Below are 69,007 nucleotides of genomic sequence, written 5' to 3'. Positions count from 1 at the left end.
TATTTTTTTCCTGCTTGAACTATATCAGTTGGGCAAGTGCTAGAACCCAGGAGCATATGATTTTGCTGCTCATGACATACGCGTCAATATTGCAATCAACTCTGACTGCAATTGTATAGACAAGGGCCTGCATTCTATATGGAAGGTTCGACATTGAAGCTGCTCGCATTGATCTGCAATAGATCTTGACTTCAGCGGAAAATGAGGTATATTGAGCTTAATTTCGCATGGTTACATACAGATAGAACCAGTTGTACAATATATGTTTTTTGTCCTAAAGTACCGCTTCTACTTCTGATTCATGTAATGACTATTCAGTGTATATAGTTCATTCTCTACACCTTTTCTTTTAAAGAAAACACTATTTCTTTGTGTTTATATTTAAGACCTATGTTTTTATTTTAGAGAACACATATGAATTTTTGTTGGACATGAAATGAGCTACCATAACTACTATAATCTATGCATATGGTTTCAGTAGATTTTTTTGGTTTTTTTTTCGAGATTGACGGGGGCCCAAAAAAACCCACCGCTTGTTATATTCCAACTCGAAGGTGACTTGGCAGTCAGTACAGATACAAGTAAGCGCCCAAAGGCGCAAAAGAAAATTACAGGGGAGAGCAAGAGAAAGCCCAAAACTAGAAGAAAGAAACAAAATGGAGGGGAAGGCTGGCACCAGAACCAAACTGAAACCCCTAGAGACCGACATCTCGGGTGGATTTCACGTGTTGAATTTCACATGGAGCAACTTTGTCCGCGGGTTCTGTACACACTATTTTCATCAGCTTGTGTAGTAGCAACAATATTTTGTGCCACGACATGTAGACGAAACAGAGGGAAATTTTTTGTAGAGATAGAAGTTTCACTATTAAAAACACAATAAAAGTGCCCTATGCTCTTTCATCTGACATAAACCATTTCAGATCATATTTGTCTACCAACCAGCATCTATGAATAGCAGTGGTGATATTATAAGGTGGCGGTATTATATATATATATATATATATATATATATATATATATATATATATATATATATATATATATATATATATATTCTTAGTTGAGAACTTGGTAGTTAGGGCATGTGGATTACAAATACCACGCCGAGAAAACTTACATGCTCTTGTCATTGCAGGTTTCATGGAGGCAGTGCCTTATTCTACATGATGGGAATTCAACGGCATTTTATTGTTTTGTTCTTAAATACTAGCTGGGTGTGCCGTCTATTCACAGATGAAGTAATCTGAACATCTCTTGCAGACAAAACGCTCGGGGAAAGTTCCCAGCCGTGCACCTGTGACCGCTGAAGAGGCATACTGTTTTAGGAATGCATGACAGACTGGTCGCAAGATTTGTGTCTAGGATGGAATTACATGATATGTCAAAATGGTGGTCTTTATTATGCAATTTAACTGATCTCTTGTTGCACCTCTCCTTTCCAGAAAAACAATTATTTAATTTTTCAAATTTGATCTTCTGTCTGCATAGTTTGCAAGGGAAATGCATCGGTTCAAAGCATTTTGGAAAATCTAGGTCGACAACCATATACTAAGTGAACTTACTACTGACTGCATTTCCTGTTAACAAAGTTTATTGTTTGATATTTGGGACTCTTAGTTTCTAAGGATAATTCAACCGAGGCAACACACCCGCATATGCACCTTATAGAGATGAGGGCAACCTTATTTGTTTGTTAGACTTGAATGTAAGTGGAGCGTACTGGCATGTGAAGTAGCTTTTGTCAAGTTTTCCGCCCGTTGCAACGCACGGGCATATGTACTAGTCCTCAGTTAAAGTTAAATTCTATGACGAAAAACTATTTTTGTGGAAACTATTTTTAGGGCCTCCACAGTCTACACATAGGTGCCTTTTTCTAAAAGAAAAAAAATCCTTGGCCACTAAAAATCTTCTAGAAATATATTGACTTAAATTACTCGAAACAGGTTTCGACCCTGCTTTGTATAAAGCAAAGTAGCAAACCACATGTCCATTCATCAAGTTTAAGTGCCGGAAAGTTGAAAAGATAAATAAATTTATTGAGGCAACAACATAAACATGCCAAAAAAAAGAAGAGAAAAAGAAGATGATGCATGGCTCCAGGGAGCCGGACCAATCATGAGCCTAGCCAATCCATGTCCATTGCCTAGAAAGTGAATGTCTATGTTGAAAGGAGGTCATAAATTTAAATATGCATGCCATACAAAGACATGCCTGATCACTATCTTGTTACACATCATTACATGGTTCAGGTCATCGTCGTGAACACTAATTAGAAGATGCGTCTCCTCCTATCTGTATGGTTGGCCTAGGCCTCTACGAACTGTCCTAGGTCCGGAGCCTGCCATTCACTCTCAGGGCCTCATGGACAATGCTCCATAGAAAGCGGACAACAAGACATGAGAAGAACTATGGGTCCTGAACTGGTGAGACGCCACACAGGGTACACAACCCATCAATAGGGCAACACAGGGGGCAAGAATGTGTGTCCTCAGACCAAAACTGTTGCACCGGTTGAACACGTGTTCCGACTCGCTACGATGTGTTTCATACTATATTATATATTGGTATTTATTTCTCGAGCACTCTAAAGAAGTATCTTGAAGATCATAAATTCCATTTGGTGCTCAAGGTCCATGAAGCTATTTTTTTTAAAAAAAAAACCACATTTCAAAGTTTTAAAGTTTCAAAGTCACACACACACTGACACACGCACATACCCGCACCCACCCGTCCTGGCCACTTTGATTGACTGAGACGGCCATACCGCCCGTGACACGTCCGTTTCTTTCTCGCAGTCGCAAGCAGTCTCACTTTCCGTTTTCGGCATGCCGGGCTACTCCAGGAAGGAAGCAGCCACAGTCCTCCTCCTATACTACACAGCTGGTGCGGCGACTGTCAGCTGCCGGGTGCGTCCATCGCCTGCGCCACACGGACTCGTCTCTTCCCCTTTCTCCCCTCCGTCGTCCCCTGGCACCGGCCACTCATCCCCCACCTCGATGAACTAGCAGGCTCATCCCAGGGGAGATCACGCGCGCCCACCCACGATCCGAGGAAGCGCGAGGAGCTAGCAGCGGGTTGAACTCTGAAGCAGATCGTCAGCCAGCCGACCGGCGGAGCAGTTGGATCTCACTGGCTTCCTCCACTGCAACCACGTTCGGCTCGAGTAGGTCACGCTCGATCCAAGGCCCAGCAGCCCCAGCTGATTTGATCATCAAGAACGTAAGTCCCCCAAAACCCCAAAATTCCCCGCTCTACTCCCCCTTTTCTTCAGCACGCTGGCTGAATTCGTCCAATCCAGCGTACGTAACAATAAATCAGCTTGGTCTGGTACTCTGGTCTGATGTCTTAAGAAAAGAACCGAGAGTGGCTGAGATCTGAAAACTGAAAGCGTGGTTTTGCTCCTTTTTTCCTTGTCTATTTCGCAAAAAGAAAACAGGGATTGGGCAGGTTTTGGTCTTGATTAGCTCCAGGTTATGGTCTAAATTGTTGTTTTTGGTTTATTTTTTTTCAAGAATCTACACTGCTTCAGCACGTTTAATTTTCCCAAACTCTAGCCCATACAGTACATAATTTAATGGTAGAGAAGTTGTTAATTCCTCATTCATCAGTGTCACAGAAAAAACGAACAGTAGTTGGCACAGATAGTTATCATCACGTTCTCAAATAAAAAGAAGATAGTTATCAACTTATCATCACCCATGTATGTTCAATTGTTCAGAATCTAGCAGTTGAGCCAAGTTCAGAAATGAAAATGTGGCAGCACAAAAAAGGTGCCAGACCTACACCGCTGTGCATATCTTGAGGATGATAACATATTTTAGCCAAGCCTCTGGTCATTCAAGGCACACGAGGAAACATGTATTCAAAGTTTCAAACATGCATGTGACTTCAAAATTTCAGTATAAACAGAACAGTCTATAAGATTATTCATGATATTTCTTAACACCCTGTGAATTCAACTTAAACCCGTGAGACGAGTCTAACAAAACTCCGGTAAACATAGCATTGCTATTTGAACTTCCAGGGACATATGTTTCCGTAGTACAATGTCAACTGACCTGCTGTGAAGCTAAATAGTTTTGCTCTTATGTCTATTGAAAATGCAGCACAATCTTGTTCTGGTTGACACACAGATCTGGCAAAAGGAAGCTAAGCCGGTGTCAAGCTGAACAATGGCAAGCTGTTTCCCCTGCTTGAGCGCCAGGAAGAAGGAGGTCCCACGTTCTGCCCCAGCCAATCCACACACCAGCAGCGTCCCTGGCACCGTGGCACGAACTTTCTCCTTCGAGGAGCTCGCGGCGGCGACAAGAAACTTCAGCGATGCCTGCCGCATCGTTGGTCGGGAGGATGGTCTTTACAAAGGCTTCCTCAAGAGCATCAATCAGGTGACGATCCAATTCTTCTCCTTTTACTTGTTAGTTTCATATACGTGCGTACCATGACGAGTTGACAACATGATCAATGTGAGGGAAAAAATGATTGATCAATCAACATCTGCATCTGTAGGTTGTTGCTATAAAGCTGCAGCATGCAGTTGATCCAAGTGGATCATCGGAGCAAGATAATGGAGAGTTTCTTGCCCTTGCGCTGATGATGAGCGGGCTGCGCCACCCAAATATTGTCAATCTTATTGGCTTTTGTGCGGATGGCCATCACCGGATCTTGGTTCACGAATACATGCCATTTGGTTCTCTAGAAGATCACCTCCACGGTAAGTAAGTGCGTACGTGTGCTATTTATATGCATGCCAACAATCTAGCTACAAAGCTTATAACTGTGTTCATGATTCGTTTGGTTAACCACCTGATTTCATTCAGAAAAAAGTTAACCACCTGCTCTTGTGACCATCAGATTCATCTCCAGGCAAAGCACCACTGGACTGGAACACGTGGATGAACATTGCCGCCGGTGTGGCCAGAGGGTTGGAGTATATGCACGACAAAGGTGTCCTCTACCGATGCGTCAAAAGTTCAGACATCTTGCTTGGAGACGGCTACCACCCAAAGCTGTCCCAATATGGACTGGCCGAGCATGACAAGGGCTGGTGTACTGGTATCGCCATGAGGACGACATTGGGTACTACGGCCCCCGAGACCGCGATGGCCGGGAAGCTGCTCCCGGGGTCGAGTGTTTACAGCTTCGGTGTCGTGCTGCTGGAGATGATCACCGGGCGGAGGGCCATCGATCACACCCAGGATGCCATGGAGCATCGGCACCTTGTCACATGGGTAAATTAATTAGCCATGGTTTTGGGATTCTATTTGCTACTTCTTGTTTCGCCATGAACGATCCGAGTGATGTCGTGTACTGATGTTTGTTGTTGGATCAGGCCCGAACAATGATGAAGGACAGGAGCCACTTCCGCCGGATGGCAGACCCGGCACTGCAGGGACGATATCCGTCCTTGGACTTGCAGGAGGCCCTCGAAGTTGCTTCGGTGTGCACCCACGACAGTCATGCCATGAGAGCACCCATCGGCACCGTCGTCACGGCTCTGTCGCGCCTCGCCTACGATGTTGATCCACCCGAATCATCACACCACGCGGCACCTAATTAACTTAGGAGGTAAACGGTGTCGTGTCATCTAGATGTGTCGATCATGATCAAGTTGCTTGATATGCTATGAACTGTGACCGGGAATAAGTTGTGTTTGTGATCGTTGCTTGTTCTAGAATAACTAATGCTTGGCCTGCATGATTAAGAATGTTTAAAACACACTCCTGTGTAACTGCCTAACTGGCAGAGGTTAATTGCCCAAGAGTGGTGGATTTGGAAATTGTGTTGGTTCCAGGGGTGGAGTGAAGTCAGGACATGAGCAAGAACCAGGATTAGGCAAATTAGCAGACGCATTATCAAGGCCCATATTACTAGGGTAAACATAAATAATTATGCAGGCAACCCCATTTATATATAGACGCGGTGCACCATTGAGTATCCTCAAAACTAACAATATCAAGTGAAAATATCCTCTTCTTTTCTTCTACTGATTGTATTCAAGAAATAAATCCCTCCGTTGTACTGTAAGCAGTGCTAAGTGTCAAATCACGCTGAATGTTGAATGCACCATCTGCCACAACGCCTTACCATTTCTGACCGATGAATTGATTGGGCGGGATTAAACTTGAACTGAAAACAGAAGTACAAACAGAGAAAGGCATGAGCAGCAAGAAGCAGAGGATCACTGGATCAGCCAGGGTCTTCTTTTTTCCCTAATATAAAGGATTTCCTCTTATCTATTTCAAAGAAAATACCTAGTGTGCTACAACCGTTTCAACCAGAAAAGGGAACAAAGAAACCAAAAGGCCTACCTACCCGGCAACATCTCCAACTCTGCTCAAAGCCACACCCTAGCAAAGTTGAATTAGTGAGTGACAGAGCCGAGAATTTTGAGACAGGCTTACAAAAACATGACATCCAGAAGCCAAGCCCGAAGCGCCTCCGCTATGACAGCAGAATACGATTTTAAGGCTCTGATCTCCCTCACAACCTGACAGAACAGCCCAAAATCCTCAACGATTCACTCAAATGACAGGATAGCTGTAGGCTGTAGCGGAGCACGCCTATATATCCTGCTAGCACTTGATGAATTCAGCACGTCAGTTACTGACATACCGTTACAAGTTTACAACTCATATATGCAGAAGAATAACACAGGTACAGCTCGGGCAACACCAAGGCAGACACTTTCATGCTCTGGTAGAAAAGTACTTTCATTCCTTTGCCGCCAGGACGTCCGCCTTCTTAAAACGTTTGGGTTTGGTTTCCCTGAATTTTTTTTTTCTCGAATATGCACGAGTGTGCATATTATATATTATAGAAGAAAGGCAAAGAGTGCCTCCACCATAGTTCCAAGGTTCATATTACAACACTCCTAATCCTCACTACTAGCCCACCGTTCAAGCCGAAGGAAGAAGGGTCCATGTCTCTCTTAAACTTGCCGGCAATAGACCACATTCTTCCTTCCGACCTTACTCTACCTAGTAAAACACCTAACGAAGGTGATGCCCCATCAAACACAATAGCATTGCGATGCTTCCACAACTCCCACAAAGTCAGCAAGAAAACCGTATGAAGATCCTTCTTGTGCCAGCCGTTAGTCCCATGCTTCTCCGCAAGCCAGATGGCTAAGGAATCGTGTGCAGTCGGAGTCCAGTCCAGCATGCCCAGCGCCTCACATACTGCAGCCCACGCTGACCTGGCAAAGACGCACGTCAGTAGCACATGATCAATCGTTTCGTCCTCCTGGTCGCATAAGGGGCATGCATCCTGGTGTGGGAGGCCTCTCATCGCCAGTCTGTCGGAGGTCCAACACCTGTTTCTTAAGGCAAGCCAAGCAAAAAACTTGCAGGTAGCTGGGGCGTGAGACTTCCAGGTCAGCTCTGCCATAGGTTCAACCGTCCGTCCCCAAAATTTTGCCGCGTAAGCCGAGCGCACCGAGAAACGGCCGTTGGTCTCCCATGACCAACCGACCAAGTCCGGCCCATCCGCCTGCTGCTCCCACGTGCTTACTTTGATCCAAAGCTGTAAGTACTCCTGCAATGCTCCCTCACCAATATTCGGGCCAACATCCGATGCCCAAGACCCATTTTGCACAGCCTGGGCGACTGATCTCGTCAATCTGGTCCGCCTTGGGATCATACCATATATTGTTGGAGCCATCTCTTGTATCCGCATACCATCTAGCCAACGATCCTCCCAAAAAAGTGTATGGAGACCACAGTTTGCTTCACTCCTCATAGCCGCCTGGACAAGTAACTTAGCTTCTTTGGGGATCTTGATCTTGAACTCGCTCCAAGGTCTACTCGTGTCCACTCTTGTGAGCCATGCCCACCTGGCTTGCATGGCCACATTCAGCCATCTAAGGTTAGGTATCCCTAAGCCACCAGCCCACTTCGGCGCACACACCGAATCCCAAGCAACCGCACAGTTCCCTCCGTTAGCTTCCGCTCTTCTGCACCATAGGAAGCCTCTACACACTTTGTTCATTGCCGCAATTGTCTTCTTTGGTAAGTCGAGCGCCATCATGGCGTGGATGGGCATGGCACAGAGCACAGACTTCACCAATGTAAGCCGCCCACTCTTCGGCATTAGAGCCGCTTTCCACTTAGGCAGACAATTTGCCATCTGATCAACTAGAAACTGCATTTGTGCCGCGGACTGCTTCCTCAAGGTCAGCGGCAGCCAAGGTACTTAATTGGAAAAGCCCCTCTCGGGCATCCCAGCCGATGACACACCGTACCTGCCTCCTGATCATTGCATCTTATCGGTAGGGCCACCGATTTGCCCATGTTTATCCTCAAGCCCGAAGCCTCTCCAAACATTTCCAGAATGTTCTTGCATATGTTTAGCTCCGTGGACTTGGGCTTGATGAACACCACCACATCATCAGCAAATATAGACAAGCGCTGCCTCATACCTGTATGTGCCAAGGGCTCCAACACACCACTAGTCGTGGCCCTCTGAAACAACCTCTGCAACGGTTCCATAGTAAGAATGAATAGCATCGGCGATATCGGATCCCCTTGTCGCAGCTCCTTGCAGTTATAGATGGTGTCGCCGGGGTCTCCATTTACCATGACTTTGGTGGTGGATGTTGAAAGGATTCCACAGATACAGGATCTCCACCGAGGGCCAAACCCCATTTGTTGCATCACCTCAAGCAAGAACGGCCACCGCACCGAATCGAAGGCCTTCGAAATATCTAACTTTAGAAGCACCGAGGGCATCCTCAGGGCATTCAGCCTTCGGGCCATACTTTGAACCAACATGAAGTTGTCATGCAGCGATCGACCTTTCACAAAAGCGCTCTGGTGGTTTCCAACCAACTGCGGAAGGTGCACCACCAAGCGACAAGCAAGCACCTTCTCAAAAATTTTGATAGCCCCATGCACGAGGTTGATCGGCCTGAAGTCACCCACGTCCAAAGCACCATCCATCTTAGGCAATAATGTCACCAAAGATTTGTTGATAGCCGCCAATCCCCTCATGTCTCCATTGTAGAAGCAATCCATGGCCTTCATGAAATCTACCTTAATAATGTTCCAACACTTTGCATAGAACCGGCCCGTGAACCCATCCGGCCCTGGCGCCCTATCCGGGGGCATATCCTTAATCATGTTTTCCACTTCCTCCATAGTGAAAGCCACCTCCAACTGTGATAGGTCCAGATGCGGCAAGTCTAGCCCCTGTAGGTTTAGTGTGTAACTCCGCGGCTCCACGGTGCCGAAAGCCCTGCCGTAGTACGCATCCACCGCGGACGCCACCTCTTCCTGCCCTGAGTGAATAGCCCCATTGTATTTCACCGATTTGAGTACATTCTTCCGCTACCTGTGACTAGCTTGTTGATGGAAAAGCCTCGTGCTCCCATCCCCTTCTCGGAGCTGCAGTAGCCTGGAGCGTTGTCTTGCGATAGTTCTCTCCAGTGAGCATAGCCCTAGCAGCTTCCTCTTTAAGCGTCGCCTCAAATCCCTCTCTGCATCTGCTAGCTGTCTTGATTCCATGGCAACGTCTAGCTGCTTTATCACCTCCAATGCAATGGATATCTGTAACTTTACATTACCAATCCAACGGTTGCTCCACTTCTGAAGACTAACCGCCGTGGCCCTCAGCTTGTTCTGGAGCGTAAGATAGTCGTTCAAGGCCACAGGGGTGGAGTCCCAAGCCGCCTGTACTGTTTCCATGAATCCCTCCGCCTTGACCCAGAACGCCTCAAACTTGAACCTTTTCCTCATCATAATCTCCAAGTTCATATCGAGAAGCAGTGGGCAGTGATCCGATACTGCCGTACCCAGCGCAGAAAGGAAACATGATGGGAATGCCTCATCCCATTCATTGGAGACAAAGACATGATCGATTTTCTCTAGTGTTGCGTTCTGCCTCTCGTTGGACCAAGTGTATCGTCGCCCATTCAGGTATAACTCCTTCAGTTCTAGCATGTTCAGCTTAGATCTGAACCGCCTTAACATCCTCCGATTAATCAAATCATTGTTCTTGTCCTCCTGCCCAGCTATGAGATTAAAGTCTCCAGCAACTAGCCAAGGCCCCGCGTGCAGGTCCCGTATATCCACCAGGTCTTGTAGGAACTCAAGTTTGTCGGCCTCCTCCTGGGGGCCGTAGACACATGTCAACCACCAGGCTTGTTCATCCTCCGGACACTTGACCAGTGTCGTCAACGTATGATTTGTGTAGTGTGGGTTGGACAAGTGAGTAATAGATTCATCCCACGCCACCAAGATCCCACCACGTGTTCCCAACGCCGGTAAGTAGAAGAACTTCTCATATTTATTACCAAGGCATTGGCGCACAATGCTTGCAGATACATCATGCAATTTCGTCTCTTGTAGACATACAATGGCCGGATTGGCGGATGTCACCACCTGAAATAGAACGTTCCTCCTCGCCGGAGCATTAAGCCCACGGACATTCCACACCAACATCTTAAGGGGTTGTGCATTCATTTGCGATGCCCACAACGACCCCGCGTAGCAGAACGGGTCACTAGGCCACAGCCGGCCCGTCGATCCACGGTTCCTGGGGTGATTCCCATCCAAACAAGGCCAGCACAGCCGCAATGTGCGCGTCCGAGAGCGGGCGTCAGAAAAGGTCAACGTACATCCGAAGGGCATCCTCCGAAATAGCCTCTCCCTCATGTGCCAAGCACAACTTCCTGATGAGCACTTGTTGCGGCTTAGATGCCGCATGTTTGGCAATCCTGGCACTCCTCCTGGGCGTGACTTCGATCCTCTGCTTCTTCCTTGCCTGACGGCAGGTGTGGGCAACATTCCTTCTATTCGGCATGGGCAAGATCGGAGACAAGCGTTGGCGAACACCAGCACAAAATGCCCCCACGTCTACGTGAAACTCGTCCCCCACCCCTGCCTGCATGGGAGCGGCGCTGCATGGCCTCGAATCCAACGCATGGCCAAGCTCCTCCTCAGGTGGGTCTTTATCCACCCCATTGGCCGGACAGTGTGGCCTGCATGCCAGTTGGTTGGCCATATGGCCCACCTCGTCCTCTGGCTGGCCCGCATCAGGCGCCTGCCCAACCATACCCGGCCTCGGGTCCTGCAGCGGGCTTGTATCCCCCGAGGAGAGGCTGACCTGGAAAGTGTCCCAGGGCTCCACCTGCATGGCGCAATCCTCCACATCCTGTTGCAATGACAGGAGTTCCTGATTTTCCCCAGTCCCGAAGCTTGCCAAATCTTCGTCCGTCATATCCTGCAGGAGGAAGGGGATTTGAACCAATCCGATCTGCACAGATCCATGCACATTCCGGCCTCCAATGGGCACCCGGACCGAGGCGGCGGCCCCACTCCCCTGCGTCCCAGCAGCTTCGTCCACCTCCTTTTGTCGCCACCTGATTAGCTGCACCGATGGTGGTGAGCACGCAGTCTTCGTGGACCCCATCGCTGTCGGGGCCGGGCAGGACGCCTCGCGTGACAGGGAACAGCTGGCCCCCAACGCGCCGGGCCCCAAGATTGGCTGAACGACCGGGCCCGTGGGGATACGCATGGCGTCAGCCACGCGGCTGTTGCTGACCAACCCGTCATCCATCCGCATCGTTTGACCGCGGTTGCGCGCACCCCTCGTCGGCAATGCCGCCGCCGCCGCTGTAGACAATCCGGCCGTGCTCGCCGAATCACCACCATGGCCGCCCGTACGCCGAGCGCGACCACCCTGTCCACCTTGACCACCATGGTCACCAGGTGCTGGATCGTCATTCCCAGTGGGTGGCGATGGAGGCGGAGGCGGCGCCGGCCGCCCCTCCATAGCCTCGTCGTCCACCAACGGGTCCGCCAATACCTCGATGTCGATAGGATACGAGAGTGCCGTGGTGCACCGTCCCACAGTCAGTCGTCGTCCTTCCTCCATGGCCCAAAGTGTTCGCCGGGGTTCGTCGATGAAGAGCAAACACCGCCTCGGAATCCGCTGCGGACGGTCTGTGCGCAGCCAGACCCGGAAGTCCGCCATGCCCGCACGACTGGCGGTGTCTTCGTCCACCCCCACAACGTAGCCTAAGCCACGCAAGACCACGCTCGCCGTCCTCTGGCTCCAGGCGTGTGCCGGCACCCCTCGCAAAGAGATCGGGACGAGGAAGGGCAGGGATGCCGCCGTGGCCTGCGACTGGCGAATCCAGGGCCGCAAGGAGAGCTCGAACCATGAGGAACTCGCCCGGCCTTCACGCACCATCCGATCCCGGAGGTCACCGTCCTGGCAGAGCACCAAGAAATCCTCTGGATAGTAACGTCGAATGGACATTTCCGCCGGGCCGACGCCGAATGCCGCATGCAGAGCACGCGCCGCCGAGTCCACGTCCACCGAAGGCCTGGTGCCGGTCACAGTGACAAGCACAGCTCGCGCCAGCTTCGCCTCCAGCCGCCGCGTGTCTTCCGCCGCCTCCAAGAAGCAGACCTCCATCTGCTCCGGCTCCGGACGAGGCGGCGTGGCCTCCAGGGAGCCGAAAGGTGCCGTGAATTCCGGCGAAGCCCGTCTCGCCGACGATGCCGCAGGAGGCCCTTGCACCACATGGCTCCACAAGCACACCGCGCCCGGCGGAGGTGGCCCCGGCGGCGGAGGAGGTAAGACCGAGGGCGAGCGATGCGGCGAGGCCGGCGGCGAGGGCGCATCCACAGCAGCCCGAAGACGGAGCGCCGGAGGCAGGCGCGGCTGCTGCTCCACCGGAGACGGACTGCGCGGCCGAGTGCACCCGCGCGAGGTATGGCCGGCACCGCGGCAACGGACGCAGAACGTGGGGTTGGTGCACTCCCTGGAGATATGGCCCTCGCTGCCACAGTTATAGCAGCAGCCATACAGCTCCGCCGGCAGCTTGGAGGTAGGCGGCGGGCGGGCAGCAGTGAGCACGCGCGGCTCACCAACCGGGCGGCGACGCCTCGGACGCGAGACGCGGACAGGCGGGGCACGCGGGCGGCAGCCCACCTTGGTCTGCCAGGCCCCAACCCCGGACAGAGGAGCCGGAGCGCGCGAGGAGCCAGCCCCGCCCTGGACCACCGGGCCGAAGGGAGTGCCCAAGATCTCCGGGACGACGACCATGGACCTGAGCCGCGGCCGCAGCTGTGCCGGAGTAGGGGAGATCCGCGCGGAAGGCACGCGGGGTGGGGAGGGCATAGGAGCCCGGGGCGGAGAGGGGGAAGCCGCCGACCCGGACGAGAACGACCCCGAGAGAGAGACCTTAGAGGCCATGGCGCTGCGGGAGGGTGGGCGCCGCCTCCGGGGTGGAGCGCGACGCTTGTGGTGGCCGCCGGCGCCGGAGCGCAGGGGAGGAGCGCAGGGGAGGAGCGGCCGGAAAAAACATGGCTTGGGCAAACGCCATCTGTATGTCTTTTCTTGCGATGGTGGATTTCCGTCGCACTCGATAGTATCAGCTTCCCTCAAGTAAGTGTCAAAATAATCATGCCCCAACAAAGCACCAGTAGTAGTATCCATGTGTTCTTGAATGGCATAGCACGGGAGGAACGGCGTCTCTTTGTGATAATAGAAGTTCATTCCGAGAAGATTCCCACGGGTATCAATAAGAGGGGCTCCAACCCGAGGCCTGGTAATTTTACAAGTGCAAATTGTTAAACGCAGCCTTGTAGAGATAGACTAGGGATAGATGTTTAAGTAGTTTCGGTGCTTATCTATATATCTCCTGAACCGAACCTCTCTCTCTTATCCCTTGTTCTCCAAGCATGTAATCTCAACAACATCTTGTATGCGCTGTTATCCAGGGAGGTGCGCCCCTGCCATATAAACATGCAACGCGCCCCTCCAACGAGGTAAGACGCTTTCCACCTATCGCACATGGTAATCAGAGCATCTCTCTTCCAATACATCCAGCTTTCCAATCTCCATTAGTGCCTAGCATGTCTTCCTCCGGCTCCGCCAGTTCGGCCTCAACAACCAGGTCACGGAGAAGCTCACCCGTACGAACTACGTACTGTGGCGCGTCCAGATCACGCCGCAGCTAAGGGGAGCCGGCATTTTCGGCTATGCCGACGGCAGCACGCCAGAGCCAGCCCGCGTCCTCCCTGGCAAGGACAAGGATGGGAAGGACTCCACCGTGCCCAACCCTCTCCACCCCATCTGGGTCCGGGAGGATCAACAAGTGCTCGGGTACCTGCTCAACAATCTCTCCAAAGAGGTGTTGGTGCAGGTGACCGCGATCACCACGACGCACGCGCTCTGGACAACCCTGGCGGCCATGTTCTCCTCGCAGTCGCTTAGCCGCATCAACAACATTCGCACGGCTTTGCTTCATGCGCAGAAGGGAACTCAGCCGGTCGCCACCTTCTTCGCCCACATGCGCGGCCTCGCTGATGAACTCGCCGCGGCCGGCAAGCCGCTGCAAGACGACGAGATCGTCTCCTACATCATCCACGCGCTGGACATGGAGTACCAGCCTCTGGTGTCAGCCCTCGACGCTCGCACTCCCCCCCCCCTGTCACCCTGGATGAGTTGTTTACCATGCTCAGCAACTTTGACCAGCGTATGGCGCTCTACCAGGGGGCGGGTGGCTTCAAGTCATCCGCGAACGCCGCCTCACGTGGCCGCGGCGGTCGCCGCGGCGGTCCTCCACGAGGCAAGGCACGCTCTGGTGGTGGCGGCAACAACTCCAACCCTCGCACCGGACGATCCCCCTCCACCAACCCCAAGGGACACGGCGGTGGTGGTGGCCGCGGCTCCAACAAAGCACGCCTCGATGCACCGCGCTGCCAGATCTGCGGCAAGCTCGGGCACAGTGCTCGGGACTGCTGGTACCGCTACGACGATGACGATGACTCCTCCCAGGACGAGGACAAGGTGGCGGCTGCTGCAGACGGCTCCTACAGTGTCGACACGAACTGGTATGTCGACAGCGGGGCCACCAAACACATCACCAGCGAGCTCGAGAAGGTGACCACGCGGGAGAAATACCGCGGCAAGGACCAAATCCACACTGCCAGTGGTGCAGGTATGAGGATTCGTCACGTTGGTCACACAATTATTAAAACTCCCCATGGCAAACTTCATCTTAAGAAAATCTTGCATGTCCCTAGTGCTAGCATGAATCTTCTCTCCATTCATAGAATTGCCATTGATAATCATGTCTTTCTAGAATTTCATCCTTTTTTTCTTTTTGATCAAGGATCAGGCAACGAAGAAAGTTCTTTATCAAGGTAGATGCGTTCGAGGGCTCTACCCGTTGATTCCGGAGCGTCGAAGATTCAATAAACGAGCCTACAGTGTTGCCAAGCTTTCGTCAACCCGATGGCACGATCGATTAGGCCATGCCTCTTTTTCTTTAGTTGAAAGGTTGCTTAGGAAAAATAAGCTCCCGTTTGTTGGTGAGCGCAATATTGAAACAGATTATGATTCATGTCAACGTGCTAAAAGTCATCAGTTACCCTATCCTATATCAACTAGTGTGTCTACAAAACCATTGCAATTAATCTTTTCCGATGTTTGGGGTCCTGCCCCTAGCTCCGTTGGTAGACACACTTATTACGTGAGTTTTATCGATGTCTACAGCAAATACTCATGGATCTATCTTCTTAAGAAAAGATTCGATGTCTTTCAAGTTTTTCAAAACTTTCAGGCTCTTGTTGAGCGCAAGTTTGACAGCAAGATCATTGCTGTTCAATCAGACTGGGGGGGGGGGAGTACGAAAAGTTGAACTCTTTCTTCCAAAATCTTGGCATTTCTCACCATGTGTCATGTCCTCACGCTCACCAACAAAACGGCTCTGCAGAACGTAAACACAGACACATTGTCGAAGTAGGACTAGCTCTCTTAGCCCGCGCCTCCATGCCTCTCAAGTTTTTGGATGAGGCTTTCCTCACGGCTGTCCATATCATCAACATGCTTCCTAGTCGCGTTATCAATAATGAGACTCCGGTAGAGAGGCTCCTTCATGTCACACCTGACTACAAGTCACTTCGTGTGTTTGGTTGTGCGTGTTGGCCTAATCTCCGTCCTTACAACAAACGCAAGCTCATGTTCCGCTCAAAGCAATGTGCTTTTCTTGGTTATAGTCCACTTCATAAAGGTGTCAAGTGCCTTGACATCTCCACTGGCCGTGTCTATATTTCTCGTGATGTGATCTTTGATGAAACCAAGTTTCCCTTTGCTGATCTTCATCCTAATGCTGGTGCTCAATTATGTCAAGAAATACTCCTTTTGCCACCTCATCTATCCGGCCTTGATCATGGGGAGAAAATATTTGTGATGATCCAGTGGTGACTAACCCTCTTAACCGTGCACATGAGCTTTGTGATGTTGCAGGAGAAGACGGAAGTGAAAACAGAGAAGAAAATGATGCACAAACTCATCTCCAAGCGCCATATTTCATGTGTCACGATGTGGGGAGCAAATCTACCTCGGACTGCGCTGGATCCGCCTCGGGATCGCTGTAGGAGCAGCAGCGCAGGCAATCTGCACCGGGATCCATGCGGGCTGACGCGTCAGAGCCGACAGCGGGTCCGCCCGCACGTGCGAGCGACAGCGCCTCCGCGCGCGCCACGCGCTCGCCCACAGCTGGCGCCGACCCCGCATCCGCTCCGCTCCATTCAGCGCCTGACACCTGGCAGCACCCGGGTGGTCGAAGCGGCGCGCGTTTCCTGGACGAATCGCGCTGCTACAAGCGACGCGTCGAGACACGGCTGACGGGCGCTGGATCCGGCGCTGATTCGTGTGGGCCCGTGCAATCATGCGCCCCTGATGAGCCGGTCGGGAGGCCGGGATCTTCTGCGGCGCCTACAGCACCTGCGTCAAGGGCCGAAGCCACAGAGGATCCGGGGCGAGCACGAGGCGAATCTGCCTGGGAATCTGCAGCGCCCATAACTCCTGTTCCTAACGTAGGATCTTCTGTGGCCGTCCACCCTGCTGCACCGTCACAATGACAAACACGGCTGTGACAAGGTGTGATAAAACCCGTTGATTATAAGCATATAACAAAATATGGCCTAGTTTGTTCTACAGGTGAACCCGGTGAACCAAGTACACTTGAGGAAGCACTTGGTGATGAAAAGTGGAAAAAGGCAATGAAGGAAGAATATTTGGCACTTGAGAAAAATAACACATGGCATCTAGTACCTCCACAACAAGGTAAAAACCTCATTGACTGCAAATGGGTTTTTAGAATAAAAAGGAAATCTGATGGTACTATTGACCGGTACAAGGCAAGACTTGTTGCCAAGGGCTTTAAGCAACGGTATGGGATTGACTATGAGGACACCTTTAGTCATGTTGTTAAAGCTGCAACCATACGCCTTGTTTTGTCCATTGCTGTTTCTAGGGGCTGGAGTCTCAGGCAGCTGGATGTACAGAATGCGTTTTTACATGGCGTTCTGGAAGAGGAGGTATACATGAGACAACCTCCTGGGTTTGAAAATGAAAAAGCACCCTCATTTGTATGCAAACTTGACAAAGCACTCTATGGGTTAAAGCAAGCACCGAGGGCATGGTACTTACGCCTTTGTCACAATATGCAGACACTTGGTTTTGTTCCTTTCAAGTCTGACACTTCCCTGTTCATTTACAATAAACTGAACACATCCATATTTGTTCTCATTTATGTTGATGACATTATTGTTACAAGTTCATCTGATGAAGCAATAACTGCATTGTTGAAGGATTTAAGTATAGATTTTGCTCTTAAGGATCTTGGAAATCTTCATTATTTCCTAGGGATTGAAGTGAAGAAACATGATGATGGACTTCATCTCTCCCAAGAAAAATATGCCACTGACTTGGTAAAAAAGGCTGGCTTGCAAAGTTGTAAACCCTCACCCACTCCTTTGTCAAGTTCTGAAAAACTGTCTCTTACAAAAGGTACACCTCTAAGCAAAGAGGACAACACTAAATACAGAAGCCTAGTTGGTGCATTACAGTACTTAACTTTAACAAGGCCTGATATTTCTTTTGCTGTGAACAAAGTATGTTAGTTTCTTCATGCACCAACCACTGTTCATTGGACTGCTGCTAAACGTATAGTTCGATATGTCAAAAATACTTTGAGCATTGGTCTTAACTTCAGCAAGTCACCATCCACCTTGGTCAGTGCCTTCTCTGATTCTGATTGGGCAGGCAGTCTGGACGATAGACGCTCCACTAGTGGGTTTGCAGTATTTTTTGGTCCTAATCTAATATCATGGAGTGCAAGGAAACAGGCAACTGTGTCTAGATCCAGTACAGAGGCAGAATACAAATCATTGGCGAATGCAACAGCAGAAATTATATGGGTTCAGTCCATTCTTAAGGAACTTGGTGTGAAAAACACTAAAGCTCCATGTTTGTGGTGTGACAACCTTGGTGCCACTTATCTGTCTGCTAATCCTGTGTTTCATGCCAGAACAAAACACATAGAGATAGATTTTCACTTTGTCAGAGAAAGAGTTGCCAACAAGCAACTTGACATTCGGTTTGTACACTCCAGAGATCAAGTTGCTGATGGATTCACCCAGGCTTTGCCCACACGGAGTTTTAAAGACTTCAAGCATAATCTCAACTTGATGAAGTTGTGATTAAGGGAGGGTGTTAAACGCAGCCTTGTAGAGATAGACTAGGGATAGATGTTTAAGTAGTTTCGGTGCTTATCTCTATATCTCCTGAACCGAACCTCTCTCTCTCTTATCCCTTGTTCTCCAAGCATGTAATCTCAACAACATCTTGTATGCGCTGTTATCCAGGGAGGTGCGCCTCTGCCATATAAACATGCAACGCGACCCTCCAACGAGGTAAGCCGCTTTCCGCCTATCGCACACAAATCATAAGTGAGTTTGCTTTTGGCGCAACAAGTGGCCATTATATTGAATCCATAAAAAAGGAATCCCACAGCTATTACATCCATTCCATGTGTACGAAGTTGTTGTGGCAGGACCTTTAGTGCAAGAAGATGTCGACACCCCGTGATGTCAACACAAGCTAGGTTGTATTGTAAATTGCAGATTTTCAGTATCGAAGGCACACTTCAATCCTCAAGTTAGGATTAATCCTGTGAACATCACCAGAAGCTCTAACCAAACTTACTAAAATGACAATTGTTGCAGAGGAGGACGCATTGCACTTCATAACAAACCCCGTGCAAGCGAAAAACGTTGCATCTTCGACTCTCCTTTGAATGAAGGAAGCTAGTGACACAACACTTTGGATAATCTGTGAAGCGACGACTTTAGGGAGTTCAGACTGTATCTCACCGTCGAATAAATCTTCAAGGAAATTAGGCACACTTGTATATCCTTGTCTTGTAGTACCTGCATCAAACCTGCTATGCTGCTTAACCCCCATCCTGACTATCCCCTTCTTGACCATCTATTTATGGATCAGAAGCATTTTCTGGTAACTAGCATAGCTGTTCATTCCAACAAAGTCCCAATCAATAACCCTGAACCGAAACAGCGCCATAAGGCTACCACTCTCCTGCAAGGCTCAAACTGCATGTCATGATAGAGTCGAGATGTGCAGCATGGAAGCCAAGCCACCCACGTACCGAATCTTGACGACGGCACAATCGAAATATGCACGGTATCCTCTCCTCTAACCACCCAGTGACAATGTGATCATTCGCTAGTCGTACCTTGATCGTCAGGTTGTCAACGATCTTTCCTTCATTGCCTGTGCCAGCAGTAGAGGCACAAGAGGAACCAAGCTTGCAGATGTCAGGAACCATGTAGCGTTGGCGGCGCGTCATGTGTGGATGCATAGAATTAGGTAGAGATGACGCTGGACTGGACTCGATCGTGTGCGCGCGCAACAGATCTCAGAGATTTGGAAACGAACTCGCCTTGGCAAGGGTTTCGCGGTGCCCGCCGCTTTTTATGTCCCGACTCCCGACTCAGTCCCGAGTTGAGGATACCGACCCAACCAGACCTCCTATCCGATTGGATGGATTCCCATATAAATCAGGGCAACCCTGTTTATATCCGTGCGTGATTCGCCCTCAACCCTAGATCCCCAAATCCCCTCCTCCCCGAGCTGCGCGATGTAAGCGTCTATTTTTCTCATCATCATCTGCTTATTACGTTCCAACACTTCCTGATTTCCAATGCAACACTAGGGCTTCATAAAATTGGAGCATCTTACATTCTTATATGCAGTTATGGTTATGCACACAACACTAGCTAGGGTCATATTTGTACTGATTTTCAGCACCTGGCGCACATATACACTTGCTATTCTTTCAGTATTGTCACTGCTTGTATTATCAGTATTTTTTTTTTGTGAGAAATTGTATTGTCAGTATTTTTCACTGTTTGTATGACTGAGGACTGGTGAAACAAGCATACCCATCATCTTAACGTGTGTAAGAGGAAAAAAATTCAGCAAGCTAGGTCCTCATTTACATCCTTAATTTGGAATGTCTCAAAGGAGAGAAACCGTAGAACTTTTCAGAATGCTTCCATGTCAGTGCTTCATGCCGCCTTCCTGCTGGTTAAGGAGGATCTTTACAAGAGGAAGTTGGCCATGGCGTCTTCCTATGTCCTTTTTGTGAATAATTTTGTATTGAATTATTTTGCTTTTCTCCTATCTTATTGAAAATTGGCAGATCCCCTGACTGTTAGAGTTTCAGTTAATGTCGGGGTATTATTATGAACTTATGTCTTTATGATCGAACCTTATAGGAGGCCTTAGTTTGCTCTAGTAATTAAGCATTTTCGATTTACTTTCTGCTGCTACAGGACTGCAAGCGCAAGTTTGGAGAGGGAGCAGAGAGCCATAAACAGAAGAAACGGACGTGAGTCGTCATTCGCTTCAAGTGGGAGTCATGTCCCAAAAGCCACTAATGGTAGGATGAGCAAAGGCATGAAAGCAATGTTAAAACGTGAGTCATTGGTTCTGAATTTTTTTTCGTGCATATGTATATACTGCTCTAATAGAATACTCACAGTTCCGCTGAATCATTGTTCGTCAATAATTTTAGTTCACGCGGTTCAGGCGGCGTACGCTGCTGCTGAGGAGAAACGATGTGCTCTTGAGGAGGAACAGTTTGGCAGACTTCCTGATCGAGATGGGTCGGCCAGTTCCTTTGAAGAGAGACAGTTTGGTTATTTGGTTGGACGTGGTCAAGAGTACTACCGAACCTGCACCAATACAACCAGAGATCTGTCTTCCATTGTCGTCTCGATTGCTTTGTTTGACGGTGATTGTACTTATGAATTTTCCATTTTGTATTTATTTGTACTCAATTCTGATAAGTGATAACCCAAATCATGTTCTTGTGCAGGAGATGAGATGTTATTTGCATGCTCGGGCATGTGTATCACACGGGTCAACTCAATTTCAGCTGACAAGATTTGCGACTTCGGCGTGTTTGGTTACCGCATATAATGATAACATGAACAAAGATGATAACTTGAGGGTTGTTACTTAGTATTTAATCATTGTGTTCCTCATTTTGCTCTGTTCATGAGTTTAAGCCAAGTGTGGCCGTTCTACGCTGATGTACTGTTTTCGTCATCAACAGATTGATGTACGCCTTCCTAGTAATGCAATGACAGAAGGGTTTTTGGGACTGTATGATCGAGATATTGCTATTGTCACGACGGCGGGCCTCCCAAATGTTCGTTCCCTAGAACTGGATCTTCAGGCACAAGCAGTACCTGCCTCCCCTGGTTCACGTATACTAGCTGCAGGGCGTAGTTTCACGTCAGCCAGTTTGATGACCATGCGTGGGTCTATCTGTATGGAACATCCCAGCAGGTGGATTTCTGATGATGGGCAGCATATCACAGAGGTATATAATGTATCACGACACTGTGAATGTGCCATATTTCCTTTATATACAAACCCTACAACTTTACTTCTGTTTTAGGCTGCATTAGGAGGGCCATTGATATCAGACGATGGAAGATTTCTTGGCATGAACCTTGACAATAAGCAGTGTGAGGCGAACACGACGTATTCCTTTTTCATGTCACGGGACTTACTTTATCAACGTTTGAAGCATTTTCAGATACTCGAGTATGTCTTTTATTACACTTCAGTATATGTGAGCTGTGTCTTCCCCAATTAGTTTATTTATGTATGTTCAGGAACCCTTTCTTGTTCCGTTTCTCGTTTAAGCAAGTAGGCACTTTCATCATTATACTTACTGCATTGGACCTTGCTAATATCCGCTTTCAACCACATCTCCTGTTGCTAACTTAGTTCTCTTGCTTAATGTTTATAAGCATGATTTCCAGGTCTTCTTTTAAGTTTTATTTCCTTCTGTAAGATTTGGTTCCTGTGTTGGTGTGGCCACTGTTTTGTTTTCTCTAGTTCCAGTGTGCTGTATTATTTATTTATCATAACAACCTTAGTGCGTTCTATTGCAGTCCTGAAGAATTCGACATCCGCTCATATTCATTGCCTTCAGGTGTATCCACCATAGTCCCTTCAGGTGTGACTAATCATGCAAGTCATCATTCTAAATGTTACCTATTGATCTGGCAGAATGTTATGTGATCGTCATTATACATATCAATTGTTGAGTACTAATAGTGATAACTTTAATTATTCCATCAGGATTTAGGAAATCTATTAACTGGTTAAAATCCCAGGGCTATCCCATGCCACCACCACTTGTGCTCGAATGTAAGTGATTGCTTTCGCTCTTGCTGACTTCTCCGTCGTGCACTTCTTTATAGCTAACTCCTGAGTTTGTTTCTTTAACCAGTCAATGGAGAATTGCTTGATCATTTTGAAGAGCAATTTGGTGAATTGCGTGCTTGGAAAGGGTATTCTTCCGATGTAATTCCCTGTCTTTTTTGGAGTTTTGCATCTGGAAATCACTTCGGAAAAAAGTTGTTTCTGATATATCCCGGCGTGTCGTCTCACTTTCTTCATTTGATGGTGATTTTTTACAGTTTTATGCTAATTAATTTTCAATGACAATACTTGTTCCTCAGTAACAAATGACTGAAACTATGATGTGCAGGATACTCAAGGTATTTTTCATGCACGGGCTTGTTTATAAAGTGGCCTGGAAGCAGCGGAACACGCTCAGTCATTCTGACTTCGGCCTGTTTGGTTAGAAGTCGTCGTAATGCAGAGAACATTGATAATGACTTGAGGGTTGGTGTTCCTAATGATTTCTCATGGTATGTTAAGTTATATGATGGTTAGCTGAGCTCACTTTACCATTGCAGATTGAGGTGTTTCTCCCACCAAAACAACGTGCCAATGGGAGATTGGAATTTTACAACTTAAACTACAACATTGCTATTGTCAGCGTCGAGAAGAGTTTTCATCGTATATATCCAGAAGATATTTTCAACACAGCACACCGGTCATTAGAGAAGTTAGTAGTTGCTATAGGACGTGAAGCTAACGAAGGACTATTAATGGCCTCACGTGGTGAAGTGAAGCGTAGAAACAAGGATAGTGAACTTGATTGCAGAGCTCTTAAGCTGTCCACATGTAAAATCAAGAAGGTACAGTGGTGAATTTCTCTTACTGTTTCCTGCAAAAAATAATCTCTTACCGTAATGTTGCATGGTAGGCAGTCTAGAAAGTAAAACCAAGTTATCTCTTTAATCACAATGCATGTGATGAACTACATCTCAGGAGTTGCAACTTCTCCACTAACTTCGGGCTTCTATTTATATTTTCATACTAACTAGGTTGGGATTGGAGGCCCTCTAATTAATTTTGGTGGGAATCTCGTCGGCATGAACTTCTATGATGGGCATGAAGAAACTCCTTTCCTGCCAAGGAGTAAGGTTGTCGACGTTTTAAAGAAAAAGATTGGTCTAGCACTATCATCGGAAAGGTATATTTTTTTCTTTGTGTTACGCTTTGCTAGTTGTAGTTGGTATGCATACACTCATTCTGCTAACTGACATTGAAAGAAATATATTGGACAACAGAGGATTGAACCAGCCTGAGGAAATACAGGGAGGGTGGAAGGAAAATAGGTATTCTTTCTCTTTCTCAGTTCCATTTGTTTGTGGTAGCATATACTGTTTTATTCAACTTTGAACTTACATTGGAAAACAAAATGTCGGATACTAGGTGGCCCGTGCCCACGCCATATTGGTATCATGGTGTACTTGAGGTGGATAGGTGGATTTTACCGGACGTTCATGGAATGAATCTCCAATAGAGAGTCACTCATGTTGTTGGATTGATCTAGAAAGTATTGACTTCTACTCATCTTAGCAACTATCTAATGGACCTGTAGTGCTGGGTTTATTCTATTGGGTTGATCTAGAAGTATTTGACAGACAGTACAACTGATTATTACTATGTGACTGAATGAACCCAGCTGTTGCACTTTACAAGTTGGCTCGAATGTTTGACTTGAGCTAAATGCACCCAGTTTGTCACAATGTTATCAGGTTTATTTTGATTGGCATTATGATTGCTTTTTCATTGTTGGAAACGCAACATGTTTTATTGATTATTTTATTGTTGTTGTTGTTGGAATCAGAGATATTCCTTTTTTTTGCAATTCAATACTTCCTCTATAACTATGCTCCCTGGTTTTAAAGAGCCCACATTCAATTGAGGTCTCCAATTGAACTTGGGTCACCTGATTTTGATCAGGTCAACAATTTCTCAAAGCTCTCTTATTTAATTTGTTTATTTATACTATACACTATGCTTCCTAATTTTTAAGGCATCCCAAGTAATTGAGGTCTTCAATTTAGATTGAGTCACTCGATTTTGACTAGGTCAACAATTTCTCAAGGAGCTCTCCATTCAATTATTTTAATTCACTATGTTCCATAATTTTGAAGTTTTTTTCATTCAACTGAGGTATTCAATTTTGGATTAGGTTTACGATTTTGACCGGACCAATGATTTTACAAATCAATCAACAACAAACGGCCTATAAAAACATATCACCTCCCCCACTGGCACCCTACCATCATCTAGAGAAAAAGTGCCGCCGTGTGGCAGTGTAGCACCAATATAGTACATGCACCCACCGACGCAAAAAAAAATCCCCTGTAAAATATAGGTTGGTTGTCGATAACACATAATCACACCTTGAAAGGCCCACCAAATCACCGCATTATAAATAAAAATAAAGCACACTCCATCATCTCCCCCACCCACCAAACTAAATATTCCAACAACTTCATAATATAAGGAGTATTAGTTTTTTGAAAAGTCAAATTTCTATAACTTTGACCAAATTCAGAGCAAAAAATATCGACATCCATAATATTAAATAAAAAGTATGAAAATTCATTTCATGATGAATCTATATCATACCGATTTTATATTATGGATTTTGATATATTTCTGTACAAATTTGATCAGACTTAAAAGGTTTGACTTTTCATACATCTTATATTTTGAAAATGAGTGAGTAATTTTTTTAGGAAACCCAACAGCACCAACGGCGCAGCAAAGCGCACACGACCCTTCTAGTATTAAATATATGTGACAAACATGCGGGATAAACAAGAGGCACACATGACACATCAACACCATCCATCTGTGGTGGTGAAAATGGTGTATAAGCTAGGCCCCGATGGTCGATCCATGTTGGATTTCGTGATAGTCCCTCTTTGTTCGTCATAATGAGGCTGCCAATTTGACAGCCATCCTTATGTTGCTGGTCTCTGACGGTTTCCATGACAAACCAGAGAAAACTGTCATTATCAATGACGGTTTCTGATAATGTCACCAGAGATCCGTCATGATTAATAGGTTTTTTCTGTAGTGAAAGAAGAATAGATTGGAAGTTTATCGTAAAAAAAGTACCTCGAATCATTCAGACCTGGTGCATCTGACTCATAAAATCAAAAGTACCTCAAGCCTACTGCAAGTCTACAACAGTTGGGCGTAGAGGTCAACCCCATGCAAGTGGAAAAAAATGATGAAATTGGCTACCTGATAGAACTTTATGTTGTCATCAAACTAATTAAACCGCCAGTCGATGAAGTTAGTGCTATGACCAAAGTGCGCCTTCGCTTCCGGTTGCCTCTTAATCCAAGATAGCTAGCTCCAACATGCATGGGAGATCAAAATGCCATGCCATAGCATTATTAATGAACTAACTATGTTTCATCACAATTTTCGTTATCATCACTTAGCTAATCCCTCATATAGTATGAATGACAAAACATGGTAAGAAACTTCTCTCTTAAACTCCCCCAAATAATTCCTATTACATACTAAACATTGGATTGGGGACTAAAATGACATGGTCAATGTCTAATCTCTAAATAGCCCATCCTATAGTTGCCAAAAATTGTGTTGCTAAGTTTTGACGATGACCACTAGTCCGACCATTGAAACACACATAGTTTGTTATTCTAGATAGGTGTATGTTGGAAGACATGTCAAGTTTTAACTAGCAAAAATACAAAAGACATGTCAAGTTTGCTAAAACTAGTGATTAAATTACCATTTGTAAAAATAACGAGCCTTTTTTGGTGCCCTCCTCTGTGGTTTATCTGAATATTAAAGTCACTTTCAAAATGGGGCTTCAATAATGTTTTTTAGAAGTCGATACTTTTTCCCTTTGAGAAGTCAATACATTTTTTTAGCAACGGGACAACCATATTTTTTTCTGAGACAAACGGGACTTCCATACTTTTTTTTGAGGGATGAACGTAAATTTCATTTATCAAAAACCACAGTTTGTGGGATACATGCTGGATCGTGGGGGTGTAAAAGCCACAAATGGTGCCCCTGAGCTAATCTAAGGGAGTATTTGGCTAAGCTATGCGCATTGTTATTAGAACGACACCCTTCATACAAGATATGGCTGTTAAAACTCTCTGCCCTCTTCCTGATCTCGTGAATGATTGTGCCATAAGTGCCCCTGGCATTCTTGTTAATGCCCTCTACTACCTGCTTAGCATCAGAGGCAATGATGAAATTATGGAGCGCCAAGTCTTCTGCCAGAGCATATGCTTCATGGCAAGCGATTGACTCAAGAATAGCCGGGTCCTGGATACCGATAACCACCAGTGAGGAACTACCCAAATATGTGCCATGCTCGTCGCAGCAGACTGTTGCGGCCGATCCTTTTCTGCGAGCAGTTGACACACCCGTGTCAACATGAATCTTCGCAAGGCCCGTCGATGGTGCCCTTGGTCTCACCCTCGCTGTAGGGCCTTGTTGGATCGCGGCACCCGCCTGCCTTGCTAGTTGTTGACTTGATAATTTCCAGGTCCATCAAGTATCTGTTAATGAAAGCATGTGTTGCCGCAGGACTCTGAAATTCCCCTTCGTGTATGGCTTTCCTTCTAGCTGTCCAAGTTGCCCATAACGTCACAACCAGCTTTAGGAATGCAGCATGTGATAATGACTGAATCATCAAAAACAACCATGGTTTGGCTGTTGTTTCAGAGGTAGCCCTCAGCTGATCTGCAAGTTCACCATCTACCAAGGCCCAAATGCAACGGGACATGGTGCAGTCCAAGAGCGAGTGCCTCCATAAGTCGTGGCCGCCGCACAATCCACATGAGCTTGTTGTGGACATGTTTGGTGTTGTCTGGCATCCTCTGTCGGCAATGAATGTTTAGTGAGTCTCTAGAGAAACATGCGGATTTTCTTGTTGTGGACATGTTTCGGTGTTGTCTGGCATCCTCTATCGGCACTGAATGTTTAGTGAGTCTCTAGAGAAACATGCGGATTTTCCCTGGTACCTGAATGCTCCATAAAGATTTCCATGAACTCCTTTCTTGGGCTGTGTTGGACGTCGCTCCAGTGCCATCAAGCCAAGCCTCCCGACGTTGCTTTGTACAGACAAGCATCTTGTAGGCTGACCTAACTGAGAAAATACCGGTTTTCTCAAAATTCCAAGACCAAAAATCTGCAACGACTCTGGTACAAATCGGGATACTGGTGTCACAGTTGGGATGTCAATGGGTAGGAGCACCTGTTGGATTCGGTTCATGTCCTAACTGGCTGTGGTGGCATCAATTAGTTCTGATACATTTTGAGGATGGTTATTTAGCAAACATCCATAAGGCCTCATCATCTCATGTCTCGGCAGCCAGTTGTCATTCCATATATTGGTGCTAGCCCCATCGCCAATTCTTCGTATCAGTCCTTGTTTTAGTATGTCCCTCCCCTCGACTATGGCTCTCCATATTTGGCTCGGGTGATTGCCGGGCACTTAGCGATTCTGGTGATTGAAGGATCCTCCAAGCTTGCTCGGCTAGCAAAGCCAGATTGAAGAGCTCAAAATCCTTGAATCCCAAGCCTCCCATGTCCTTTGGTTGTGTCATATCTTTCCAGGCAACCCACGCAGGTTTCCTCTTACCATCTCTGCTGCCCCACCAGAACTTGCGGATTAGCATATTTAAGTGTTCACACAAGCCTCTTGGAAGCTTGAAACACGACATGGAATAGACCGGTACCGCCTGCGCAACCGCCTTGACTAGTACCTCCTTCCCCGCCATGGCCATGGTTTTTTCAATCCAACCCTGCACCTTATTCCACAAGCGATCTTTGAGGTATTTGAAGGCACCATTTTTGGAGGAGCCCACATCCGATGGCATCCCGAGGTAATTTTCACTCAAAGTTTCATTTGGGACATTGAGTAAACCTTTGATTTCAGCTCTTATCGAGTCGGGAACTCCTTTGCTAAAAAATATGGATGATTTGTCATAGTTGATTCTTTGCCCCGTGGCCTGGCAATATGTGTCCAACAACTGGTGCACCCCTGATGCTCCCGCTCCATTCGCCTTGGAAAACAGCAGGCTGTCATCTGGAAAGAACAAGTGACTAACAGGCGGCGCCGAAGGAGCCACTTGAAGTCCGCTCTGGTTAGATGACTCTTCTTTTGATTTTATGAGGCACGAAAGGCCCTCTGCTGCTAGCAAGAACAAATAAGGAGAGATAGGGTCCCCCTGTCGGATCCCACATGTCGGTATGAATTGTTGGAGCTTCTTACCATTGAACAAGATAGAAAACTTGACTGACGTGACCATGCTCATCACAATCCCGACCCACTTTTCTGAGAAACCAAGTTTCAGCATGATTTCTTGGAGATAAGGCCATTCCACCCTGTCATATGCCTTCATCATGTCTAGTTTTAGAGCACAATGCTGGTTCTTCTTTGCTTTGTTCCTTTTCATAAAGTGGAGACACTCGTATGCCGTTATGATGTTGTCCATGATGAGCCTACCTGGAACAAAAGCTGACTGCTCTTCTGATTATGTCCGGCAGAACTAACTTCAAGCGGTTGGAGATGACCTTAGATGTTATCTTGTACAGTACATTACACAGGCTGATAGGGCGGAACTGTGTTAGCAGAGTTGGGCTTTTTACCTTTGGGATCAGAACCAGCAAAATGTTATTGATACATTCGGTCGACTCCGTGCCCTCCACAATTCTAAGCACAACGTTTGTTACCTCGTCGCCGCAAACCTTCCAGTGACGTTGGAAGAAATGTGCGGGAAAGCCACCTCGACCCGGTGCCTTCAGCGGAAACATTTGAAACAATGCTTTTTTAACCTCGTCCTCGTTCATGTTCTGCACTCCCTTCGAACTGTAGAGGGTGTTATAAAAAGCTGTAGTGGATGAAAGCTGGGCCTCGCTCACAAGAGTTGGGCTTCTCGGAGGAGTGATAAGGCTCAAAGGCCCACTTCTTGGAGCGCATCGAGGAGTGACAAAGGCCAAAACTTTCTCACCGGCGGCGCTCGTTCCCCAATCCCCTCGCCGCCGGCGCCTTCGCCATGCTCCGCCTCCGGAGCTGCGTCGTCGCGCACCTGCTCCCCTCTCCCATCACCTCTCACGGCTACGCTCTCCGCCGACTCCTCTCCGCCACCACCGCCGTTTCCCCACCCACCGGATTCGCCGTCGAGGAGTACCTGGTCGGCACCTGCGGCCTCACCCGAGCACAAGCGCTCAAGGCCTCTGCAAAGCTCTCCCACCTCAAGTCCCCCGCCAAGCCCGACGCCGTCCTCGCCTTCCTCGCCGGCCTCGGCCTCTCCAGCGCCGACGTCGCCGCCCTCGTCGCGCGGGATCCCAAGTTCCTCTGCGCCGGCGTGGAGGCGACCCTGTCCCCCATCGTCGTCGAGCTCACGGGCCTCGGGCTGTCGTCCTGAGATCGCGCGACTCGTCCCGCTCAGTGCCAAGCAGTTCCGCTGCAAGTCCGTCGTATCCAAGGTGCACTACTACCTGCAGCACTTCGGCCCCTACGAGAAATTCCTCCGAGTATTCAAGGGTAACCACCATCTCCTCTCGCACAGCCTCGAGAAGGTGGTCAAGCGGAACTTGAAGTTGCTGCAGGAGTGCACGCTAGGTGCTTGCGATGTTGGCAAGCTGGCCATCTTTATGCCAAGGATGCTCACCGCCAACGTGCAACAAATCCGGGCGATGGTTGCCTCTGCTGAGGCTTTAGGCGTGCCTCCTGGCTCTGCGATGTTCAGGCAAGCTCTGCGGTCTGTTGCGTTAGTTAGTGAGGAGAAGATGGCCACCAAAGTGGATCACTTAAAGAAGGCAACAAGGTGGTCGGATGCCGATGTCGCCATTGCTGTGTCCAAGTGGCCGATTCTGCTGAGGTGGTCCAAGGAAACGCTGCAGCGCAAGTCCGACTTCCTCATCGCGGAGGTGGGATTGGAACCGGCGTACATTGCTCGTCGGCCAGCGATGCTTAGTTTTAGCCTGGAGGGCCGGCTCAGGCCCCGGTACTATGTTATGAGGTTTCTCAAGGAAAATGGATTGCTAGATCATGACAGAGACTACTACACTATGGTCTTGTTTGGCGAGAAGGTGTTTGTGGAGAAATTCATATGCCCTCACAAGGAAGCTGCGCCGCACCTCCCTGAAGACTATGCTGCTGCTCGCAGAGGGGAAATGCCGACTAATTTCAGATTTGTATGAGCTAATTTCGCGGAGGAGAACTTTAGCCTGGAGGTCCGGCTCAGACCCTGCTACTATCTTTTCAAGTTTCTTAAGGAAAACGGATTGCTCAAAGGTGACCCGAGCTGTTATACAATCGCCAAGTTCACTGAGAAGGCATTCGTGGAGATGTGCATATGTCCTCACAAGGAAGCTGCACCGCGCCTTGCTGAAGACTATGTGGCTTCTTGCCGAGGAGAAGTGCCAACTAATTTCAGAATTACATGAACCAAGAGCATGCTATGAAAATTGGTAACTGTATACGGTGCGACGAATTCCTATTTCTGTGTACTTTGCCTAGCTGGATGTTGGTTCTACACTTTTAGATGCTGGTATGGCCGTTGTTAACGCTGGGTTTAAGTGATGATTTGAATCCTGATATCTTAATGGATCATTTAGTAGAGGAAAAATCATGGCTTGTTATGAACTTGTTCATCCTGATGCGCACATATTGGAATTAAAAAAGTGCGAGAATAGGCCATTCTGCAATGCATTACAATTTCTATGCTGGCTTACATTGTTCCGTTATAGCCCGGACGGCCTGACTATGATCCCAGTTCTGTGGTGTAAAGGTTCATAAGGCAATTAAAATTCGAAAATCCTTATTGCAACACAAAGATTTTGCTTGGCTCCGTAAGTTGGCAAACTTTGCTTCAATGCTCTTGCCTAAGAAGATGATGGCCTCTGGTATAGTATGAATGAGGCATGCTAGTTTGGTCATTGCTAACACTTGACGAAGCTAGTAATTAGATTCATGAGTACTGATCGATATGTCCATGTCATCATAAAATTTCCTTTGAATGACAATTCTGGACCCTTTATTTTTTGGGGGGAACTATTTTGAACTTGCTGATGTTCACAGTATGTTGAATCAATCCGAGGAGGCAGTTAATTTTGACCCAGTTTGTTGATTACTTGTTCTAATTTCGGTGAGCTGAAAATCTTTCTTCTTTGTGCAGTATGTTTGTTTGAAGAGATTTAATGTTGTGAAAGTGATTCATGCCTTACTAGTATGAAACTATGCCAAAAACAGCATACATCAAAATGGCTTCAAATGTAAGATGGCCTTGAATTTATTAATTTGATTGGGGACTGATCAAGACAAGCATAGAAGCTTAAATCAGAGTACTGGCATCTCTACGAATAAAGTTGTCCCATTATCCAAATATAAGAGCATTCAACTAGTTAATGCTACATGCATGGCCCTCTGATCTCTCCTCCATTTAATTGGTTGATGTCACATTGAGAACCAGAATTTGGCAGAATTTAGCGTAGGCACAGCTCTGGCTGGCTACTCCCAAACCAATGAGGCTTGCAAACAGGAAATTTCTGAAATTTCTTCTGCTTAATAATGGGCCTAACAAACTGGAAAGGACGGAGCGGTGTTCAACTGGACCGGGCCGACGCCGGAATCAAGCTGCCCGCCGGCGACCGACTGGACCAGTGCAGGTCCCTCAGGATGTTATCGATGGCAGCGGCGTGCTTCTCCTGCAGGCAGACAGGTACAGGACAATGATACATCCATTCACACACACGTAAGTTGAGCAAACGTGGTGACCACGTACCTGGTCACGGGCTCTGTCCCGGACGCCGCCGCCCACCGGCCGGCCGCGCTCGTCGTACAGGATCATGCCGCTGAACTTCGGCAACCGGCACTTGACGCCCATGAGCACCCTCCTCTGCCATATCGGCCGCGCCGGCGTGCCCAGCGCGCCCGAAGCCCTCGGCGCCGCCACGGCCACGGCCTCCTCCGCCTCCGGCACTCCGCCCCCTGCCAGAAGCCCGTATCCAGTGACGCCGCCGCCGCTGCCGCCACGCACCATCACGTCGACGGCGCCGTCGTGCTGCACGGCCCGGCGGCGGGCGTAGGCCTTGTCCTTCCACAGGGCCACGGACAGGCAGAGCCCCATGGGAGCAGCCGAGCAGGAGCTGCCAAAAGCTCTGTGTCTGTGTGTCTGTGTCTGGATCGGGATGCAGAGCGCGGCAGTATGCCGGGACAGTGTGCGCGGGGTGGGATCCTTATGGCAGGCGGGCGAGCGAGCGTGGCGGGGGCCGGGGGACCAGGCGCGCGCACCGCACAGGCCGCCCGTGAGCCTTGCCGCTCCCATGATGCCGCTTGTTCACGTCTCACCGCCCGACGTGTGGCGGTGTGACCGCACCGCACCGCGGCGTCCGTGTCAAGCAATGCCTGGATGGGTGGGACAAGCCCCGGATCGGAGGTGACCGCAGGGTTCACTCGCTGCGCTGGGCCGGTGGCGTTCCTGCTTGGGTCAATTGCTTGCGCTGAGCTCTCTCCCCGGCCAAATCTGGTTGATAGTGATTTTGCTTTCAAATTTTATGTTTCCAACTGAAATATATCAGCCTGGAATCCACATGACGGCGCTCATCTTTAAGTTATACCCCTTAAAGCTTTTTTGCAGGATACCAACCAACGTGAGATTGTTTTTGGAGTGCATAGCCATGGCCTTGCAACAATGCCTGGGGTTTCAACGCATTCCCCTGAAAAACATGTGACCTCAAAAATCAATGCATGGGGTTTCAAAGCGCAAAAAAGGGGAAAATCCTTCAAACTCGGTATTATTGAGATAACCATTTTATTCCAGAAACTTGTTACAAAAATTTATTCCGCGTTGACAAATCTTCAAACTATTTACACCAACCACAACTTAGTACTAGAAGATAGTTGTCCAGCCACAACACCCAACCTTCAAACATTTCCCGAAAACAAATCCGCGGGCGAAAAGTTTATGAGACATCCGACGGTGGCACCAGCAAAGGATGGCCATGGCCTGCCTTCACATATGGCGTCCAACGTTCCGCCGGTTCCAGTGGTCAAACGGTGATTGAAGATTACAGCTCTCGTCACCACCATGGTTGCAACGCTGTAACATCAGCTAGCATTCTATGATCTGTGAGACTGTGACCCCATCGAATCGGCCTTGGCACACATTACTCATGGTCCAGCTCACAGTTCATGTCTGGATTTGTTTATACTGCTGGAGAAAAATAAACCGACAGAAGGACGAAGAAAGGGAGAAACAGAGGAAATCAGCACTGAACTGACCTTCCACAGAATCTGGCCACCAGCCATTAACAGTATGACAGCTCAGGATTCAGAAACCATGACGCCTAACGGCGGAAATCGGGAGGCACGGTTTCTTCTGTGAAGTACTCTTTTCTCACGGTCTCGGCATCACAAAATCTTACCTTATATACAGAACAAGCAACAACTATTAGAGGTTAAATCATTTGATGAGATGTCTTGAGAGAACCAGTACTGATCAAGACCATTCAAATAAAAGTAAAACAGTACTGACCAAGGAGGCATATTGTTTCAGCAGAGGTTTAACAAGCTGCCACATTGGCTGAAACACAAATGGTGCATCCACAAATAGAACTTCGCCAAGCCGCTTGGGATAGTAATAGTAGAACACATCGATCTGAAAAATCTCTGGAAATTAACATCCATTCACAACAGTAAGAGCATCTCCAATAGAAGTGCTTTTTGCAAAGGGCCAACTCCAACGGATGATGCAAAACGGAGATGTAAAACTGCAACTCCAATAGGGATGCAAAATGGAGATGTAAAAACTAGTGGGCGGCGGCCGAATCGGGGCAGCGGCAATGGGGACGGCGGCGGCGCGGCACCATTCGGGGGAACGGCGTAGGGACGGCGGCGGAGGTGGAGGAGGGCCTCTTTGGCCGGAGGAGGAAGCCACGGCCGCAGCCAATCGCCCACCGCAGCCGCTCTGGCTTCGAAATTTTGGCCGGCCAAGGTTGGTTCGCCACCGGGTTGCGCCCCCACGCCATCTGCCGCTTCACGCCTCCACCGCGTGGCTTGGCGTCCCGCTGCTTCTTCGCACGCAGCTCCGGCGTGACGGCGACCGGCTGAGGTGGGGCAAATCCGGGGCGGCATGGAGGCGGAGGCCAAATTGGGGACCATGGTCGCGCCGACGGCGGCTGCAGCAAGGTGGGCCAGACAAGCGGCGAAGGAGGACGCGGCGGGGTCATTGGCATCGGCCATGGCGGCGGCCGGCAGTCGGGCGAACGGGCGGCGGTCGCGCGGAAGCCAAATGAAGGCAGTTGGGCGATTGGCACGCGACTGCCGTTTTTACATCTACTGTAGGTGGAGATGCAAATTTGCATCGCGAGGTGTTTAGTTTACATCTCAGGGAGGCGGAGATTTTTTATTTTTTTTTGCATCTACATCATCTGTTGGGGAGGGGTTTTTGGGCCTCGGAGATGCAAAAGTTAGTTATTTTTGCATCTACATCATCTATTGGAGCTGCTCTAATGAACTAGTTGTACGCAAAGGTGCGACAGCTATAAAGGCTTCAAAATCTTGAAAGTACAGGATATCCATGCAAGACCCCGTCAGAAAAATAACTCTAGATGCCTTTGCATGTAAATAAAATTTGCTGTTCGAGGGTATATAGAAAACATTGTCTTTCAACCATCGCCACTTTCTTCTTGGAAATGGATATAGAAATGGCAATGAGGCAATTATATCATTTGAAATCTCATATACCATTGCAGTCTTTGCAGATCAAAGTATTCTAACAAATCAACTTTTATTTTATGTTCGATAGATTTAATGAAAGGAGTATGAATAATATTCAAAACGTATGTGACTCATCTGGATTGCTTCGTTAATGTCTTACAGCTGCCAACACAATCAGGGAAAATGATGGCATCGGCTAAGAAAAGGATTGAGCTTACCAAAAACTTTAAGAATTGGAGATCACCATTTTCTACACCAAAGCCTCGAAGATCGAAAATTCCAAGTATATTATCTGTTCCCATGGGAAGGTTACGTAAAGCCTTTTCGACCAAAAAGGCACATAGCTTCTCATTTTCAAGTGAGTCTTGTTTCTGTAATAGCAGTATTGTGACCAATCAGTCATATAATTAATAAAAAAGGCATCTAATTCACAAAAGACATCATAATGATAAATTGCAGAATAAATAGAGCCAACAGGTATGCCAGTTCAGATTGAAGTGAACAATTTAAATTTGTATTTACTCTCAAAAGTTTTGCCTCATAGTTTATCACTAGTCAAGGCATAACTCTGCATCATTACTTTCTCATTTGATTTTCTAACACTTAGCAAGTGTGTGTATTTTCATCCAGGGGAAGGAACATCAGTTTGTTCAGAAACTTGTCTTGAAATTCAGATGTGGGAAACTTACAGAAGGGAAATGTTTGGCTGCCACTACTACTAGCACAGGCCTGCCGTTGATGTCAAAAGAATCATGCACATATGCTTTGCCAGTTTGGTACAATCCTTTCACTGATTCTTCTGATAATTCCGACACGCGGAAATCCTGACGCCATTTCTAGTGCAGATGAAGGAAAGCTTAAGTCGCAAAATACGAAAGACTATTATTCATATTGATTACAATTTAATGGACAAAATGCTAGGCCCTCCATGAAACTACATCATCTTTAGGAAAAATCCTCATGTTGGGAACCAATGCGACTCCTTTTGTCAGGGATAAGAAGTCCCTCGGAGTAAACAGACATTGTGCAATTGGTAAAAACAGTTGCTCCGAATTATATTTTTGTAGATTGCTTGGGAGAATTCGCCTCTGTTCTTCAAGTTGAGACTGTTGCAAGTCCCTCGCAATTGAATGTTCGTATATATACCCAAGAATCTAGTTACCTTGAAATACTATATATTTACTGCAGCCGTTGAGTAAGAGTGTGTGAGACTCTAACAAGCAAAATAATCAGGCTTGACAACGAGAACTTAGGCAAGCGATGCGTAACCGAACTGTAAAATTGTTACGGAGTAGCTCAGAAGCAAGCATACACTGAAACACTACTAGGATCTTTGTGAAAACTGGAAAGAAAGGAGCTAAACTAATATGTATCAGCATTTTGTAGGGGAGGATACGATGGCCTTGGCCAGTTTGGGGACGGCTTCATCTACAGCGAACTTCCTGTCCTTCAAGAACCAGAGGATCATCTCGTCGTCATCCCTGCCGCTCCTGCCCGTCGGGAGGCCCGGATGCTCCCTTTGGAGCCTCTCCTTGACCTCCAGGACGAGCTGCACAGCCAATGCGAGATCCACAACCAGTGGGTTAGCTTCTAACGAATTACCAGTATAAAGCAGATCAGCAGCAAAGGGATCAATCGAGGAGATCCCCAATCGAGAGCCAAATGCGTGGTTAGGGGCGGGCGCGCTGACCTTTGATGTGGAGGCGCCGGTGGGAGCGGCGCTGCTGCAGCAGCGCACCGCCCTCCTGGCCCCGGCGAGGCCCCGCGGAGGCGGCGGAGCTCGGACGACGGAACGGAGCGAGCAGGTTGCGGCCATCGCCTCCGCTCTGCTCTTTCCCTTTCCCTTGGCTTGGAAATCTTATCCGGGAGTTTGATGGTTCGCCAGCCACTGACGGCGTGGTCCCACTTGCAATGACGAAGGGAGTTGCCAGGAGGAGGAGGAGGAGGAGATGGGGGACGCCCGGAGCGCGCCCGTCTCGCCGGCGCACGCAGCACTGAGTACGTGCTCGACCCAGGCACCGCGTTCGCGCCCTTGGGCTCCGGCGCCGTGGCAGACATGGCCGACGGCTGCAGCGGCCCCGGCACGCCAGCGCGAGCCGATCGACCATGTCAAATGTCATTGTCACGTGTTCTTTCTCATTCGGCGGTCGATGCTTGGGCGGCAGGGAAGCAGAGGGAGCCTGCGGAGGCTGAGCTCGGCTGGCCGAGCTCGAATAGCCAACTCCAGGATCACAGTTCAGAGGGGATCAAATGTCCGCGAACAACACGTTTGGAGTATGGTTTTCGCTTCCGGTGAGATTTCGAAGAAACTTACAGAATTTCATTGATTTCAGCAGCCACTAGAATATTTACCTTTCAGCTAAAATATTTCAGCAATTTTAGCAGTATGCATGAAATTTTTGCTTGATTTCAAGTGAATATTTCGGTCTTTCGCTCAAACGCTAATCAAAATAACTGAAATTCATAGAATTCCGGTGTTTTTTGGTTGTTGCTGATTTTCTGTGAGACTGAAAGTGTTGGGGATATAATCACGCGGTATGACCCGCCCTGAAAGGATTGGGTTAGGCCGTTGGCGACTCTCGAAGATGGTCCTCGAACGGGCCCAAGGGATCAAGACGCAGGGCTGGATGGCCGGCTCATAAGACGGGCCGGCTTAAGGCTCAAGGCCAGAAGACGGCGCGTGGCCTGGAAGTAAGCCGCCCAATGATGACTTGTCATAGAAGGCAAGGTGACCTAGAGTTAGGATCGGTCACGAAACATATGACCCGACCCGGACTCGTGTAAGCTGGTGGCCTCGACCTACATATAAAGGCGAGTCCCTGGTATAGAATAGGGCAAGTTACAATCAATCGATAGCTAGGCCAAGAAAATCCGCTCCCTTGTAATCGGTACTCAAGCAAAAAAGCAACAAGAGCAGGAGTAGGCTTTTACCTCCACCATGAGGGGCTGAACCTGTGTAAATCTGTGTCTTTCGACCCGCTCAACCCCGACAAGCTAATCACCGTTGCGATGGCCTCGTGACTAAGTCCTTTTCACTAGGACATCTGCCGTGACAAAACCACTACAGTTGGCGCCCACCGTGGGCCAGCGCACGGTGGTTTTGAGTTCTTGAAGGGCTTTTTTCCGGGGATTGAAGGATACGCGCGTTGGTAGGATGACCAAAAGTCGCCACGGCAAGCTCTACATCGACGACGCTGGCTGGGGCCCCGAGGCCGACTCAATGGAGTACGGGTACCGGGTCCCCTTCGGCAGAATCCATGTCTTCATCGGCAAGATCGGCGGATCTGAACCTGAGCCGGACCTCTGCACCGACATTGTCGAGCCGGCTCGGCGCACACAACCCACCCGGGTCCAAGTCGGGTGAAAGCATGTTTTCGTGGGCTTCACGCAAGGTGTGGAAATTGCAGGAGATTCTGCATCTGGAGGAGAGACTCTCATCTACTTAGGTGAGGAGTCCTCGACCGGAGAGATGGAGTCAATCTACCAGTTTCAAGACGGCGGGCTTAGGGGCTGCTCCGATGGAAAAGTATTCCGGACCCCTACGAGCCGCCGAGCCAAGCCGCCATCTTCATGGCAGGCAGTGGCGGAGCTACAGTCTCAACTCTTGGTGGGCCAGTACAAAGAAGAGCCTACTATTTTTTCTCTCACGGCCCGTTCGAGTCTCAACTCCTCACTGTTCTTCCTAAGGGTTGGGCGGGCCATGGCCCATTTGGGCTTGCAGTAGCTCCGCCGGTGATGGCAGGCATGGCGCCGACTCTTACCAACACGGCGGTTGGAGCGACAGCAACAACTAGCCCCTCAGGATTCGGGTCAGCCAGGCCTCCGGCTCAAGTCTTATCTGAGTTGATGGATACTTTGACAACCTTAATGGGGACAGAGGTCACGGCGGAAAACCAAGCGAAGCGCAACCCAGAGATCGTGAAAGCTTAGGGAACATATGACCAAGGCCCAGGAAGATATCAACGTTGAAAACACTCGGATAGTGACGGTACAAACTCAGAACAAATGCTGAGTCGGAGCGCCTGAAGGCCTTCAGGCGGAGGCCTAGCGTTTAAGTCTGGATTAAAACGCTTCTAATGCAGTTCCTCGGAGGAGACACCAGACCCGTTTGCCCCTAAACTATGAGCCCATGAATTTGTATAACAGTGTATAAATATATCATAAAACAAAAAAAATACAGACGAATAATAGTAGCATGGGGTTATTGGACACGCCACTGCTATTTATTGGTAGCGCCGGAGAGACCCACGCTGCTGCTAACTAAGTTAGCAGACACGGGGGTTTTATCCCGCGCTACTGCTAAAAGTTAGCTATAGCCCGTGCTACTGCTAACCTCTAAATCAGCGCCACTAATAGGCTTTTCCTAGTTGTGGCTACTACTATCTGAGTTAGCAGTAGCACATGTAGGAACCACGTTACCGCTAATGTTTAGCTGTAGCACCGTACTAATAGCGCGCCTACCCGTGTTACCGCTAGACAAAAACCCACGCTACTGCTAGGGTTTTTCTAGTAGTGGCGGACAAGTAAGAAAAGTACGCGGCCTGCGCTGCGAGTTGAGGGGAATCCTATTTGCCGCTTATGCGCCTGCTCGCAAACTGGCACCTGCAGGGCGCGGCTAGTTGGGCCCGGTCCATCTTCTGGTTTCTTTCTAGAAAAAGCTGATAAAAAGTTAGCGTTGTTCTGGATTCAAACCAGGGACCTAAACGTTCGCAGAACAACGCAGTAACCACTCAGACAACAACCCGCTTGTGAAAGTTTACTTCGTTTTCCTGTTCTTATTCTTTCCAAAGATCGCAATGCCCGTGTATTTTGTCTTTTTCTTGTTTTTTCTCTGTTTCTCTTTTGTTTCCTTTTTCTTTTGCAAATGCGTGAACATTTCTTATTTTTATTTTTATGAATCAATGAACTCTTTTTAAATTTTGTGAACTTTTTTGAGAATTGATGAACTTTTTAAAATGGATGAACTTTTTTCATTTTTGATGAACTTTTTTTCAAATCCGTGAACTTTTTTCAAAACCCAGTGAACTACTTTTTCAAAATGGATGAACTTTTTTCAATTTTAATAAACTTTTTTTAAATCCGTGAACTTTTTTCAAAACCCAGTGAACTACTTTTTCAAAATGGATGAACTTTTTTCAATTTAATGAACCTTTTTTTCAAATACGTGAACTTTTTTTAGAATCACTGATTTTTCTTCAAATCCGTGAACTTTTTTCAAAACCCAGTGAACTACTTTTGAATTCGCGATTTTTTTCATTCAAATTGGATGAACTTTTTTCATAACCTCGTGAACTATTTTCAAATTCGAGATTTTCTCAATTCAGAATCGATGAAAGTTTTTTCAAGTCAATTAACTTTTTTTTGAAAGAAAGGGATCTTTACCCCGATTTCATTAAAGAAACCAAGTAGTTCCATACAACCAAAACGCAACACAACCGGCCACCTTCAACGCCTGCTAAGAAAGAAATCTACACAAGCGCGTAGCATACTCCTCCCATCACTCCCGCCTGCTGACAACACGTAGAGGGAAGGAAAGACCACCAAAAAATCCTTAGACTATCTTATTACAGCAAAGGAAATCAAAAAACCCTCAGGCAACAAGATGAGTGAACTATCTAAACTCCGGCTTCAACCATCCTCCAGTCTTGGCACCCAAGTCGCCCATCCTCGTCTTGACTGAAATAGATCACTGGCGACTCGATCCAGCAGCTTTGCACCCCGTTGCAGCTCCACTTTTGCGTCCTCTTTCACCTACAAGCAACTCCAATCATTAATCCAATGCAACATTCTAAACATCAAGACACTAGGATCATTAGGCCAAACATGTTGAAAACACGCTGAGTTTCTAGCTTTCCAAATGCTCCAGATTAGTGTTGCTATCCCGACAAAGATTTTCTTTCCCAAAAGCATCTAACCAGATATGTATGCACGTGTCCATGTCACTGAAATCACAACTGAACCCAGTGCAATAACTGACTACGTTCCACATATATCTAGCAAGCGGACACCGAAAAAAGGTGGTTGATTGATTCTTTTTCGTTACAAAAAAGACATTTCGTTTCACATTTCCCTCCTCTATGTAACACAATATCTCTAGTTAGTATACTCTTATTCAAGACCAACCAGACAAAGGTTTTGATTTTTGGAGGAATTTTAACTTTCCAAAGAAAACTGTTAGGCCATTTGTCTCCTATTTGAAGAACAAAGTAGAAAGATTTCACACTAAAGACCCCTGTTTTGGCAGGAATCCAGTGCAATTTATCACTCTCCTCGGTTAACTTCACTAATCTACACAATTCAGTCATGTCCCGCCATTGAATTTCTCTTTGCCCCACCAAAGCTCTTCTAAAACGAAGAGTAGACATTTTGGAGGAAACAACTTCATGCACTGTAATGTGTTGATTTACAGAAATATTGTATAAACTAGAAAAAGCATCAAATAACCTCTGTTTCCCCAGCCATAAATCTTCCCAAAATCTGGTTTTTTTCTATTTCCCACCTTAAATCTGCAACAGTTCAAAAACAAAGGTTTGCATCTTAGCAATCCCTGCCAAAAATGTGAGTCACCTTGTTTTTTATTAACCTGTCCGAGGGTGGAGTTCTTAACATATTTATCCCACAACAATCTTTGCCATAAGCTTTCTTCATTAAAAAGCTTGCACAACCACTTGGATAGCAGTGCAATATTCATAAAATCCAAATCTAAAATCCCCAAACCACCTAAATCTTTTGGTCTGCACACTCTCTCCCAGGCAACTAGATGATACTTATGTTTGTTTTCCTCACCACTCCAAAGGAAACTCGATCTGGGCCTGTCCAATCTTTTTTTGACTCCCTTTGGTAACCCATAAAAGGAGATCATAAAAAGGACTAGGCTAGTCAGGGAAGAATTAATCAGGGTCGTACATCCAGCCATGTTAAGAAACCTCCCTAGCCAGCCCCCCATTCTCTTCTCAGTTTTGTTAACTGAAGGATTCCAATCACTATTCTTCAACCTACGAACATCGACTGGGATTCCAAGGTACTTAAACGGAAGTGCCCCTCTTTTGCAAGTGAGAATCTCCTCAAAAAGTTTAGCACTATCATCCTCCAAGCCCACACATATTACTTCATTTTTATGAAAGTTGATTTTCAGTACCGACATGATTTCAAAAATGCCTAGGATTCTCTTGATGTTTCTATCCTGTTCCAAGTCATCTTGGAAGAGGAGTATAGTGTCGTCTACATATTGCAGAATGCAAACATCATTCTCTTCATGATTTTTGGCCAGGCCACAGACCAGACCCCCTTCAAACGCTCTATCCATCAAAATAGCTAAATTATCCACAGCAAGATCAAAAAGCAAGGGTGACATCGAGTCACCCTGCCGCAATCCTTGATGTGTTTTGAAATAAGGTCCGATTTCTCCATTCACCTTAACAGCTACCTTTCCTCCCATCACAGTTTTCATTACCTAATTTATCCATTTGTCTGGGAATTTTTTCATTTTAAGAGTTTGAAAAAGAAAAGGCCATTTAACCTTGTCAAACGCCTTCTCAAAATCAATCTTAAAAAGAACCCGTCGCTTCTTTGCTTTGTGCATAGAGTTCAAGGTTTCATGTAACACCAGAACCCCTTCTAAAATGTACCTTCCTTTTATAAAAGCAGTTTGAGAATCTCTAATTACTCCAGAAATTATTATAATCAATCTATTCACCAAAATTTTGGTGATTATCTTGAAAATAACATTCAAGAGGCAAATTGGTCTATATTTTTGTATCTTATCCGCATCACTCCCTTTAGGCAAAAGAGAAATCAATCCATAATTCAGCCTGTCTAGATCTAAATTATGTTCGTAAAATTCCTCAAGAAGTGCCAACAAATCATCTTTAACAAGCTCCCAAAAATGTTGATAGAATTCAATTTTAAAACCATCCGGACCAGCCGCCTTGTTCTTCTCCATGCCAAAGATAGCTTTTTTCAGTTCGTCCATTGTGAATTTCTTGACAAGGAATTCCTGTTCATTTGCAGTGAGTGTTTCCACACCACTGGAGTCCATGTTTAAAGTCTTGATCTCAGGTTCATTAAAAAGTTATTTGTAAAACTGGGTGATATACTTCTTCAAATTCTCCTGCCCTTCAATCGCACCATCATCATGCACAAGCTTAATGATTCTATTTTTTCTAAGTATGCCATTCGCTTTAGCATGATAATATTTAGTGTTAGCATCTCCCTTCTGTAACTCTGTGTCATGAGATCTCTGAAGCCACCTGATTTCTTCTTCTTTAAGGATTTCCTTCAGAGACTCATGGCAAACTTTTTTTATTTCCTTGTCATTATCACATAGCTTCTCTTCTTCTTCCATTTTGTCTAATCTATTCAATTCCTCTAAGATTTCTTTTTTCTTTCTTCTAAAAATTGCTTCAATATTCAAATTCCACCCTTTCAAAACCTTCCTCAGCTCTTTCATTTTGTTATGAAACCTGTCCAAGATGGAACTTCCAGGAAAATTTGTTTCCCACACCTTCCTAACTATCTCATTTAAATCTGGCCTTTGAAACCAACTGTTTTCAAACATGAAAACTGAAGTTTTTGCAGGTGCATTTCCAGTTTTCACGAGCAGTGGAGTGTGATCAGAGAGCTCTTTGGGCAAGTCTTCAATGTAAACCAAAGCATATTTATCCTCCCATGAGGTGGAAATTAGTACCCTGTCTAATAAGGCATAAGTGGGATCCTCATGATTATTAGACCAAGTATGTTTCCTCCTCAAGTCAATTAACTTGTACTGAAGGAAAGGTTAAGTAGACTTGTTTCCTCACTTTACACAAGAAAGTCAAGCATGGTCCAGTGGTTAGCACTCTATGCTGTTGGCATTAGCGGTTGGGAATCGTTGGAGAACGGCGCACCGTACGAACTTTCCTCCGGTCGCGACACCACGCTGGCTTCATGCGCCCACGCAATCACCCCCCCGCGCGAGACGCGTGTATTTGGTGGATCCAGGCAGACCGCCCCTTCCTGCCTTATCTTTTCCCCTCGCACTTCATCCCCTACCTTCAGCCACACCCCTCCTAGCGTCACGTTTCTTCTCTCCCTTCCATCTCCTCCTCTGCCCATCCCCTTCCTTCTTCCCTGCAGCAAAATAAGGTGAGGAGGGGCACAAAAAGCTGGCGCGCGACGCGTCCTGGCCGCTGCAAGCAACCTTGCGGCAGCTGCGAGCGAACGCCATGGCTGGCTTTGAGCGCTCCTCTCCATGGTCGCCGCAGCCGAACGCGCTAGTCGCCATGGCTAGCTTTCGATTTCCTTCAGTGAGAGCTGCATCCCGGACGACGGTGGTGGTGGTGGAGCCGTTCAAGCGATGAGCTTCAACCGGCAAGGCCAGGACCTCACTGACCGGAAAGCTGCAACCGGCCACACAATATGCTGGAAGCGGTGTTCTCTGGAGCTGGAACCATCGTCCACTTTTGCTGCAATCAGCAACCGCCAGGGGGTGAAGAAGGCGAGGTACGGTGCTACTACCAAAGAGTTTTTTTGCTGGAACCGGATCCTGGAGATGCTGGAACCATCTTCTATTTTTGCTGCAACCAGCAGCTGCCGGGGTGAAGACGTCGAGGTACGGTGCTACTACCATATAGTTTTTTTTGCTGGAAGCGAACAGAGAAAAGGTTGCAACCTCTATTGCTCGGTGATGCAACGGGACGGCGTCGAGATGTGTTTTGCTGGAACCGGCAAAAAAATGCTGGAACCCATAAGAACTTTTGCTGGGAATATACACGAGAATTTTTGCAAGTGGTCGACGCAATGGTGGTTCTTTTTTGCTGGATTCGATGATTTTTTTGCTGCAACCAGCATGTGATTTTGCTACTACTCGCAAACTAATGAAGTTTGTATTTTTGCCGAGGACAAGGTGCTTCGAACTGAATGACGGTGACGAGCGGAGACGCTGGCGGTGCCTCAGGGATGTTGCAACCATGGCGACTAGAGCTGGAACCGACCGATGGGCGAGCTGCAGGCGTCAATGTCATGTGGCGGCCGAGGGATGAGTGCAGGTGGCACGGGTGGCCGACGAGCAAGAGACGAGTCCTTTTTGGTGCCGGGGCCGGCGGTGCACCGACTAATCCGGTCGAGGGGCGAGCGGCGCTGCCTCCGGCGAGGAGCGGTGTCGCGGCGGGGGACCATCTGTAGATTTGGTCAACGGGCACGAGCAGGAGGAAGGGTAAGGGCACGGGGTGAGCTGGGCGTCGGGCGGAATCTAACGGCTCCGTAGCTTGCATCGTATGGCTGGGGTGCGACCGGCCCAAAGTTTGGGCCGGCGCACCGGCGCCTATCATCCCCCTTAGCGGTTGCAGTTCGAGTCCCGCTTCTCCTGATTTATTCTTTAATTTTTTCATCGCGTTGGATTTTTCAGCAAATTTTTGGCCGGCCCGCTATGCCTCGCAGGCGGCCCGCTACGTCGCGCCTGCGAGCGCCAGCAGCGCTAACGGGCGCTTAAAGCGCTGAGTAGGAGCTATTTCTGGCCGGCCCGCTACGCCTCGCAGGCGGTCCGCTACTTCGCGCCTGCGAGCGCCAGCAGCGCTAACGGGCGCTTAAAGCGCTGAGTAGGAGCTATTTCTGGCCGGCCCGCTACGCCTCGCAGGCGGCCCGCTACGTCGCGCCTGCGAGCGCCAGCAGCGCTAACGGGCGCTTAAAGCGCTGAGTAGGAGCTCCCGCGAGTCGACTTGCTGGACAAAATTACATGAACGGAGCCGATTAGTAATATGGGCCTAAAAACAGATATCCTCTTCGACAACACTGCCTAGAAAAGACAAAAAAAAAATACAGCTGGCCCATGCACAAGAGGCTGGACCAACAAAAGTAAAAGAGCACCCCTCAAAAGAAAAAAGAAAGAAAAGAAAAGCAACGCATGAACGGGCGACAGCGACGTGCGCGACTAGCGACGAGGGACACACGCGGTGCGAATCTAAATCTGTACGAGATTTGAAGTGGAATAGATTCAATGATTAAAAACTTAGATTTGACATGCTTAAAAACATCTAGATGTTACTCCTACTTAGCAATTTCGATATACAAAACAGGTTGTGGCTAGGTTAGTAACAGAGAAACACGGTCCTGATTTTGAGTATTGGACGACTTCTCATCTATCTTGTGGAATCTGAACGTTGGTTAGATTGGATCACATCTATTCCTTTTCTGGCCGATTTATATCCCAGTTTTCTTTTCAATTGAAACATCCAAGGGATTTACTGATAGATCTCAACCTTAATAATTCTGGCCCACAAAATCAACGGTTTCTATTTTTCCTGTTTTCATCGATTAATATGAAAATATCTAGGAAGTTTGTATTAGTATAAGTATAGATAGATATAGATATAGATATAGATACTAAAATATATACAGATAGATAGATAGAAATAGATATATAAATACTAAAATATATCCACGTATCCTTTATCGTCAATTTGATACAAGAATTGGATGCACCTAACTACATTTAATTAGAAGTATCCTTTATCAATTTGATACTACAGGAACCACACATGTGCCTACATTAAATATCAACACACCCAAGTTGGGTATGCATATCTATTAAGCGTTTGAAATCAACTACTCCATCGCCAACAATTATTAGGCTGCATCCACGTATCCATTGCCAACCATTTGATACAAGAGTTAGATGTGCCTACATTAAGTTAGAACATATCCAAGTCACATATCTCTCAACTAATTAAAAATAGTCCAATTCTGAAACTTGCACTAAAACCGCTATATAAGAGGCCGAGTGGTGCAAAAGTCATGCATTAAAACATACCGACAGTACTACACAACATAGAACATGACCAACTGTAAAGTAGCTGGAGTGTTGTGCCTCCTAGTCTTTTTGGCTATCTATTCTTGTTCGCGCAATGCACAAGCAATTCATGGAGTACATCACTGCACCATCGATAAAAATAACGTGATCCAAGACTGCTCGGGTTTCATCGAAAAGAATCTTGGTAACCAGGTTCCGCAACCGTGGACCCTATGTTGTGTTACAATGAGAGGTGTGACGGACATCCATTGTGTTTGTGATCGGTTCACCGCTCACGAACTGACTAGGATTAGTCTACCCAAGTTCGCCCGTATGACACATGTATGCGGCAAAGGGTTGCACCCACACACTCATTGTGCAGGTTGGTATATATATTGTTATATTTGTACACACAGACACACACACACACACACATCTTTTTTTGCGCATGCGTTGATATATGTGCACACTTTACTATAATTGCTTATGTTCATCATCATGATGCGAAGAATGAAAATTTTGCAGGTTACCTTGTTCCAGTCATAAAGCTACGACCTCCACCCCTGGCAAGTACCTAGGCCTTCAGTGTAAGAACATTCCCATAATGGGAATAATTGAATAAAGCAAAGAACGATGTCAGCTGAATGGCATTTGCATAATGTATTTGTCCTCTTTTGGTGTGTAATAAAAATATTGCGCATAGCCTCGTCAATTGTGGTTGTTTGCATTGGTATGATCATTGGTTCTCATTGATTCACATAATTTAACGGGCATAGAAATAGAAAAAAATAGGCTTCCAATATGCGAAGGCATGTCCTCATCGGTCTTATATGATCAGAAAACGTAGAAAGGACAAAAAATGGGCACACCCTCCCATAAAATCTTCGAAGAGGGTAATATTGTCCAATAAACATGTGCCTCTGCTTCCTGTGATTGCTCTTATTTTCTCTCCTCAATTTGGTTTGGAGACAGTTCTAACATAAATTGGACCACGACACAACAACTTCTATCTTATTTGTTCTACATCACTTCCATAACACAGGTTTCCAAAGTGGACATGTTTAATAAGTACAACCACACAAGATCCCAATAAAAAATGAGATGTATATGTAATTATGTATATGTGCCCTTAGTTTGAACGGTGTGGGAATCTTCTTTGTTAGTGGAAATCATACGCATCTGATGTAGGCTGTAGACCATTGCTCAGTTGTCGCTTCTGTTGGGCTTAACTGATGCCTGATACACCTGAAAGAAGCACAAAGTGCGTCATTTCGCATCACTGCTTGATGATCTAAGCCATATATCACTATGTCCATGAGCGCATAGGTACAAAGTGAACTTGCGGGACGCGAAGAAGCTGGTGGGGTTCGAGGGATCATGTCGTCGTCGTATTCAGTAACCTTCACCGCTTTCACCGTTCCCATCGGCCTATAGGAAGGGTTCAGCAACTCCCTTTCTGCCAGTGTTGCAATCTTCTCCTATGTGGTAAGTGTTAGTTCTCCCTTGATTGGTCCACCTGTTGGAAAATTTAAATCTTTTTATATTGGTTTGGCGATCTTACAAGTACTACCCTTTTGAGAAATAATTTGGTAAACATACATCTATCTGCTTATTTTTTGGGTCACTTTGGTAAATTTTAATTTAAGAATGATGATTTTGTATAAAGTGATGCAACCATGATTGTCGTGACAATGTTGCAAAGTATGAGGTACCAGCTAGTACCTCCGTCTTGGTGAATAAGTCATTCACTTAGTTCTAGGTCAATGATTTAACTATCTAAATATGTATTATATGTGACAAAAATATATATATTTGGAAACTACATCCGTGTAGAAATCTAATGATATGCTTTTGATGACATATAACACATATTTAATTTCTCAAATCGATGATCTAAAACTATGCGAATGACTTATTCACCTAGACGAAGGTAGTAGATAGCAGGGGAAAAGGTTTACACACGATTATTCAAAATGACAATGTTGGACCGTCACTATTCAGATCAAGTGAGGCCTACGGACTCCATGCAGATTTTTAATGGTGGGAAAACTTCAATTAAAGTTGAATTGAAGTCAATATCAAAGTACAAGAAGTGTATGATCATTATTTTTCCCTTGTAGCACTACTAGTTTGGCCTCGTGACATTTCATAGTCGTTCAAACAATTTGTACTGTTAAAGCCCAATCCGTACGTGGTCGTCATTGGTACCCAACATCCCACCACCGATCCAAGGAGTACCCCTTCGTATCCCCCACTACAAAGAAAACACTTCCGTGACGATACGTGTTTGTCATAATATGTCACGCTTTCTGTCATGCATATACATCCATGGTGATTTTATGACAGAATCAAGATAGTCATATATGTGTTGTCGTATAAGTGTTGCATGACAATACCAAAATTATCATCACGAAAGTATCCACTTCCATGATGATAAATGACGTGTCATGGAAGTGTTCCATGGCAATACCAAAATTATCATGGAAGGGTAACTGACACGTGGCATCCACCATAACGGGTCGTTGTTAAGCTATCAGGTGGCAAGGAGGAGTAGATGGTGAACGCCCGGAGGCCGGAGTGCGCCCGTCTCGCCGGTGCACGCCCATTGAGTACGTGTTCGAGCCCCATGCTACCTCTTGAGCATGCGTTGGTTTCCCTTGAAGAGGAAAGGGTGATGCAACAAAGCAGCGTAAGTATTTCCCTTAGTTTTTGAGAACCAAGGTATCAATCCAATAGGAGGCTACACACAACTCCCTCGTACCTACACAAACAAATAAGAACCTTGCAACCAACGCGATAAAGGGGTTGTCAATCCCTTCATGGCCACTTGTAAAAGTGAGATCTGATAGAGATGATAAGATAATATTTTTGGTATTTTTATGATAAAGATTGAAAGTAAAAATAGATTGGAAACTTATATAATGGAAAATAGACCCGGGGGCCATAGGTTTCACTAGTGGCTTCTCTCAAGATAGCATAAGTATTACGGTGGGCGAACGAATTACTGTCGAGCAATTGATAAAAAAGTGCATAATTATGAGAATATCTGGGCATGATCATGTATATAGGCATCACGTTCGTGACAAGTAGACCGACTCCCGCCTGCATCTACTACTATTACTCCACACATCGACCGCTATCCAGTATGCATCTAGAGTATTAAGTTCGTAGGAATAGAGTAACGCATTAGGTAAGATGACATGATGTAGAGGGATAAACTCAAGCAATATGATATAAACCCCATCTTTTTATCCTCGATGGCAACAATACAATACGTGTCGTTTCCCTTTCTGTCACTGGGATCGAGCAACGCAAGATTGAACCCAAAGCTAAGCACTTCTCCCATTGCAAGAAAGATCAATCTAGTAGGCCAAACCAAACTGATAATTCGAAGAGACTTGCAAAGATAACCAATCATACATAAAAGAATTCAAAGAAGATTCAAATATTGTTCATAGATAATCTTGATCATAAACCCACAATTCATCGGATCTCAACAAACACACCACAAAAAGAGTTACACCGAATAGATCTCTAAGAAGATTGAGGAGAACTTTGTATTGAGATCCAAAGAGAGAGAAGAAGCCATCTAACTAATAACTATGGACCCAAAGGTCTGTGGTAAACTACTCACACATCATCGGAGAGGCTATGGTGTTGATGTAGAAGCCCTCCGTGATCGATTCCCCCTCCGGCGGAGCGCCGGAACATGCCCCAAGATGGGATCTCACAGGTACAGAAGGTTGCGGCGGTGGAAATAGGGTTTCGTGGTTCTCCTGGATGGTTTCGGGGTATGTAGGTATATATAGGAGGAAGAAGTAGGTCGGTGGAGCTACGAGGGGCCCACGAGGGTTGAGGGCGCGCCCCCTGCCTCGTGGCCTCCTTGTTCATTTCTTGACATCCACTCCAAGTCCTCTGGATCACGTTTGTTCCAAAAATCACGCTCCCGAAGGTTTCATTCCGTTTGGACTCTGTTTGATATTCCTTTTATGTGAAACACTCAAATAGGCAAAAAACAACAATTTGCACTGGGCCTTGGGTTAATAGGTTAGTCCCAAAAATAATATATGTAAGTGCATCTAGTGCCACTTAGTGATTTTGGTGTATTGAAGACTTATAGGTTAAGGGACTAATGTGTTTATGAGTGTACACAGGTCTATAAGTCTATGAGGAGTTTGAGATTTATAGTAAAAGTCGACCCCTAAAAATGAATATCTTCGACCGAAGATTTTGGATTTCTGAAGACTTTCTGAAGACTTTGAAAGTGAAGAAATTGGTGTGACCATGAAGACTTGGTAATCATTCAAGGAACATGAAGCATGAAGACTTTTATTTTCGTAGTTTCATTTTCTCTTTCTCGAGTCATAGGAAACACCGTACTGTTAAAGGGGGTCGAGGAAATACTAAGAAATTTTTTCCATGTGATGCTCAACTCAAAGTTCTACACCTACCAATCCCTTCGGGTGAAGCCATTGGAAATCTCATACAGTTCAGTCAATTTCTTCAGTGACAGAGACGAAGTTCTTCTGGTCTCTAAGGAATTTGTTCTGACTGAGGAATTAGGAATTCACTAGTGCGGATTGCATAAACAGTGAGGAACATGATAGCCCTGAGGTATTTGATACTCAAAATTCTGACCGTTGCTGTGCTACGCGCCGGCTGTCCCAAAATATCTACCCACCTAACGGTCATATCATTGAAGGGCATTTATGTCTTATCATGTCGGGCTACTCCCTAGGCTATAAATAGCAGCCCCCTACAACCACTAGCTGGTTGGCTGCTCTGAGAGAAACTGACACTTGTCATTTTAGAGCAACCCATCCTCCGAGGACTTTGAACGAAAATCATCAAGTGAGGAAATCCAAACCCAAACACCTACAAACCCAAAGTGATTGAGCATCACTGAAGAGATTGATCCTGCGTGGATCCGATGCTTGTTATCTTAGAAGACTGTGCTTCTTCCAGATGGTTAGGCGTCATGGTCTAGAGCATCCAAGAGGAAATTGTGGATCACCGAGTGACCGAGTTTGTGAAGGTTTGGAAGTCACCTGAAGACTTACCACGCGTGATTGGGCGAGGTCTGTGTGACCTTAGCTCAAGGAGAATACGGTGAGGGTGTATCCTCAGGTTTAAATACCTAGCCGCTCCAACCAGATGTACAACTGAGACAACAGTTGGAACTGGTCTACCAAATCATTGTCTTCACCAAGCTTACTGGTTCTATTTCCTCAACTCTTTCATTTCCTCATAACTGTGTTATGTGCTTGCTCATATATGTTTAAAGACTTTGACTGAAGACTTTCTCAATTTCCTCAGCTCAATTTCTTCAGTCTGTTTATCTTTGTCCTGTGCTATCCTATGTTTACGCTTTTTGTACTCTGTGCTTGTCTTCATTTCATCATGATGACCATGCTTGTGTTCTGTTATGTCTACATCTGAGTACTTATTCCGCTGCAAGTAGTTCTTCTCTTAGCAATTTCCTCACCCTGAAATTCCTCAGTGAAGAATTCATAAAAATCGCCTATTCACCCCCCCGTAGTTGATATGACACACTTTCAATTGGTATCAGAGCAAGGTGCTCCCTTGTTTTGTGTGATTTTGGTTAACCGCATGGAGTTTTAGATATGTCGACCATAGGAATGAAGACCGTGTCATGCCCCATCTTTGACGGTCACGAGTATCCCAAGTGGAAGGCCATGATGAAGAAGCGCCTCATGGCAATGAGCATCGAGCTGTGGACCGTCACTGAGATTGGTCTTACCGATCTGTGCAAGATGGCGGACGCTGATGACATTCGCAAGCACACTCTTCTCAACCTCACGACGAAGGATGTCATTTGCTCCTGTCTATCTCAAAATCAGTTCAAGAACATCAAGCATCTCGATCATGCAAAGCTTATATGGTACCGTCTCTCCGAGGTCTATGAAGGTCATTGAACCCATCATGATCCTTGGTTTGAGGACTTCAAGGAATCTCTCAAAGCGATGACATTCGAACCAGAATCATCATCTTCTACACCATGCCTTATGGCAAAAGGTGCTAAGGTAACTGAATGCTACCTATTCGAGTCCAGTGATGATGAATCTAGTGATGAATTTGGACCTAGTTATGTCAAACTTGCTTCCCTTGCCACTAAACAACAAAGAGCTTTGGAAAAAGTTCAATACATGCTAAATAAGAGCGATGCTATGTTGGGTGAAGAAATGGATCAGTCGAAAGCTTTGGCTGAAAGTCTTCAGAGACATTAGTCTAAGTTTGACACTCTTCAAAGTCATCATAACACTCTCTTATCTGATCATGAGAAGCTTTCTTATGAATTTCTTCAAAGAAAGCAAGATCTTGAAAAGCTAAGAGTGAGTTATGAAGATCTTCAGAAGGACCGCAATTCATTACTTGCTCAACAAATCAGCGCTTCCCAGGAAGAATTCATTCCTCCATGTTTGAAGTGCAGTGAACATGAATCTGCTAATTCTTCACCTGAATGTTCAAATGCTTCTAACGTTAAAAATTCTTCACCTGTCTCTGCTATCACTAATTCCTCAACTGAGGACATTGCTAGTATCATTGATGATGCAAGGCTGAAGGAATTGTACATGACAGGCATGTACAAAAGCCTCAAAGGGCATCAGGCTCTTTGTGATGTGCTTAAAAAGCAGATCCTTAACAGGAACCCTAGGAAATAGGGTATTGCCTTTGAGAGGAAACTTAACACTGATGGGACTTACTGGAAGCCTGAGCAGTATCCCAAAACCTCATGGGTTGCTGCAAAGGGACCTCTAGTAGATCCATCTACTTTATCTGGCTTTACATGTGAATCTCCTCATTCTTCTGATGAGTCATTTGACTCCAATTATAAACTGTTCAAAAATCAGAATGGTAAAGTATTTGCTAGATATGTTGGCACTAACTGCAGGAACGGTTCCCCCGTGAAGAAAATCTGGGTTCCCAAAAAGTGCCTTGAAAATCTTAAGGTGAATGTCATCATGACACCACCTGTGAAGAATAGGAACCCCAGATCAAATTCTTCATATGGATCCAAGTCTTCATATGGACCAAATTCTTCATATGGATCCAAGTCCTCATACAGACCAAATTCCTCACGTGGATCAAATTCCTCAAAAGGATCAAAGTCCTCATATGAACATCATCATGCTAACACCTCTGTTTTGCAGGGAAGAGCTAAGGGCTATGAATATGAGCATTATTCTTCTAATCATTATGTTCAGAAGTCCTCGAAGAATTTCTCTGCTTGTTCATATGCTTATCCTAACTCCTCTTATGTGAAACGAAGTGGACTGGCTTCTATGCCACCTTTCTCGTATGGAGCTCGTAGAGTGATGAACTCTTTGCCACCCCTTCAGATGTGGGTGGTGAAGAAAAAGAACTAATCTCTTATGCAGGGTCAGGTCTTTAGACGTGCTTAAACGTCTGAAGAATTTGCTGGAGACCTGAAAATGCCTGATAGGACGCAAGCTAATCATGAAGAAATGAATCTTCATTTCTCACGTCCTCATACTGTTTTATCTGTTCTATTGGTTGATGAAATTGATCTGATGAATTGATGTCATATTCGTCATTAATGAAGTATATGAGTTTGTAAGATGCACTAATTCATCTGCAGGATGATCAACCCAAAGCCAATGAGTGGGTCCTTGATAGTGGATGTAGAAATCACATGACTGGTGACAAGAATCTATTGATGGATGTTCCCTTATCTCCATCGCATCTGAAGCATATCATCTTCGTTGACAAAGGCAAAAGTCAGGTATTGGGTCTAGGTAAGGTTGCGATCTCAAAGGATCGACACATGGACAAAGTCATGCTTGTCGAGTCCTTAGGATACAATGAAAGTGCGTTATATCGACTAGAGGGGGGGGGGGTGAATAGGCGATTTTTATGAATTCTTCACTGAGGAATTTGCTGGTGAGGAAATTCCTAAATGAAGAACTACTTGTAGCGGAATAAGTACTCAGAAGTAAACATAACAGAACACAAGCATAGACATCATGATGAAATGAAGACAAGCACAGAGTATAAAAAGCGTAAACACAGGATAACACAAGAAAGAAGACAGACAGACTGAAGAAATTGAACTGGGGAAATTGAGAAAGTCTTCAGTCAAAGTCTTCAAACAGATATGAACAGGCACACAACAACAGACATGAGGAAATGAAAGAGTTGAGGAAATAGAACCAGTTAGCTTGGTGAAGACAATGATTTGGTAGACCCGTTCCAACTGCTGTCTCAGTTGTACATCTGGTTGGAGCGGCTGAGTATTTAAACTCGAGGACACCCAGTCTCGGACACACAGTCCTCACCGTATTCTCCTTGAGCTAAAGTCACATAGACCTCACCCAATCACTCGTGGTAAGTCTTCAGGTGACTTCCGAACCTTCACAAACTCGGTCACTCGGCGATCCACAATTCCTCTTGGATGCTCTAGACCTTGACGCCTAACCGTCTGGAAGAAGCACAGTCTTCAAAGGAAACAAGCGTCGGATCCACACAGGATCAATCTCTTCAGTGATGCTCACTCACTTTGGTTTTGTAGGTGTTGGGTTTGGGTTTTCCTCACTTGATGATTTTCGCTCAAAGTCCTCGGAGGATGGGATGCTCTCAAATGAGAAGTGTCAGTTTCTCTTGGAGCAGCCAACCAGCTAGTGGTTGTGGGGGGCGGCTATTTATAGCCTGGGGAGCAGCCCGACATGATAAGACATAAATGCCCTTGTCTGATATGACCGTTAGGTGGGTAGATATTTTGGAACCGCTGGTGCATAGCACAACAACGGTCAGAATTTTGACTATCAAAATCCTCAGGGCTATCATGTTCCTCACTGTGTAGGTAATTCACACTGGCGAATTCCTAACTCCTTAGTCAGAACAAATTCCTCAGAGACCAGAAGAAGTTTGTCTCTATCACTGAAGAATATGACTGAACTGTATGAGATTTCCAATGGCTTCACTCGAAGGGATTGGTAGGTGTAGGATTTTGAGTTGAGCATCACATGGAAATTTTTCCTTAGTATTTCCTCGACCCCCTTTAACAGTATGGTGTTTCCTATGACTCAAGAAAGAGAAAATGAAACTACAAAAACAAAAGTCTTCACGCTTCATGTTCCTCGAATGATTGGCATGTCTTCAAGGTCACACCAATTTCTTCACTTTCAAAGTCTTTAGAAAGTCTTCAGAAATCCAAAGTCTTTAGTTGAAGAACTTCATTTTTAGGGGTCAACTTTCTCTGTAAATATCAAACTCCTCATAGACTTATAGACCTGTGTACACTCACAAACGCATCAGTCCCTTAACCTATAAGTCTTCAATACACCAAAGTCACTAAGGGGCACTAGATGCACTTACAATCTCCCCCTTTTTGGTGATTGATGACAATATAGGTTAAGTTTTCAACGGGGATAAATATATGAAGTGTAAATACTGATGTTGAGGAATTTGATTGCAAGATATAGAAGAACTCCCCCTGAAGATGTGCATAGTGAGGAATTTGCTTTTGAAGCAATGCACACTTGAAGAGTATAATCATGGAGATCTCCCCCTATATCTTGTAATTCATACACGCATTTGATATATAATATGAAGAATTTGAAATGCATGATGAAATATGGTGACTGATGTAATTCAGCATGCGTGCATTAACATTAATGAGGAATAAGCATGCAGAAGAACACAGCAAAAGTATCAGGTCACCATAGAGTTTAAGATTACAACTCGATCCAGCAAAGTCATCAGAAGAACGAGAGTTGTAACTTAGCAAAAAACGCCCATATAAGATAGACCCGCTTGAAGACTAACTCAAATTTCTCCCCCTTTGTCATCGAATGACCAAAAGGGTTAAAACTGAGGACTAACGCCCCTGAAGAATATCATGATGATGGAGGAGCGCTAGCGTTGTCAGGGTCTTGAGTCGTTGTAGGGCCTGCTGCATTGTCATCCAAGTCTTCATGCTCGTCCATGGCGCATGATGAAGAATATGAGCTAGCCACCAAGGAAGGAACCTTGACCTTCTTGAATCTCTTCGGAGGAGGAGCAGACCAGTCAAAGTCTTTCTTGAAGCCCATTTGCTTCAGATCTTCTTCACCATATAAATGTGACCGAATAGCCCAGGTGCGATCAAACACTTCATGGAGGTAGTAGTGGTTTTTCTTCACTGCATTATGTGTAGAAGTCATGTTGTGAAGAATAGAGCCAAACTGACGCTTAACCCACTTGTGGTTGCGATCCACCTTCTGGTGAAGACTTATAAGCAGTTCACGGTCAGTCATCACACAAGGAGCAGTAGCTTGAGGACTTGACTTGGTAGCATTGGCAGCAGTATCATGAGTGGCAGAGTCATCATTGGTGGAGTAAGATGCAGCTTTGCGGAACTGACCATCCAATGGACGAATGCCTTCATCGATAATGGCTGGTGACTTGCCCTTCTCATCAAATGAGGAAATTGTTCGCTTGAGGGCTTCAATAGGGGGCAAGTAGCTGAGGTGATTCTAAAAATCAGCCTTGTAGTTGAGTGAAGACCTTGTTTTGATGAATCTCATGATCCATGGCGCGTATGGCTTCAGCTCAAATGGTGAAAGTGCAACATTCGCCAGAGTCCTCATGAAGAAATCGTGATAATTTATGGGGATGCCATGCATGATGTTGAAAAGCATATTCTTCATCATTCCGATAATTTCTTCATCGGATGAGTCATGGCCTTTGATGGGACTCATGGTCTTCGTCAGAATGCGGTAGATGGTTCTTGGCACATAGAGTAATTCCTTCACGAGGAATTTGGTCCTTGGAGCTTGACCCGGCTTCAGCGGCTTCATGAGCACTTGCATATAGTGATCAGTGAGTTTAGGCTCATCATATAGACAACGAGCACCATCAGGTGGGGGACTGATTGGCAAGGCACGAAGCAATTCAGAGGTTGGTGCCTTGTAATGAGTGTTTTCAGTCATCCAGTCCAACTCCCATGAGTTGATGTCAGTAGTATCACCTGTGATATGCAGAGTTGTGTAAAACTGAAGAATAAGCTCTTCATTCCAATCAACTATGTCAGAGCAGAAATTTAGCAAGCCTGCATCATGAATCATGCCGAGGACTTGAGAGAAGCAAGGCATGGATTCCATGTCCACGTGAGGAATGTGCTCATGGTCAAAGACTTTGTCCTTGTTGAAGAGTACTGAGGAATAGAAGTTGGCCTGACTGGCAGTCCAGAAATGCTTCCTTCTAAGACGAGCATTGTCATAGGAGTTGAATTCAGTGAAGAACACGTGCTCACCGAAGAAATCATCAGCCTTGAATTTTTGCTTCTTGGAGAAGGGATCCTTTGGCTTGGGATGAGGAGTGTCAGTCAATTGCAGCACCACTTCAGGAATCGCAATCTCAGGTTCCTCAGTCTGAGGAATTTCAGGCTCTTTTGCAGCTTCAGCCTGGGTCTTCAATTCCTCATTGACATTTTCTTCAGCACTAGTGGCTGGAATTTCTTCATGAACACTTGGGGTTGCATGAGGTTCTTCAGATCCCATTTGCACTTCAGTGGCAGCAGGGGACTGAGGAATTGCTTGGAGCGGAGTAAACATTGGAGAATTGGGATGTTGACTATCCCAAAATTCATCATTGAGCACAGGAGTGGTACATCCAATGTCCACATCCTCATCTTCTATTTCTTCAACACCTGCCTCTTCAGCAGTGAACTGAGGCATAGGTGAGGAAATGACTAGAGATGAAGGTATTTTATCCACTTCAATTTCTTCGTCCAACTGCTCTGTTGAAGCTGCAGAAGGAGTTTCTTCATCAGATTCATCGGGAATCACATAATCTTCACCAAAAGGAACAAGGTCCTTTGATGGCATTGATGAGACTGGAACGACATCGATTGGATTGTCAATTGAACTGGACAGAGTCTTCATCTTCTTCGGGGCTGAAGAATTTGATGAAGTTGATGCCTTCCTTTTCTTCACAGCTGCACGCTCTGCAGCCTTGGTCTTCTTCGCATCTGATGCAGATGGAAGGATTGGAGTTGGTGTAGGCGCAGGAGGTGCAGAGGACTTTGGTTCATTTTCCTCAGGCACAACTGATGCAGTTGCCCTGACTTGTTCACTTTCTTCAGGCACACCACTAGTGGATGCCCTGGCAATATCTTCAGCGGCTGGAATGGAGTCATCAGCCCTGGCACTCTCATTTTCTTCAGCAGCCTGATTGTCATCAGCGGTGCTGGCATGTTCTTCAGTAGGCTGAGCAGATGCTTCAGGCTGAGTAACTTCAACGTGCACAGGAGCAGCAACACTTGAAGTGAATTTCTTCGTCAGATTAACGAAACACACCTTGGCACCCTTCCAATCAGCATGGTAGCGATCAAATTCATCACTCAGTTGTTTGATTTCAACTTGCAAGGCAAGGAGCTGACCAGGAGTGAGAGTGAGGACATTGTCCTTGAGGTAGCGCTGTTTCTTGTACTGCGCTTTCTTCAAACTTCTGCCTTGTTCAAATTTCCATTTTTCTTCCTCAATGAAGGCAGTCAGAACATGACTTTGATCAGGAGTGAGGTTCATCTCTGGCAAAGGCGTGTTAGGATGCCACATGTCAATGTAGTCGAGGATCAACTTTGGATCCAACATCAGCGACACATTGCTGCCTTTGGCTCTAGCGGCCCTGGCTTGCCTGTCTTTGATGATTTCGGCAAGTTCTTCATCATCAGCCTCATCATCATCAGAGGGCACTTGGAAGGTGACCTGCTTCTTGTGAGGACTTGGTCGAATACCTCGTCCAGCAGTGGCCTTTTTCTTCAGCAGTGAGGGACCAACTGAGGAATTTCGAGCAGCTGAGGAGCTTGCAGATGCTCCTGAGGCAATTGAGAAGCCTTGAGTCCTTTGGCACGAGGCGAGATGCACAGGTGCCGAGGATTTGGTCAGAGCAGCTGAAGACTTTGACGGAGGAGCTGAGGACTTTGAAGGAGCAGTCTGAGGAATTTGCCGTGAGGGCCTTGAAGAATCTAGCCTTGATGGCATAACAGAGGAGATTGGCCATGAGGGCATTCAAAGGTGAAGCACTGGACTTATGCGCATGCTTCTTATGCATTGCCTTCTTTGGCTGACTAGCAGAGGCCTCAGCAGAGGCAGCAGGAGCAGCAGAGTCTGTGTTGAATTTCTTCACTGCTTCCTTTGCTTGCTTGGCCAATTTGGCCTGACACTTTTCCCATTCATCAGCATATTCCTCACCGCGCTTGAGGCTGGTGGGATCTGCCACTTGGCCTGGTGCCAATGGAGGTCTTGAGCATGGAGGATTGAGCGCGAATTTCTTCATATACTTTGGAGTAACATACCTGTACTCCCTCCATTCCCATGCCCATCTCCTCTCTATCTTTTGAATGCGCACCTTGCGCTGATTTCTATCTTCCTCAGGGGGTGTGCAGTACCCAACATCAATGTCCTCAGGGATTTCAAACGCAGTATTGACCTCAGGCCTCTTTCCTCCCTTCTGTGGCCTTTTGTCAGCCATTTTCTTTAGCTGAGGAATATGAACAACTGAAGTTTCTGAAGAGGTGTGCAACTTTTCTTCGAGGAATGCTGCAAATGAGTTAAGTTGATGAGAACCTAGTGATTCAGCAGCGGACATTTGTACCTATGAACAGAGTATAGTTGCGAGGAATTTGGAGAGGTCATATGCGTTCTCAGAAGGTTGTTAAAAAGAATAGGTTTTGAGGAATTTGACCAGATGAGTCTTGAGGAGTTCACTAAAAGTTCTTTGTCTTAGGTTCCAGAGTTGTATAGATTGAAAATCCACACAATTGAGGAATCTTGAAGAAAATCATTGCTTAGAGAAACGAATCAAGAGCAGATGACATGTGAGGTGTTCATGTGTGTGAAGATTTGAAGAATAAACACCTTTGAAGATTTTCAAGAAAACTTGAGAATCAAGGCGAGCAGTAAAAGTAACTTTTAATTACCCGAAGTGAAGAACACGACGAACTGGGAAGTGTAGATGTGAAGTTCGTCAGTTCAGATCTTCCACGCCCTAACTCGGCAGAGGAAGACGGCTACGGCGGCGGCGGAGTGAAGAAATTCGCAACCGGCGTGAGTACGACGATGGAGAGGTCGAGGCAGTGAAGCTCTTCCTCACCGGCGACGATGAAGTAGCGGCGGCACTAGGGTTTTGGGGAGCTCGAGTGGGAGAGAGCGCGAGGGAGGTGAAAGTGAATTGAGGAAGAGACAGGGGTATTTATTGAGAGAGTGAAAAACTGTTCACCCGAGGAAATCGGACGAACATGCCCCTGGCCCCTTCTCATTCGCTTGACATGTGCCACCCACGTACTGAGAGGTGGCGATCGTGTAGGATCGTGGATGAATAGATAAGTATTGTCATGAGAAGGGGAACGGTTTGAGCAGCAAAGCCGAAAATTCAGATAAGATAAGTTTAAACGTTTCGTTTGCAATTTCTTCAGCTGTCAAGGACAGAGTGAAGATTTTGAACGAGTTTCACATAGAACGCATATGAGGAATTTGCGAATAGATGAGGTTGAGTTTAGCATAGAGGGGGAAGGGTCCGGTCACATTCACTTAGCAGAAGAAATCAATTTGACGAATTAGACATAAAACTCACATATATATATATATATATATATATATATATATTCAAATGAAGAACAACACCGGAAAGAGTGAAGACAATGCAAAGTTGAAGAATCTGAAAAAACTGAGGAATTTCAAAAACAAAGAAAAACTCATATTGATGATTTTCAACTTTGGTTGGTGGCATAACCCACCGTATAAGAAAGCTGATTTCAGACACCGCGTACAATTGTCGTAGGGCTCTGAGAATCAATTTCTTCATTAATTTCTTCACACTTAGAGGGTTAGTCTTCATTAATTGAAGAAAAATGTTACTTCGTGTGTTGCGCATCTAAGTCATCAAGTCAGCATAAGTGTTAGGATGTGTGTCCATTTCAGAGAACATTCAAAGATTCTAGGATATTTAGCTCACACCGCAACTTGCTAAATCTCTTCTCATCCAAGGGCTTAGTGAAGATATCGGCCAGTTGATATTCAGTGCTGACATGGTCGATGGAGATGTCACCCTTCAACACATGATCACGAAGAAAATACTGACGAATCTGGATGTGCTTGGCCTTCGAGTGCTGAACTGGGTTATGAGCAATCTTGATGGCACTCTCATTGTCACAGTAGAGAGGCACATTCTTCATGTTGACGCCATAGTCCTTGAGTGTTTGCTTCATCCATAGTAGTTGAGCACAGCACGATCCAGCAACAATGTACTCAGCTTCTGCAGTGGAGAGTGATACGCCGTTCTGTTTCTTCGAGGACCAACAGACCAAAGATCGTCCGAGGAAATGACATGTGCCTGATGTTGACTTGCGGTCCACGCAATCGCCAGCATAGTCAGAGTCTGAATATCCAATGAGATTAAAATAAGAGCCCTTGTGTCGGGGGTTGGGTGCGACATATGCCAATGGATGGCTTATCATGGTGGGAGCGAGTAGAACGTCACCGGTGCCTGGAAGCGGGATAAGGCGTAGACACGAACGCTGACATATTTTACCCAGGTTCGGGGCTCTCCTAGGATATAACACCCCTAGTCCTGCTCTGCAGGGTCTCCGCATGATCACTAAGGCTCAAGTGATACAATGGTGCTCCTTGAGCTGTGTGCTAGAGGCAGAAAGAGGCAAGGCTAGCTCTCTTCCTGCTCTAGGGGGTGGCTAGTTCTAAATGGAGTGGAACCCTTTGCATGGGTGGCCTGGGGGGTTTATATAGGCCTACCCCCCAGGGGTACAATGGTAATCTGGCCGGCTGCTGGGCCCGGCTGTTAGTGTCTTCAGCCTCCGGCTTCTCCGCCGACCGCTGGGGCCCGCCGCCTGGTGGGCCCTGCCGACTGGTTGGTGGCTGTTCCCTGTAGCCGTGTTGTTGATGACGGGGGCTTGGTCATCCTAGCGTGGCTACAGTCCCGCCGCCTGGTGGGAGGACACTGTAGCCACACCTGGTCTTATCAGCTTAATGGCGCTCTTGCCTCGGGACGAGGGACGGCCGCCTGCTGGAGGCCGGCCCCTCTCTGATCCGCCTGGTTGAGCTTCCGTCGTCTTCCTTGGGGTCATTGCCCGATAGGGCCCGCCTCTGGCAGGCCGTACCGACAGGCCGTCTTGGGGAACAGGGCTCCGCCTGCCTGGAGCGATGTCAGGGTAGATACAGCATAGTGCTCCGTCGTGCGGAGATCTCTGTCTGTACGGAGCACTGTAGCCATGCTTGTCTCGAATGTGGGAGGCGTCGTTCCTCACTGTAGCCATGCTTTGACTTGTACTCCCGATGGGAGCTCGGCCGCCCCGTAGTCGCGAGGTGGCCGCCTGCCCGTTGCCGCCTTCTCTGGAAGGCGGCCGCCAGGAGCCGGCCACTCGAAGCACCGTAGTCTTGGGTCACCCGCCCTCTGGCAGCCGGCCGCTGAGCCAGCCGTCCCCAGAGGGCGGAGTTTCGGCTTGGGTCCAGCTAGGCGGAGCTGACCCAAAGTCTTGATAAATCCAGGGACTTGGGTGAGCCTACCCGTGGCCCATTATTCTGACAATAGTCCCCGAAGCCGGTGATGCATCATGGTCGAGGGGCCGCGAAGTCTCAGCGGCTTCCCCCCTCATCGAGCTCTGGGAGAATGTCGATCCGTCTTGCGGCTAGCCGACTGCTCAAGCCGGCCTTGCCCAAGCAGAGTTGTATGGTTGATTTTGAACTTCAAGGCGGGAAACAGGTGGCGTGCCTGTTAAGCTTCCCAGGCAGCGGCCCGCCACGGATGCACCACGCGGCGTGCGTCAGCCCGGTTAGTCTGCCACCCCACGCTCTAGACGGGATGTGACACAGGGCCGGGCTCGCCACTACCAAGCCTCGGCAACCGGGCGGATTTACTGCACCGAAGGAGGCGGTTGCCGTTCCCCATGATTCTTTACAGCGTGGTGAATGCGCGCGGGAAACGGGGGGTCATGGGGACGTGGGCGCAGTAAATCCCACGACCCCACGTCCCGTCCCCTCGGCTTTGCAGCTCGGGCGCTATAAGTAGGAAGGAGGGAGAGGTGCGGCGAAGCTCTTGCGCCCCCTCCCACTCTTCTTCTCCTCTCAGCCTCTGCTGCCGCTGCTGCTATAGCGCCACTGCCGTTGCTCACCGCCGACGTGTTTCTCCTCTCCATGCCGCCAGCCGGAGCCATGGGCGACTGGGATGGATCGACCGTGATCGAGGATCACATCACCTTCCTCCGCGACACGCGCCGGATGCCCAGCGCGGCCTTCGTCAAGGCGCGGGTGCCGCCGGAGACGGAGATTTCGCCGGCGCCGTAGGAAGGCGAGCGGGTCATCTTCCGCTCGCATTTCCTGCCCGGCTTCGGCCTCCCGACGAGCGACTTTTTCCCCACCTTCATCAACTTCTACAATCTTCAACCTCACCACCTCACGCCCAACGCCGTGTCCTTGCTCTCCGCCTTCGTCACGGCGTGTGAGGGCTACCTTGGCATCCTCCCCACAATCGAGCTGTGGGGAGCATTCTTCTATGGAAAGCTCGGCACCTCTGCCAAGGAGACGGCGTCCGAGTGCGGGGGTTTCGTCGCCGTGCGCCGGCCGGCGAAGCGGAACGCCTTCCCCGTCATCAAGCTGGCATAGTCGATGAAGATGTGGCAGCAGTCTTATTTCTACGTCGAGAACATGGACCCTGCTGCCGACTTCCTCAACCTGCCGGCCTACAAGGCCGGCCACCCCACCGGAGCTCGCTTCTACTGGAAGTACAAGCCGAAGCCGGTGTCGGCGGACGCAGCGGCCGCCATCGGCCGACTCCGAGTGCTCCAAGAGTCGGAGGGCCTCGTGGCCTCCGACCTCCTCGTCGCCTTTGTGGAGCGTCAGGTACTCCCGCTCTAGAGCCGCCCTCATCCGATCTTTTGGATGGGCGGACACTGCGACCCGTGCCGGCTGTGCACGAAGGGAATGCTGCCTGCCGAAGTCTCACGGATGGTTAACAAGATCTCCGACCTCAAGATGTCGGAGAAAGAGTGGCGGTATGGGAAGCGGTCGTACTCTCGCCACAACCCGCCTCCTACTGTAAGTTTCTTCTTTTTGTCCTTTGAAATACTTTCTTCTGCTTCGTTTCTCTTTATGACGCCGCCATTCAAGACTTGATTCCTTCTTGGTTGCAGATTTATATGTCCGAGGCAACGGCCGCCCTCCTGGGGCCGGGTGATAACCTCCAGGAGGACAGGGCGGAGAGTGACTTGGATGACCCCGACTTGGGGGCGGCCGCCCTGGTCGACAATGCGACATGAGGCGGTGGCAGAGCGGACGACGGTGGTGGAGCAGGCGGCTCCAAGGGAGGCGGCGGCGTGGAGGCCTGGCCCGACGACGATGAAGACGAAGACGAGCCGCGCCCTGCCCGGAGCTCCGCCACCACCGGCGCCGGCCCTCTTCTGGGCCGCCCGCCCTAGGCGGCAAGCGCAAGCGGAAATAGGGCTCGACCTTGTTCGGAAGCGCCCCAAAGAAGCCCAAGAACTCGGCCGCGTCGACCAGGCGGAAAGAAACCGCGGCCAGGGCGACCCAGTATCAGAGGCAGCCGAAGGTGCCAGTTATGGTGTCGGCGTAAGCATCATTCCCTTACTCCTTGTCTTTTCATCAATCTGGCGTGAAAGCCTTCTGACTTGTCTTCCTGTTTCAAGGCCCCGCTAACCATCAAGAAGTCAGGCGCCGGCTCAGTCCTCAGGTCGGCAGCGACCTCCTCGACCAGTCGGCGCATCGACCCGGCCGCCGACCTCCGGGAGGCGACAGAGCGGAATGCGCGGGAGGCGCGCAATGAGGCGGAGGCCGACCGCCTGGCCAAGGAGCAGGCGGCCTTGTCCGCCGTGTCTGCCGAGAGGACGCTGGCACAGGCGGAAGCCCAGGTCGTAGAGAAGGAGCGGCTCGCGGAGGCCGTCCGCCGCCAAGAGCCGCTACTCATGGCCCTCCTGAACACTGTGCCGCCTCCGCCTGATTTCGAGGCGATGACCGGAGGAGCCGGCGGCGACTACCCGATCCGGGAGCAGGGGGCGGCGACGTAGCCATGCCGGACATCTTTGTGCCACCCCCGCCGCCCCCGCCGCCTCCGCCAACCAGCAAGCCGCGGGACGAGCAGCCGGTGGCGCCACCGGTGCCGCCAGTCGACTATACGGTGGTGACAGTCCTGGTTCCTTTGGTCCGCATCCCCACGTGCCGCTATCTGGAGAAGGCGGCCTCAGCACCGCGGTCGCAGGAGATCGGCGCCACAAGCTTGCCGGCCCCCGACACCGAGGCGACCAGCGCCGTGCCCATGGGGTGGATACATGGGGGCGGGATTGGCGCCCTAAACCAGGCGTCTCTTGTCGTCCAGGCCAAGCTTCGGGCGGAGGCGGAGGCACTCAAGCGCTGCAATGAGGCTTACTTGGAGTCGCGCACCGCCATTCGGGTAAGTTGTCTTTGGGTTTTCTCTTCGAATGATCTTCTTTGCTTCTCTCGTGTGGGTGCGCAAGCGCACCTACTGGGTATAGTCCCCAAGTTTCGGGCCGGCTACTGAGCAGGTGGGTCGGAACTTTATCTTGCAATTGTTCGACTGCTGATTTCATCCGATGCCTCCTCTGCAGGATTATCACAACCTCCGCGCGACCGCCTACAACTCCAAGGTTCGGGAGCTGGAGGCGCAGACAGCCCATCTGGCCGAAAGCCGACGTAAGTTTCCGTCCTCTTTCTTCGCGGGGGCGCGCTGGCACACCCGCGGGCTATAGTCCCAGAGGTTCGGGACGACTGCCAAGCAGTCGGGCCGAATCTCCTCAGTTGTCTTTTTTTCCTTGTCGACTACTTCTTTTCCGCGGGGGCGCGCTGGCGCGCCCGCGGGCTATAGTCCCCGAGGTTTGGTCCGACTGCTGAGCAGTCGGGCCGAATCTCCTCGGTTATTTCTTTCCTTGTCTTGTCCGCTTGACTGATGCCTTCTTCTTTTCTTTCTTTCTTCAGAGGCCAATGTCGACCTGCAGCAGCAGCTGGGCGAAGCCAAGACCTCCCTGCGTGGCAAGGAGGCGGAATGCAGCAAGCTAGTGGAGGAGCAGGACCGCCTGGTCGCCCAACTTGCCGAACAGGCGGAAACCCTCAAGGCGGCCCAGCAGAAGGCGGAGACGGCAGAGACCAGCCTCCTTGCCGAGTTTGATCTCGAGCGCTCTGCCTGGGCCGACAAGGAGGCCCAGGTGACGGCCTGCTTCAGCAACATCGAAGACTTGGTTGGTGGTAAGCCCTATTCTCTTAGTTTCTTGCTTTGAGTTATCAGCCCTTGCTTATAGCCTTGGCCTTTTTCTTCTTCTGCCCGGACAGACTTCTTCCCGGGCCATTCTGTAGCCGCGACCCAGATGATCGAGGCCCAGCGTGAGGAGCAAAGGGCAGAGGGTGCGCAGATCGTCGCTGATGCCCCCTGGACCCTTGGTGAACAGGTCCTCAGCATTCAGGCCCGGCTTCGGCCTGCTCATCGCTTGCTGCGCCGCCTGCAGCGCATCGGAGCCCAGGCGGTCTCCGCCCTCTGGCCAGGCTTGCCGGCTCCATGCACCCCAAGTCGGACTGCTGACTGGCTGGAGGTGGTGGCCGGCCGCCTGGAGGGTTTCCTCTGGAGCGCGCCGAGCTTTGGAATTCGTCAAGGCGTGGTACCCTGGGCTAGATCTAGCCCAGTTAGCCACGTTCCGACTGGAGGCGCAGGAGGAGTTGGCGGCGGTGGAAGCTGAGCTTGTCGGCAGGGCAGCGGCGATCGCCTACTTCACCGACACCAGCGTCTTCGTCCCAGAGGTGGTCGAGGAAGGCGGCGAAGCTCCGCATGAATGGCTTGGGCTAAACCCATAAGACAGCAAAGACTCAGCTAAAGTCATCGACTCCAGCGACGAAGGGAAGGACGTGGAGGAGGAAGAGGAGGAGAAGGAGGAGGAGGAGGAAGACGAGAGCGACGTCGACATGCCAGAGGTCAGGGCGGACGGTCAGCCCCAACCTGATCGGGCCTCAAGCAACAAGGCACACACCGAGGTGCCGCCCGCTACTGGAGGCGTTCAAGTGGGGGTGGACCTGCCGCCCATTCCTCCGACGGACGCCATCGACTCTGTCCTCCAGCACTCCAACGCCCCGCCTGCTGCCGGTGATCCCTCTGCTCAGACGGAGCCGCCTGCCGCGCCAGGTGGTGCGGCCGACTCCAGCGTTCAGCCGGAGCCCTTGGCCACACCATCCGGCACCGGCCAGCCGGATCCTTCTGCCGCGCCAACCGGAGCCGCTCAGCCGGAGTCCTCTGCTGCGCCAACCGGCACCGCCCAGCTTGAGTCTTCTGCTGCTCCTTAGGATTTTATCTGTTTTCTGCTTGCTACTCTGAACACTGGTTAAATTCACACAATTCCACCCTCGGGGTGTATATCAAACTCTGTTTGAATGCCGGCCAGAGGCCTTTTATCCATGTAAATATTTTATTATAGCTTATGCTTTGCTTTGCCGACTTCCATCTTTCCTTGCATTTTTACTCCTTGGTTTTTTCCTTTGCCGCCCTCCCTTCACTATCCTCTTGCTAGCCAAACAGCCGCTCCGCGGACTGCGGCTTAGGTTGAGTACTTAGTCGTTTGGAGGAGGGCTAGTACTTAGCCATTCAGGGTGTTGGCAATGAAAGGTAGGAGTCGGCTGGCCGGCTACTCTATAGCCGATCAAAAAAGGTGAAATGCCGGCCTCTTCTATATGCATTTTGTCCTTAGTCATTTTTCGTGTACCCGCCAGTTTGGGACCCCCGCCCGCTGTACAGTCGCTCTGCGAGCTGCAGCTTCTGGCAAGGGAAGTGTCTGGTGCCCGCACACTACTTGTTCGGCTACAGGAGGTGGCATATAGCAGAAGGCGGCGTGCTTCCGGGCCGACTGGTCGAACCCGGTGCCAGGCGGAAAAAACTATACATACTCATGGCATAATTCTTATCATATAGATAAAAGAGGGTAGTCC

The 69,007-nt window shown here is 47.7% G+C and overlaps 5 protein-coding genes and 4 long non-coding RNA genes across 17 annotated transcripts in view; 7 read left to right on the top strand and 2 right to left on the bottom strand.

The window, feature by feature from the left end:
- The window catches only part of LOC123160389 (uncharacterized), a 15,049-nt gene extending 13,706 nt beyond the window's left edge, over positions 1-1,343 (top strand). For both annotated transcript variants that reach the window (XR_006480150.1, XR_006480151.1), the window contains 2 exons: positions 29-206; positions 1,139-1,343. This is a non-coding gene — a long non-coding RNA (uncharacterized lncRNA). The remainder of the gene's footprint in view (positions 1-28; positions 207-1,138) is intronic.
- A 1,470-nt stretch (positions 1,344-2,813) lies between these two features.
- LOC123159133 (serine/threonine-protein kinase PBL27) lies at positions 2,814-5,779 on the top strand. Of its 2 annotated transcripts, XM_044576957.1 has the most exons (6): positions 2,814-2,909; positions 3,012-3,222; positions 4,110-4,388; positions 4,510-4,714; positions 4,855-5,231; positions 5,333-5,779. In XM_044576957.1, exons 3-6 carry the CDS (start codon positions 4,176-4,178, stop codon positions 5,558-5,560), a joined length of 1,023 nt encoding a protein of 340 aa, XP_044432892.1. In that variant the 5' UTR covers positions 2,814-2,909; positions 3,012-3,222; positions 4,110-4,175; the 3' UTR covers positions 5,561-5,779. The 2 variants fall into 2 exon arrangements, with proteins under 2 accessions (XP_044432892.1, XP_044432893.1); XM_044576958.1 differs by having other exon boundaries at positions 2,882-3,222; positions 4,137-4,388.
- Positions 5,780-19,845: 14,066 nt separating this feature from the next.
- Positions 19,846-21,337, top strand: LOC123156587 (uncharacterized). Its single transcript, XM_044574739.1, has 4 exons — positions 19,846-19,962; positions 20,658-20,800; positions 20,900-21,118; positions 21,203-21,337. Coding segments are annotated over exons 1-4 (468 nt in total). The 5' UTR covers positions 19,846-19,960; the 3' UTR covers positions 21,307-21,337.
- Positions 21,338-22,644: 1,307 nt separating this feature from the next.
- On the top strand, positions 22,645-23,381 carry LOC123156642 (uncharacterized). The gene is made up of 3 exons (XR_006478286.1): positions 22,645-22,809; positions 22,895-23,031; positions 23,106-23,381. It is a non-coding gene; the product is annotated as an uncharacterized lncRNA (long non-coding RNA).
- A 188-nt stretch (positions 23,382-23,569) lies between these two features.
- Positions 23,570-24,195, top strand: LOC123156687 (uncharacterized). Its single transcript, XR_006478319.1, has 3 exons — positions 23,570-23,728; positions 23,826-23,873; positions 23,971-24,195. It is a non-coding gene; the product is annotated as an uncharacterized lncRNA (long non-coding RNA).
- A 5,288-nt stretch (positions 24,196-29,483) lies between these two features.
- LOC123156271 (uncharacterized) lies at positions 29,484-31,197 on the top strand. The gene is made up of 2 exons (XM_044574417.1): positions 29,484-30,039; positions 30,123-31,197. The coding sequence occupies exon 1, from the start codon at positions 29,607-29,609 to the stop codon at positions 29,976-29,978; it is 372 nt and encodes a 123-aa protein (XP_044430352.1). The 5' UTR covers positions 29,484-29,606; the 3' UTR covers positions 29,979-30,039; positions 30,123-31,197.
- Positions 31,198-31,819: 622 nt separating this feature from the next.
- On the bottom strand, positions 31,820-33,083 carry LOC123156270 (uncharacterized). The gene is made up of 2 exons (XM_044574416.1): positions 32,340-33,083; positions 31,820-32,262 (listed from the first exon to the last, which is right to left on the bottom strand). Exons 1-2 carry the CDS (start codon positions 32,880-32,882, stop codon positions 32,161-32,163), a joined length of 645 nt encoding a protein of 214 aa, XP_044430351.1. The 5' UTR covers positions 32,883-33,083; the 3' UTR covers positions 31,820-32,160.
- LOC123156268 (motile sperm domain-containing protein 2) lies at positions 33,044-37,440 on the bottom strand. Of its 7 annotated transcripts, none has more exons than XR_006477931.1 (7): positions 36,966-37,422; positions 36,672-36,824; positions 35,965-36,111; positions 35,494-35,646; positions 34,092-34,214; positions 33,839-33,981; positions 33,044-33,273 (listed from the first exon to the last, which is right to left on the bottom strand). XR_006477931.1 is itself a non-coding variant. In XM_044574415.1 (6 exons), the coding sequence occupies exons 1-5, from the start codon at positions 37,089-37,091 to the stop codon at positions 34,109-34,111; spliced, it is 696 nt and encodes a 231-aa protein (XP_044430350.1). In that variant the 5' UTR covers positions 37,092-37,440; the 3' UTR covers positions 33,323-33,976; positions 34,092-34,108. The 7 variants fall into 7 exon arrangements, 4 of the variants coding, with proteins under 4 accessions (XP_044430350.1, XP_044430349.1, XP_044430348.1 ...); XR_006477933.1 differs by lacking the exon at positions 33,044-33,273 and adding an exon at positions 33,323-33,767 and having other exon boundaries at positions 34,092-34,225; positions 36,966-37,436; XR_006477932.1 differs by lacking the exon at positions 33,044-33,273 and adding an exon at positions 33,323-33,767.
- Positions 37,441-46,971: 9,531 nt separating this feature from the next.
- Positions 46,972-47,751, top strand: LOC123155539 (uncharacterized). The gene is made up of 2 exons (XR_006477488.1): positions 46,972-47,421; positions 47,565-47,751. It is a non-coding gene; the product is annotated as an uncharacterized lncRNA (long non-coding RNA).
- The last annotated feature ends 21,256 nt before the right edge of the window (positions 47,752-69,007 follow it).

The sequence above is a fragment of the Triticum aestivum genome, chromosome 7B, assembly GCF_018294505.1.
Source record: "Triticum aestivum cultivar Chinese Spring chromosome 7B, IWGSC CS RefSeq v2.1, whole genome shotgun sequence".
In the NCBI taxonomy this organism is placed as follows: domain Eukaryota; kingdom Viridiplantae; phylum Streptophyta; class Magnoliopsida; order Poales; family Poaceae; genus Triticum; species Triticum aestivum.
This window is presented reverse-complemented; position numbering and strand designations above follow the sequence as displayed.

Excerpts from the sequence above, each read along its gene's own strand:
- LOC123159133 (XM_044576957.1), top strand. The coding sequence starts at position 4,176 with ATGGCAAGCTGTTTCCCCTGCTTGAGCGCCAGGAAGAAGGAGGTCCCA. Across the intron at positions 4,715-4,854 it reads TCTAGAAGATCACCTCCACG|ATTCATCTCCAGGCAAAGCA; the intron begins GTAAGTAAGTGC and ends TGTGACCATCAG. Across the intron at positions 5,232-5,332 it reads ATCGGCACCTTGTCACATGG|GCCCGAACAATGATGAAGGA; the intron begins GTAAATTAATTA and ends TTGTTGGATCAG.
- LOC123156587 (XM_044574739.1), top strand. Across the intron at positions 20,801-20,899 it reads CATGAAAGCAATGTTAAAAC|TTCACGCGGTTCAGGCGGCG; the intron begins GTGAGTCATTGG and ends CAATAATTTTAG. Across the intron at positions 21,119-21,202 it reads CTCGATTGCTTTGTTTGACG|GAGATGAGATGTTATTTGCA; the intron begins GTGATTGTACTT and ends GTTCTTGTGCAG.
- LOC123156271 (XM_044574417.1), top strand. The coding sequence starts at position 29,607 with ATGCTCCGCCTCCGGAGCTGCGTCGTCGCGCACCTGCTCCCCTCTCCC.
- LOC123156270 (XM_044574416.1), bottom strand. The coding sequence starts at position 32,882 with ATGGGAGCGGCAAGGCTCACGGGCGGCCTGTGCGGTGCGCGCGCCTGG. Across the intron at positions 32,263-32,339 it reads GGGACAGAGCCCGTGACCAG|GAGAAGCACGCCGCTGCCAT; the intron begins GTACGTGGTCAC and ends GTCTGCCTGCAG.
- LOC123156268 (XM_044574412.1), bottom strand. The coding sequence starts at position 37,091 with ATGGCCGCAACCTGCTCGCTCCGTTCCGTCGTCCGAGCTCCGCCGCCT. Across the intron at positions 35,647-35,964 it reads CAGCCAAACATTTCCCTTCT|AAACAAGACTCACTTGAAAA; the intron begins GTAAGTTTCCCA and ends CTGCTATTACAG. Across the intron at positions 34,215-35,493 it reads TCCAATTCTTAAAGTTTTTG|ATCGATGTGTTCTACTATTA; the intron begins GTAAGCTCAATC and ends GAGATTTTTCAG.